We start from the raw sequence: 72,089 nt of genomic DNA on the forward strand, positions 1-72,089 counted from the left end.
AAAATTTGACAAAAAAGTCATAGTATAGTATGTCGTCCAAAATCAGACAAAAATGTCATAGTTTAGTATGTCGTCCAAAATGTGACAAAAATGTCATAGTTTAGTATGTAGTCCAAAATGAGACAAAGAAGTCATAGTTTAGTATGTCGTCCAAAATGTGATGAAAAATGTCATAGTTTAGTATGTAGTCCAAAATGAGATTTTGGACGACATACTATAGTATGTCGTCCAAAATGAGACAAAAAAGTCATAGTTTAGTATGTCGTCCAAAATTTGATAAAAAAGTCATAGTTTAGTATGTCGTCCAAAATGAGACAAAAATGTCATAGTTTAGTATGTCGTCCAAAATTTGATAAAAAAGTCATAGTTTAGTATGTCGTCCAAAATGTGACAAAAATGTCATAGTATAGTATGTCGTCCAAAATGAGACAAAAAAGTCATAGTTTAGTATGTCGTCCAAAATGTGAAGAAAAAGTCATAGTATAGTATGTCGTACAGAATTTGACAAAGAAGTCATAGTATAGTATGTCGTCCAAAATGTGACAAAAATGTCATAGTATAGTATGTAGTCCAAAATGAGACAAAAATGTCATAGTTTAGTACGTGGTCCAAAATGTGACAAAAAAGTCATAGTTTAGTATGTGGTCCAAAATGTGACAAAAATGTCATAAGTTAGTATGTTGTCCAAAATTTGACAAAAATGTCATAGTTTAGTATGACATCCAAAATTTGACAAAAAAGTCATAGTACAGTATGTCATCCAAAATTTGACAAAAATGTCATAGGTTAGTATGTCGTCCATGAAGTAACTTAAAAGTTGTAGGTCAGTATGTCGACACATTGCCAACAATTGATCAAGCGGCTGTATGGATAAGGCACTGGTCTTGCAAGGCAAGGTTTGTGGGTTCAAGTCCCACCTGGGGTGTAGTTCCTTGAAATGTAGAAAAGAAGTCCTAGTTTAATATCTTCTCCGAAATATGACAAAAAAGTTATATCTTAGTATGTCGTCCAAAATTTGACAAAAAAGTCACAGGTTAGTATGTCGTCCAAAATGTGACAAAAATGTCATAGTATAGTATGTCGTCCAAAATTTGACAAAGAAGTCATAGTTTAGTATGTCGTCCAAAATGTGATAAAAATGTCATAGTATAGTATGTCGTCCAAAATTTGACAAAGAAGTCATAGTTTAGTATGTCGTCCAAAATGTGATAAAAAAGTCATAGTTTAGTATGTCGTCCAAAATGAGACAAAAATGTCATTGTTTAGTATGTAGTCCAAAATTTGATAAAAAAGTCATAGTTTAGTATGTCGTCCAAAATGAGACAAAAAAGTCATAGTTTAGTATGTCGTCCAAAATTTGATAAAAAAGTCATAGTTTAGTATGTCGTCCAAAATGAGACAAAAATGTCATAGTTTAGTATGTAGTCCAAAATTTGATAAAAAAGTCATAGTATGTCGTCCAAAATGTGACAAAAATGTCATAGTATAGTATGTCGTCCAAAATGAGACAAAAAAGTCATAGTTTAGTATGTCGTCCAAAATGTGAAGAAAAAGTCATAGTATAGTATGTCGTCCAGAATTTGACAAAGAAGTCATAGTATAGTATGTCGTCCAAAATGTGACAAAAATGTCATAGTATAGTATGTAGTCCAAAATGAGACAAAAATGTCATAGTTTAGTACGTGGTCCAAAATGTGACAAAAAAGTCATAGTTTAGTATGTGGTCCAAAATGTGACAAAAATGTCATAAGTTAGTATGTTGTCCAAAATTTGACAAAAATGTCATAGTTTAGTATGACATCCAAAATTTGACAAAAAAAGTCATAGTACAGTATGTCATCCAAAATTTGACAAAAATGTCATAGGTTAGTATGTCGTCCATGAAGTAACTTAAAAGTTGTAGGTCAGTATGTCGACACGTTGCCAACAATTGATCAAACGGCTGTATGGATAAGGCACTGGTCTTGCAAGGCAAGGTTTGTGGGTTCAAGTCCCATCTGGGGTGTAGTTCCTTGAAATGTAGAAATGAAGTCCTAGTTTAATATCTTCTCCGAAATATGACAAAAAAGTTATATCTTAGTATGTCGTCCAAAATGTGATAAAAAAGTCATAGTTTAGTATGTCGTCCAAAATGAGACAAAAATGTCATAGTTTAGTATGTAGTCCAAAATTTGATAAAAAAGTCATAGTTTAGTATGTCGTCCAAAATGTGACAAAAATGTCATAGTATAGTATGTCGTCCAAAATGAGACAAAAATGTCATAGTTTAGTATGTAGTCCAAAATTTGATAAAAAAGTCATAGTTTAGTATGTCGTCCAAAATGTGACAAAAATGTCATAGTATAGTATGTCGTCCAAAATGAGACAAAAAAGTCATAGTTTAGTATGTCGTCCAAAATGTGAAGAAAAAGTCATAGTTTAGTATGTCGTCCAAAATGTGACAAAAAAGTAATATGTCGTCCGAAATGTGACGAAAAAGTCATAGGTAAGTTTGTCGTCCAAAATTTAACAAAAATGTCATAGTTTAGTACGTGGTCCAAAATGTGACAAAAAAGTCATAGTTTAGTATGTGGTCCAAAATGTGACAAAAATGTCATAAGTTAGTATGTTGTCCAAAATTTGACAAAAATGTCATAGTTTAGTATGACATCCAAAATTTGACAAAAAAAGTCATAGTACAGTATGTCATCCAAAATTTGACAAAAATGTCATAGGTTAGTATGTCGTCCATGAAGTAACTTAAAAGTTGTAGGTCAGTATGTCGACACGTTGCCAACAATTGATCAAACGGCTGTATGGATAAGGCACTGGTCTTGCAAGGCAAGGTTTGTGGGTTCAAGTCCCATCTGGGGTGTAGTTCCTTGAAATGTAGAAATGAAGTCCTAGTTTAATATCTTCTCCGAAATATGACAAAAAAGTTATATCTTAGTATGTCGTCCAAAATGTGATAAGAAAGTCATAGTTTAGTATGTCGTCCAAAATGAGACAAAAATGTCATAGTTTAGTATGTAGTCCAAAATTTGATAAAAAAGTCATAGTTTAGTATGTCGTCCAAAATGTGACAAAAATGTCATAGTATAGTATGTCGTCCAAAATGAGACAAAAATGTCATAGTTTAGTATGTAGTCCAAAATTTGATAAAAAAGTCATAGTTTAGTATGTCGTCCAAAATGTGACAAAAATGTCATAGTATAGTATGTTGTCCAAAATTTGACAAAAAAGTCATAGGTTAGTATGTCGTCCAAAATGTGATAAAGAAAGTCATAGTTTAGTATGTCGTCCAAAATGTGACAAAAAAGTAATATGTCGTCCGAAATGTGACGAAAAAGTCATAGGTAAGTTTGTCGTCCAAAATTTAACAAAAACGTCATAGTATAGTATGTCGGCCAAAATGAGACAAAAAAGTCATAGTTTAGTATGTCGTCCAAAATGTGAAGAAAAAGTCATAGAATAGTATGTCGTCCAAAATTTGACAAAAATGTCATAGGTTAGTATGTCGTCCAAAATGTGAAAAAAAAGTCATAGTATAGTATGTCGTCCAAAATGTGACAAAAATGTCATAGTATAGTATGTCGTCCAAAATGAGACAAAAAAGTCATAGTTTAGTATGTCGTCCAAAATGTGAAGAAAAAGTCATAGTATAGTATGTCGTCCAAAATTTGCCAAAAAAGTCATAGTATAGTATGTCGTCCAAAATTTGACAAAAAAGTCATAGGTTAGTATGTCGTCCAAAATTTGAGAAAGAAGTCATAGTTAAGTATGTAGTCCGAAATTTGACAAAAAAACCATAGGTAAGTTTGTTGTCCACAATATGAAGAAAAAGTCATAGGTTAGTATGTCGTCCACAATATGAAGAAAAAGTCATAGTATAGTATGTCGTCCAAAATTTGACAAAAAAGTCATAGTATAGTATATCGTCCAAAATGAGACAAAAATGTCATAGTTTAGTATGTCATCCAAAATGTGACAAAAATGTCATAGTATAGTATGTCGTCCAAAATGAGACAAAAAAGTCATAGTTTAGTATGTCGTCCAAAATGTGATAAAAAAGTCATAGTTTAGTATGTCGTCCAAAATGAGACAAAAATGTCATAGTTTAGTATGTAGTCCAAAATTTGATAAAAAAGTCATAGTTTAGTATGTCGTCCAAAATGTGACAAAAATGTCATAGTATAGTATGTTGTCCAAAATGTGATAAAAATGTCATAGTATAGTATGTCGTCCAAAATGAGACAAAAAAGTCATAGTTTAGTATGTCGTCCAAAATGTGATAAAAAAGTCATAGTTTAGTATGTCGTCCAAAATGAGACAAAAATGTCATAGTTTAGTATGTAGTCCAAAATTTGATAAAAAAGTCATAGTTTAGTATGTCGTCCAAAATGTGACAAAAATGTCATAGTATAGTATGTTGTCCAAAATGTGATAAAAAAAGTCATAGTTTAGTATGTCGTCCAAAATGTGAAGAAAAAGTCATAGGTTAGTATGTAGTCCAAAATTTTAAACAAAAGTCATAGTTAAGTATGTCGTCCAAAATTTGACAAAAAAGTCATAGGTTAGTATGTTGTCCAAAATGTGAAGAAAAAGTCATAGGTTAGTATGTCGTCCAAAATGTAATAAAAAAAGTCATAGTTTAGTATGTCGTTCAAAATTTGACAAAAAAGTAATATGTCGTCCAAAATGTGACGAAAAAGTCATAGTTTAGTATGTCGTCCAAAATGTGAAGAAAAAGTCATAGGTTAGTATGTCGTCCAAAATGTGAAAAAGAAGTCATAGTATAGTATGTCGTCCAAAATGAGACAAAAATGTCATAGTATAGTATGTCGTTCAAAATTTGACAAAAAAGTCATAGTATAGTATTTTGTCCAAAATTTGACGAAAAAATCATAGGTTAGTATGTCGTCCAAAATTTGACAAAAAAGTCATAGTTTAGCACATTACATTACATTACATGTCATCTAGCAGACGCTTTTATCCAAAGCGACTTACAATAAGTGGATTTAAACATTTGGGTACAAATAAGAGCTCGAAGTAAGAAAGTCCAAAATGAGACAAAAATGTCATAGTATAGTATGTTGTCCGAAATGTGAACAAAAAAGTCATAGGTTAGTATGTCGTCCAAAATTTGACAAAAAAGTCACAGGTTAGTATGTCGTCCAAAATTTGACAAAAAAGTCATAGTATAGTATGTCGTCCAAAATTTGACACATAAGTCATAGTATAGTATGTCGTCCAAAATGTGAAGAAAAAGTCATAGGTTAGTATGTCGTCCAAAATTTTAAACAAAAGTCATAGTTAAGTAAGTCGTCCAAAATTTGACAAAAAAGTCATAGGTTAGTATGTTGTCCAAAATGTGAAGAAAAAGTCATAGGTTAGTATGTCGTCCAAAATGTTATAAAAAAAGTCATAGTTTAGTATGTCGTCCAAAATGTGACAAAAAAGTAATATGTCGTCCAAAATGTGACGAAAAAGTCATAGTTTAGTATGTCGTCCAAAATGTGAAGAAAAAGTCATAGGTTAGTATGTCGTCCAAAATGTGAAAAAGAAGTCATAGTATAGTATGTCGTCCAAAATGAGACAAAAATGTCATAGTTTAGTATGACGTCCAAAATTTGACAAAAAAGTCATAGTATAGTATGTTGTCCAAAATGTGAAGAAAAAGTCATAGGTTAGTATGTCGTCCAAAATGTGATAAAAAAACTCATAGTTTAGTATGTCGTCCAAAATGTGACAAAAAAGTATTATGTCGTCCAAAATGTGACGAAAAAGTCATAGGTTAGTATGTTGTCCAAAATGTGACAAAAATGTCATAGGTAAGTTTGTCGTCCAAAATTTGACAAAAAAGTCATAGTTTAGTATGTCGTCCGAAATGTGAACAAAAAAGTCATAGGTTAGTATGTCGTCCAAAATTTGACAAAAAAGTCATAGTATAGTATGTCGTTCAAAATTTGACAAAAAAGTCATAGTCTAGTATGTTGTCCAAAATTTGACGAAAAAACTATAGGTTAGTATGTCGTCCAAAATTTGACACAAAAGTCATAGTATAGTATGTCGTCCAAAATGTGAAGAAAAAGTCATAGAATAGTATGTCGTCCAAAATTTGACAAAAATGTCATAGGTTAGTATGTCGTCCAAAATGTGAAAAAGAAGTCATAGTATAGTATGTCGTCCAAAATGTGACAAAAATGTCATAGTATAGTATGTCGTCCAAAATGAGACAAAAAAGTCATAGTTTAGTATGTCGTCCAAAATGTGAAGAAAAAGTCATAGTATAGTATGTCGTCCAAAATTTGCCAAAAAAGTCATAGTATAGTATGACGTCCAAAATGAGACAAAAATGTCATAGTATAGTATGTCGTCCAAAATTTGACAAAAAAGTCATAGTATAGTATGTCGTCCAAAATTTGACAAAAAAGTCATAGGTTAGTATGTTGTCCAAAATGTGACGAAAAAGTCATAGGTTAGTATGTCGTCCAAAATGAGACAAAAATGTCATAGTTTAAGTATGACGTCCAAAATTTGACAAAAAAGTCATAGTATAGTATGTCGTCCAAAATTTGACAAAAAAGTCATAGGTTAGTATGTTGTCCAAAATGTGACGAAAAAGTCATAGGTTAGTATGTTGTCCAAAATGTGACAAAAAAGTCATAGTTTAGTATGTCGTTCAAAATTTGACAAAAAAGTCATAGTATAGTATGTTGTCCAAAATTTGACGAAAAAGTCATAGGTTAGTATGTCGTCCAAAATTTGAGAAAAAAGTCATAGTTTAGCACATTACATTACATTACATGTCATTTAGCAGACGCTTTTATCCAAAGTGACTTACAGTAAGTGCATTTAAACATTTGGGTACAAATAAGAGCTCGAAGTAAGAAAGTCCAAAATGAGACGAAAATGTCATAGTATAGTATGTCATACAAAATTTGACAAAAAATTCATAGGTTAGTATGTCGACCAAAATGAGACAAAAATGTCATAGGTTAGTATGTCGTCCAAAATTTGACAAAAAAGTCACAGGTTAGTATGTCGTTCAAAATTTGACAAAAAAGTAATAGTATAGTATGTCGTCCAAAATGAGACGAAAATGTCATAGTAAAGTATGTCATCCAAAATTTGACAAAAAATTCATAGGTTAGTATGTCGACCAAAATGAGACAAAAATGTCATAGTATAATATGTCGTCCAAAATTTGACACAAAAGTCATAGTATAGTATGTCGTCCAAAATGTGAAGAAAAAGTCATAGGTTAGTATGTCGTCCAAAATTTGACAAAAAAGTCACAGGTTAGTATGTCGTTCAAAATTTGACAAAAAAGTCATAGTATAGTATGTCGTCCAAAATGAGACGAAAATGTCATAGTATAGTATGTCATCCAAAATTTGACAAAAAATTCATAGGTTAGTATGTCGACCAAAATGAGACAAAAATGTCATAGTATAATATGTCGTCCAAAATTTGACACAAAAGTCATAGTATAGTATGTCGTCCAAAATGAGACGAAAATGTCATAGTATAGTATGTCATCCAAAATTTGACAAAAAATTCATAGGTTAGTATGTCGACCAAAATGAGACAAAAATGTCATAGTATAATATGTCGTCCAAAATTTGACACAAAAGTCATAGTATAGTATGTCGTCCAAAATGTGAAGAAAAAGTCATAGGTTAGTATGTCGTCCAAAATTTGACAAAAAAGTCACAGGTTAGTATGTCGTTCAAAATTTGACAAAAAAGTCATAGTATAGTATGTCGTCCAAAATGAGACGAAAATGTCATAGTATAGTAGGTCATCCAAAATTTGACAAAAAATTCATAGGTTAGTATGTCGACCAAAATGAGACAAAAATGTCATAGTATAATATGTCGTCCAAAATTTGACACAAAAGTCATAGTATAGTATGTCGTCCAAAATGTGAAGAAAAAGTCATAGAATAGTATGTCGTCCAAAATTTGACAAAAATGTCATAGGTTAGTATGTCGTCCAAAATGTGAAAAAGAAGTCATAGTATAGTATGTCGTCCAAAATGTGACAAAAATGTCATAGTATAGTATGTCGTCCAAAATGAGACAAAAAAGTCATAGTTTAGTATGTCGTCCAAAATGTGAAGAAAAAGTCATAGTATAGTATGTCGTCCAAAATTTGCCAAAAAAGACATAGTATAGTATGTCGTCCAAAATGAGACAAAAATGTCATAGTATAGTATGTCGTCCAAAATTTGACAAAAAAGTCATAGTATAGTATGTCGTCCAAAATTTGACAAAAAAGTCATGGGTTAGTATGTTGTCCAAAATGTGACGAAAAAGTCATAGGTTAGTATGTTGTCCAAAATGTGACAAAAAAGTCATAGTTTAGTATGTCGTCCGAAATGTGAAAAAAAAAGTCATAGTATAGTATGTCGTTCAAAATTTGACAAAAAAGTCATAGTATAGTATGTTGTCCAAAATGTGACAAAAAAATCATAGGTTAGTATGTCGTCCAAAATTTGACAAAAAAGTCATAGTTTAGCACATTACATTACATTACATGTCATTTAGCAGACGCTTTTATCCAAAGCGACTTACAGTAAGTGCATTTAAACATTTGGGTACAAATAAGAGCTCGAAGTAAGAAAGTCCAAAATGAGACGAAAATGTCATAGTATAGTATGTCATACAAAATTTGACAAAAAATTCATAGGTTAGTATGTCGTCCAAAATTTGACACAAAAGTCATAGTATAGTATGTCGTCCAAAATGTGACAAAAAAGTCATAGTTTAGTATGTCGTCAGAAATGTGAACAAAAAAGTCATAGGTTACTATGTCGTCCAAAATTTGACAAAAAAGTCATAGGTTAGTATGTCGTCCAAAATTTGACAAAAAAGTCATAGTTTAGTATGTCTTCCGAAATGTGAACAAAAAAGTCATAGGTTAGTATGTCGTCCAAAATGTGACAAAAATGTCATAGTATAGTATGTCGTCCAAAATGAGACAAAAAAGTCATAGTTTAGTATGTCGTCCAAAATGTGAAGAAAAAGTCATAGTATAGTATGTCGTCCAAAATTTGCCAAAAAAGTCATAGTATAGTATGTCGTCCAAAATGAGACAAAAATGTCATAGTTTAGTATGACGTCCAAAATTTGACAAAAAAGTCATAGTATAGTATGTCGTCCAAAATTTGACAAAAAAGTCATAGTATAGTATGTCGTCCAAAATTTGACAAAAAAGTCATAGGTTAGTATGTTGTCCAAAATGTGACGAAAAAGTCATAGGTTAGTATGTTGTCCAAAATGTGACAAAAAAGTCATAGTTTAGTATGTCGTTCAAAATTTGACAAAAAAGTCATAGTATAGTATGTTGTCCAAAATTTGACGAAAAAATCATAGGTTAGTATGTCGTCCAAAATTTGAGAAAAAAGTCATAGTTTAGCACATTACATTACATTACATGTCATTTAGCAGACGCTTTTATCCAAAGTGACTTACAGTAAGTGCATTTAAACATTTGGGTACAAATAAGAGCTCGAAGTAAGAAAGTCCAAAATGAGACGAAAATGTCATAGTATAGTATGTCATACAAAATTTGACAAAAAATTCATAGGTTAGTATGTCGACCAAAATGAGACAAAAATGTCATAGGTTAGTATGTCGTCCAAAATTTGACAAAAAAGTCACAGGTTAGTATGTCGTCCAAAATTTGACAAAAAAGTAATAGTATAGTATGTCGTCCAAAATGAGACGAAAATGTCATAGTATAGTATGTCATCCAAAATTTGACAAAAAATTCATAGGTTAGTATGTCAACCAAAATTTGACAAAAAAGTCATGGGTTAGTATGTTGTCCAAAATGTGACGAAAAAGTCATAGGTTAGTATGTTGTCCAAAATGTGACAAAAAAGTCATAGTTTAGTATGTCGTCCGAAATGTGAAAAAAAAAGTCATAGTATAGTATGTCGTTCAAAATTTGACAAAAAAGTCATAGTATAGTATGTTGTCCAAAATGTGACAAAAAAATCATAGGTTAGTATGTCGTCCAAAATTTGACAAAAAAGTCATAGTTTAGCACATTACATTACATTACATGTCATTTAGCAGACGCTTTTATCCAAAGCGACTTACAGTAAGTGCATTTAAACATTTGGGTACAAATAAGAGCTCGAAGTAAGAAAGTCCAAAATGAGACGAAAATGTCATAGTATAGTATGTCATACAAAATTTGACAAAAAATTCATAGGTTAGTATGTCGTCCAAAATTTGACACAAAAGTCATAGTATAGTATGTCGTCCAAAATGTGACAAAAAAGTCATAGTTTAGTATGTCGTCAGAAATGTGAACAAAAAAGTCATAGGTTACTATGTCGTCCAAAATTTGACAAAAAAGTCATAGGTTAGTATGTCGTCCAAAATTTGACAAAAAAGTCATAGTTTAGTATGTCTTCCGAAATGTGAACAAAAAAGTCATAGGTTAGTATGTCGTCCAAAATGTGACAAAAATGTCATAGTATAGTATGTCGTCCAAAATGAGACAAAAAAGTCATAGTTTAGTATGTCGTCCAAAATGTGAAGAAAAAGTCATAGTATAGTATGTCGTCCAAAATTTGCCAAAAAAGTCATAGTATAGTATGTCGTCCAAAATGAGACAAAAATGTCATAGTTTAGTATGACGTCCAAAATTTGACAAAAAAGTCATAGTATAGTATGTCGTCCAAAATTTGACAAAAAAGTCATAGTATAGTATGTCGTCCAAAATTTGACAAAAAAGTCATAGGTTAGTATGTTGTCCAAAATGTGACGAAAAAGTCATAGGTTAGTATGTTGTCCAAAATGTGACAAAAAAGTCATAGTTTAGTATGTCGTTCAAAATTTGACAAAAAAGTCATAGTATAGTATGTTGTCCAAAATTTGACGAAAAAATCATAGGTTAGTATGTCGTCCAAAATTTGACAAAAAAGTCATAGTTTAGCACATTACATTACATTACATGTCATTTAGCAGACGCTTTTATCCAAAGTGACTTACAGTAAGTGCATTTAAACATTTGGGTACAAATAAGAGCTCGAAGTAAGAAAGTCCAAAATGAGACGAAAATGTCATAGTATAGTATGTCATACAAAATTTGACAAAAAATTCATAGGTTAGTATGTCGACCAAAATGAGACAAAAATGTCATAGGTTAGTATGTCGTCCAAAATTTGACAAAAAAGTCACAGGTTAGTATGTCGTCCAAAATTTGACAAAAAAGTAATAGTATAGTATGTCGTCCAAAATGAAACGAAAATGTCATAGTATAGTATGTCATCCAAAATTTGACAAAAAATTCATAGGTTAGTATGTCAACCAAAATGAGACAAAAATGTCATAGGTTAGTATGTCGTCCAAAATTTGACAAAAAAGTCACAGGTTAGTATGTCGTCCAAAATTTGACAAAAAAGTCACAGGTTAGTATGTCGTTCAAAATTTGACAAAAAAGTCATAGTATAGTATGTCGTCCAAAATTTGACAAAAAAGTCATAGTTTAGTATGTCGTCCGAAATGTGAACAAAAAAGTCATAGGTTAGTATGTCGTCCAAAATTTGACAAAAAATTCATAGGTTAGTATGTCGACCAAAATGAGACAAAAATGTCATAGGTTAGTATGTCGTCCAAAATTTGACAAAAAAGTCACAGGTTAGTATGTCGTCCAAAATTTGACAAAAAAGTCACAGGTTAGTATGTCGTCCAAAATTTGACAAAAAAGTCACAGGTTAGTATGTCGTTCAAAATTTGACAAAAAAGTCATAGTATAGTATGTCGTCCAAAATTTGACAAAAAAGTCATAGGTTAGTATGTCGTTCAAAATTTGACAAAAAAGTCATAGTATAGTATGTCGTCCAAAATTTGACAAAAAAGTCATAGTTTAGTATGTCGTCCGAAATGTGAACAAAAAAGTCATAGGTTAGTATGTCGTCCAAAATTTGACAAAAAAGTCATAGTATAGTATGTCGTCCAAAATGTGACAAAAAAGTCATAGTATAGTATGTCATACAAAATTTGACAAAAAATTCATAGGTTAGTATGTCGACCAAAATGAGACAAAAATGTCATAGGTTAGTATGTCGTCCAAAATTTGACAAAAAAGTCACAGGTTAGTATGTCGTCCAAAATTTGACAAAAAAGTCACAGGTTAGTATGTCGTTCAAAATTTGACAAAAAAGTCATAGTATAGTATGTCGTCCAAAATGTGACAAAAAAGTCATAGTATAGTATGTCATACAAAATTTGACAAAAAATTCATAGGTTAGTATGTCGACCAAAATGAGACAAAAATGTCATAGGTTAGTATGTCGTCCAAAATTTGACAAAAAAGTCATAGGTTAGTATGTCGTCCAAAATTTGACAAAAAAGTCATAGTATAGTATGTCGTCCAAAATGTGACAAAAAAGTCATAGTATAGTATGTCATACAAAATTTGACAAAAAATTCATAGGTTAGTATGTCGACCAAAATGAGACAAAAATGTCATAGGTTAGTATGTCGTCCAAAATTTGACAAAAAAGTCACAGGTTAGTATGTCGTCCAAAATTTGACAAAAAAGTCACAGGTTAGTATGTCGTCCAAAATTTGACAAAAAAGTCATAGTATAGTATGTCGTCCAAAATGTGACAAAAAAGTCATAGTATAGTATGTCATACAAAATTTGACAAAAAATTCATAGGTTAGTATGTCGACCAAAATGAGACAAAAATGTCATAGGTTAGTATGTCGTCCAAAATTTGACAAAAAAGTCACAGGTTAGTATGTCGTCCAAAATTTGACAAAAAAGTCACAGGTTAGTATGTCGTCCAAAATTTGACAAAAAAGTCATAGGTTAGTATGTCGTCCAAAATTTGACAAAAAAGTCATAGTATAGTATGTCGTCCAAAATGTGACAAAAAAGTCATAGGTTAGTATGTCGTTCAAAATTTGACAAAAAAGTCATAGTATAGTATGTCGTCCAAAATTTGACAAAAAAGTCATAGTTTAGTATGTCGTCCGAAATGTGAACAAAAAAGTCATAGGTTAGTATGTCGTCCAAAATTTGACAAAAAAGTCATAGTATAGTATGTCGTCCAAAATGTGACAAAAAAGTCATAGTTTAGCACATTACATTACATTACATGTCATTTAGTAGACCCTTTTATCCAAAGCGACTTACAATAAGTGCATTTAAACATTTGGGTACAAATAAGAGCTCCAAGTAAGAAAGTCCAAAATGAGACATAAATGTCATAGTATAGTATGTCGTCCAAAATTTGACAAAAAAGTCATAGGTTAGTATGATGTCCAAAATGAGACAAAAATGTCATAGTTTAGTATGTCGTCCAAAATGAGACAACAATGTCATAGTTTAGCATGTTGGCAATCTCAAAATTTCGCCGTGGAATTTTCTAGTTTTGATACCTTCTGGCTGAAGGCACACATGCAAAAGTAGCTTATCTCCCAATCACATTATCTGTGTGTCTTAACCCATCTTGATTTCAGTCAATTTCAGTCTGACTAACATGTTTACATGTGTTTAAAAGTCTGGTTTTAGTTGGACTGACACAATAATTTGTTTCTTTTCTGCTAATGCCATGTAAAAGTATTGTCTTGATGCACAAGGTACAGCACGTCTCTAAAATGAGACACTACCCAGAGGACATCTGCTACTCCTCAAGAGATGACGGGTTACCAATTTGATGCACATATTCATGAGTCATGAGTCCTATTGAATGTTTGAGCCACGGATGTTTACCCAGACCATGAAATATGAATGATGAACAACTTGACCTTTGGAAAGAGATTAGAATTTCAATCAAGTCACCACAAACCAATCCATAAAAGTATATGAAAATGGGAATAAAGTTGTGTAATTACCTCAGGTTTAAGGCATCTTAAAATGATCTCTCTCACTTTATAAGATTATAAATCAGATTTTATCCCACTTGGGATCCCACTTCATCCAAAAACTATATATACTCCATACATAGCAGTCTGTCAGCTTTTATTCTTGGAGCTGACCTCTCTCTGCATGGGCCTCATAACTGACATTTTCAATTACACTGCAAACAACTTATCAATATGCATGGATTTCCCAGCCAATATTAGAGCAAACAGAGTCGTTTGGAGAGCTGAGAATGTCAGGGGAGAGAAATAGGGCAGGCATGTCAAGGTCAGGATTTTGTTAATGAGGGACAGGCCGCTGAATAATTGAATGGGCTGAGCAGTATCGACTGTTGAAGCAGAAGCGTTTAAAGCGTTGGCGATCGTTAAGGAAAATCCTCCCAGCACTTTATGTTCCATGGCAGTAATTTATGCACGAGCATCCAAGCGGGTGCCCTATGGTTCACAGCACTGAATGCACAAAGCAATGAGTGGATTAGCCGAACACACTTTAGAAACAGCAGCCAAGCGTGCAAGTTATTCCTGTGGATGAAGTGATGGCTCTGGCAGTGCAATTATTCAGCTGAGCATTTTAAATACACAGACAAATGGCAACAAGGGTGCTCTATGTACCTAGTAGAAATATGCAAAAACAGTTTAATGTGAACAGAGTGTCAAGTCTGAAAGTTATAAGCCAAATTATTACAGAGAGCACACTCAAATACAGAAGAACTGCAGCGGAGAGTAAGCAACACATACCACATGATTTATACTGTTAACAGGTTCCCATAGACAAATCCAACGACTTTCTGTGTTCTGCCATCAAGCAGCAGCACGAAGAGTCGGATTCCTAGCTTGCTGACATAACCTATAAAAACAGTAAATTGAGATTACAGAGCAGAAACATGAATTCAAAAGAGGGAACATGTCATTTCTCTGCTCGACCGTCTGTGTAAAGTATACTTTTGTACACAGAGACATCCTTCATGAAGTAAAGACTTGTGTATTTCACTGCCAGATGTCTTACAAAGACGAATTAAATATCACTACTATTGCAGCCGCTAAGAATGGTACAGGTGCTTCCTGACAGGTGCTTCCCGATGGAGCTTGTATTCAAACTGCAGGGAAATTATTGACAGTAATAAACATGCAACAGCTGCGGTGGCGTCTTGCTTACTTACTTCCAGCACTTCACTGAATTCATCTATATAAGTATATATAAAAAAAACACCTGATGGACTACTACACGGATGACATCAGCTAGTGCGGTTGGATTATCTGTTTGATTGGGCAGCCCATGGCCATGAGGAAAGGAATTGGACTTCACCAGTTCAAATCCCGGGAGGGGTCAAGGGCTGGGGTGCCTCTGAGCAAAGCACTGGATTGATCCCCAAGATAAGTGCTGTCCACTGCTCCTGCACCTACTTTGTGTTTGTTCACTACTGGTGTGTTAAAAAAGGATGGGTCAAATTCACTATCACTAATTCTAATACATTTTGGGCCAATAATTATGAGCTCAAATACAGTCATTCTAAATGCATGTAAACAAGCTAAGTAATACTATTTTCAAATGCCCCCATTGTTTTGAGTCCAATCTGAGCTATGTTTAATCTGCACCAAGAACTGCTGAAGTTGTTGTTGCAACAACATATTCGAGTAGTTCTCAGTCCTTTAAGCCTCCACCCTTCCCTCCCCTCTGCAGGTTAGGAGCTTTGGAGGGGGGCTTCTAATCCCTCTATGAAATTACTGCTCCCTGCAATGGTCAGACCATCTCTGTGTAAATCAGATTAGCTGACCTAAATCGCTCTCGTTTCTCTCTACCCCATCAAACAATTCCTTATCTACACCCAGAGAGCTTAACAACACACAGACACCACTCCTCCAACCTCCCACCCCCAAAGACATGGCCTGTTTATTTGATCAGCACAGGAAAGCAAACAGTTTCTCCATGATACACAAACATGCCGGGGTGGGACGGCCCTGCTGGGTGGCCAAAGAGCATGGGTAGGGCTGAGTTGCTGACACGGGGCTGAAGACACGCAGATAACCACCACCATCACGTCCACAACTTCCACATCGGGCCATTAAGAGCAGAGGAAGCGAGACAGACTCATAACACAGACAACGATGTTGCCCAATGTGCGGTAAATAAAGGTCACCGAACATGATAGAGATGTATTACCGCTCTCTGTGCTGCCTCCACACCTCCTTCCCATCCAATTTATTCCGCAGGTCAGACATTTACAACGTTGAGAGAGGAGGTGGGTGAGTATAAAGAGGAAATGCTGCTCTTCAGTGGGAATAGAGAGAGACAGGCTAAAGGAAAGAGGGGGAACAAATGAGGTCTGTGATCCTGCCTGTACCTACCCCACACCCACCACCCCCACACAAGCCCCAATCAGGCTGAACCACTACTCTCAGTGCGACAGCCAGGCCTTTGTTGCAGACTGAATGGAGGTTAAATATCCCTCGAAATCAGACCTCTTCGGCTTTCTGGACACATCGTCAGAAACCCAGTGCCTTTCACATGCAAATGGCCATGTTTTTTATTTCCTTTGTAACCATGGTTAGACAGCAGTATCATGCTAAAGGGTGATGAATAAAGGGGGCGAATTTGTTTTTCTCTCAGCTCTTTTTTCCCCACTCTCTTCCCTCTCTTTCCTCCTATCCCTCCCCCTTTCCCCTCCTTCCTTCTTTTATCACCATCTCTTCGAGCCAGCCTACATTCCATCCCCCTCCTGCAGAGGTTTAAAAAAGCACAGATGGTCTCTCCTGACCTGCTATTCATCATTGTGTCAAAAGCTTTGTCAGAATAATGTGCCGCAACAACAAGCTGAAGGATTTTATTTGTTTCTATTGATGAGGCCCGTTAATTTCACAGACGTCTCATTAGGCTTGAACCACCAATTAATTTCTTTTGTTCTCATTAAATGGCTAATTCTAAACATGAACTGCACTGACAAAGAGTGCCGCTCAAAGCCAAAAGCTAGACAGTGCCGCTCCCGCCACAGGGCCGCTGGAGCGTGAAGCAGGCAGGTAGAAGGAGAAAATTGAAGGGCAGCAGGCAGTGTGAGATTGGGGGGGTGGGGGTGGGGGTGGAGGCAGGAAAATAAGAGAGAAAGTGGTTGCAGGAGCAGAGAAGAGCGAGCGAGCAAGGAAGAGCCCCGACAAAAGCCTCTGTTAATTTGTAGACACCCTTAACACTAGACATGGATGGCAACTCATTAACTGCTTGCAGATTTTTTTTTTTTCTGTCAGGGGATCAAGTGGCCCTCAGGAGTAAAGGTTGTAATCATCTGTTAGTGGCAGCAGCCAGCACTCAGCTCTGGATAAAAAAATGAAAATAAAATAGGATAGTAATATAAATCAAAATACAAATGGGAACAGATGGGGAAAATGAAAAGCAAAGACTGGGAACCAAGGTAGTAATTTTTCTATTGGAGGTGTGCTCACAAAAGCTATCTTGTGCCCGCAATCCATTTAAGTAGTGCAAGCTGTCATTATGGCCAAGGATATATGGAAGCCTCATAATATCCAGAGATTGGTAGTTTGTTAGACAGGACTGTACAATTTGCTGCAGCCTTGAAGGATCCTTGAGCCTCTCTTGACAGTTTACCAAGGGAATTGCCAGAGCATTGCCTTTTGTCTGCTGGAAACACAGGGGCAATTATCCAGCCTCCTGTAATGTTTCCCTGACTTTAATCTCCTGGCTGAGAGCATAAAGCAGAATGGGTAAGGTTTCAGAGTGCCTCTGGGTTCTATTAACACACAACTGCTGTTTCTGTTCAGGCCAGGCAGTCAAGAGAGGACTGCAATTTGACAGACAGGCCTCCCCTGGGCTTTTAGGGAGAAAACATGATTATGTCATAATATATTTTCGAAAAGAGATCCATTTGAAAGATTGCCCTTCTGTCTTTTCAATCCAACATGGCTCTGCTTTTGTCAGGCACAGTGGGAGCACTAGAAATGACAGATGCTTCAATGAACCAAACAAGAATAGAAATAAAGAGTTTTACAAAGGAAAAAATAAATAAATCACCAGAGATCAGTAGCAGGGGCCACTAAATCTAGTCATTTCACCAGCCATTTTGTCAAATAAATGACATTAGCCTGGGAAGTTAGCCTGGTGTCAAAATCAAACCCCTGCCATGATAAAAGTAAAATCAATGAAGGTAAAAAACAAAAAACAATTAGCCAATAAACAAATTAATAGATCAGCTGAAATGTTTTTTTTTTCTACCTGACTTATTTTAAGCAAACCTGTCAGATTCTTTTTGATTATAACATGATGCAGTTATGTCAATTATTAAAATAAAATATATAGACTAAATGAGCCATTGATTCATTAGATAGAAAATATGAGCAGATTAATCTATGAAAGCGAACTGTTATTATTTTATTCTTAGATTTTATGTGATGAATTACACAATGAGCCCAGATTTAAACAATTTAAATTGAAAAAAAGTGGTTCTGCCAGTCCTCTCCACTTACTCTGTGGCACAGAATACCACTTGAAGTTTCACAATAGACCATTTTGGACAGGCAGAGCTCTCCAGCATGAAGATCATGCAGCCACTTCATGACTTATAATGTGTGAGAGCTTTCCAAAAAAGCCAAGAGACAATGGGTGGGCAATCTTGTGATCAAAGTATATGCCTTTTAGAGTGTAGGCAACTCTCTGCACATTTCCAGTTACTACAGTGCACTATAGCAACAGTGAAATAAGAGCACATGCTCATATGGATTAAAAAAAAAAAAAAAAGATGATGTACTTTCCTCCACACTCGCTGATAATTCACCAGTTTGGGCTAACAAATTTTTTTTTTAATTTTGCAATTAGGAATCATGCTTTGTTTCTTTGTTTGGAAAAAAAGCAGTGCGATGTCAGGTCATGAAAAAATAAACACCCCAAGATAACATCTATCGTCGGCTGCTTTATCCTCCACATGAGGGTCGCGGGTCACTGGAGCCAATCCCAGCTGACACAAGGCGAAAGGCGGGATACACTCTGGACAGGTCACCAGAGAGCACTGTCACATTCTACACCTACGGGCAATTTAGATTGTTCAATTAACCTCCACATGGTTTTGGACTGTGGGAGGAAATCGGAGTACCTACCTAATTGTTGCTTTGACAAGTGTCTGGAGATTTTCACGTTGATTTTTTTGGTTTAGGGCTGTTGTCACAAAGCAATAAAACAAAAACCTCACCTGCTTGTGGGATGTGTCGTTTCCTCCTCTGTGGTTGGAGTAGCTATGATCAGCTTGAGGTCGATATCAGTGTGCTCCAGTGACAGTGACGTGAATATTTTGCAACAAAAAACCCAACAGCAGTCAATACTTTTATCAATATACTGCTAAATAAACGCTGACCCCTATCAAGGGCCCGTTAATTAGCAAATAAGCCGTTTTGACATGTTTTCACAATTAACAGACGAATGAAAGACCAGAATTAACTTATTTACAAAATGAAATCAATTTTTCATATTCACAAGCACCACTCTAAACATCACATATCCTCTGTTCCATAATTAAAAGACTTTGCATTTAATTTAGAATCAATTCTGTTTCCCACCATTCTGATGCTGTAAATACTATTTGAGCACTATATTTGTATTAATGCACAGATGAAATACTCTCTTTGAAATGCACTTGTTCCATTGTCCTGCTACTTCAAGAATTAATTTGACATCAGAAAATTGTACACTGTGTGCGACTGGTTCTTAAAGATTTGCATCGTTGGTAGAAATGATGTTTCTTCTCTAATTAATCCATGGAGCTGCAGGGACCGCCACATAATATTCTGTAAATATGTACATATGTACATATCACAGTATTTTTAATGAACTATATTATTATTTACATTAACGCAAGTAAATCCATATTGACTAACAAACCTAACTTACAGCGTTAATTGGACAGAACCCCTTTCTCTAACTTTATGGTGTGTGGTCACGCCATCAGCTTCATAAAACCTAAATTATCTCTCACAAGTAAACACAGGCAACGAAGGGGCCAAAAGGGAAATCAGGCTCACAAAACTTTACCTCAACTCCACAATTTCCTCTGTAATTAATCATACACCTCCAGCTGTGCCTTAATCAAAGAATATGTGTGGAAATATAATTAGTTTGTGAGCATAATGCACACGATAAAGTAGCACTTGTAGTTGTCTTGATCTCGACATCAAAGAGCATGTTGTTCCCTTTTTGGGGGCATTAGTATCACACAAATCTAATTACTCTGGGCATTGAATTACTGGATATTAGTGGAAACTTGGAACAAATACAAAGGAATGTACCAACAGTGTTGTCGACTTCCAGTGCAAAACAACCATAATGAAAAAGGGCAGACGTGATGTGAGAGGATGGTGAACCAACATGCTGATAATGTGGTTCTTTCTTCTACTTGGGGGCACAGAGAGGAATTTAGTTTCCCAAAGACCTCCAGCTGTGGTGACACACACCTGCCCAATGCACAATGTCCCCTGACCTCAATATCTAAAATAGCATCCAGTCTATTACTGTGGCTACGTTCTCTGACTAAGCTCCTAGTCTCCACATAGTGAAGTGCAACATCGAGTTCAGCACAGCAGCGGCAGCAAAACCGCAGCGGTGGTGGTGGCAGCAGCAGCAGCAGCAATCCAGCCTAATCCAAATGAATCCAGGTCTCCATGGTTTGTTCATCCTGGTTGGAGGGTGATGACTGCTGTGCTCTGCTGGGGTGTTTATCTCCTGTCAGTGGTTGGTGGCGGTGCAGGCCTCGTGTTATCAGGGCTCAGCCTGCTCAGGGATTGGAGGGCCCATGGAAAGTAAACATGGAACCTGTCTTTGCTTATCTACCCCAAGTGAGAAGTAGACAGAGTGTGTGTGTGTGTGTGTGTGTGTTTGTGCAAGGGAGAGAGATGCTCCAGCGAGAGAGACTTGTTTCCATGGCAACCTCCTCCTTTAACACCCCCCCCCCCCCGCGCACCCCCACCCTCACCTCCTCCCCTCCCCTCAAGAGGAGTACCCTGGTGGTCTTTGTGTAATGCGATTCCACTAGAATGCACTGTGGATTAGAGCAGCACTGCCTTCGAGCCCTAGGCAGGGCAACAGTGAAGACATTATTACCCAGATCAAATGCTGTAATCACTAGGCACTGGGGGCTTTCACAACCATCGCAGATAAAACCTAGGACTGGCAATGCTCAGGTGATTAGGGGATTATTATTCTGCATTTCAGCATGGTGCCAGACCCTCGCAGGAGTGGGGGCAGAATTCTGGTGGACTGTAATCAATGCCTGGCAGCTACAACTGAAAACAAGAAAACATTCAAACAGCGCTTTCTTCATGTGCAAGCCCACATATTGGCATGGCAGACCCTCTTTGAATTTCTGTAGAATTTTGGCTCTAATAATTAGCACAGAAGCAGAGAATTGGACTACGCTCTTGTGTTTAGCGCTGCCATGAAACACTTAGGCCATTCTAGTTTAGAAGAAGACATTGCAGCGTGGGCTTATGTATGAGAACCTGCTGAAAGCCCTCCATTGAGAGGTAGATCAGTGGAAGGCGAGACAATGACCCCTCAGTGTCCAGCAATAGGCACTCGGAGGTACAACCTTTCATCTGCAGATATTCTGCTGTTTGATTAAGTGAGGAACGAAATTCTACTTGAGCAAGGAGCTTAAGCTACAATTGCACACAGGAAGTACACACTTCAGCAATGTGGGAAAAGAAAGACTATAACCTTTAACAAATGAGCCCGTGAGAGCGAAGCATGGCGGCTGGCTCCATGCTGAAAGCATCCGGCTCTGCTTTTATAATCTAACAACAACATCTCTGAAGAGGCAGTCACATGAAGGACTCACAGCTTCACACACTGAATCCTAGAAGAGGCTTTCTCTGTACTAGGCCATTCACCTCATCCTGCCCAAAAGTACTTAACCACCAAAAGACCTCTCAAGAGAACTCAAGAGCAGTGTTTGCGTCATATTTCCAAAGTGGTACTGCATAAAATACCTGCCTTATTGTATCACTCCCAGTTTTGTTTTCAGTGTTAACACCATCTGAGATAAGGCCACAGATTCTTACACTGCACTGTGATTTTAAAAGCTACCCCAAGTATTGACAGAAGCTCTTTAACTTCAAACCATTGACAGAAGTCCCTGGCAATATCTTTTTAAAAAATCCAGAATCTCACCCTCCTGAGACACTCGTTGTCCCTGAAAGTATTAAGACTTTTACTGTCAAAGAGCATGTGAAAAAGTCTATATGTGCCGCAGATGCAGACTAGAGGGTGCAGAAATATTCAGCAAAATGTTCCTAACGCACAACAACTATATTGATAAGAAAACAAATACTGTGCATATAGAAAATATTAAAATAAGCCAGCCTTTCGTAAAAAACAGGGGACAGGCTAGACGGTCTTCGTCCAAATGTAGCATTACCAGCACTATCTCTTAAGTACACCAGTTAACATTTGACATTATTTATTGTTTAACCTGGAAAAACCTCAAAACATTAAAGCAACACATTGTGGTTTTAGAGCATGATATTTGTTTGATGATTCAGGCACGACTTCCAGGATCCTTGTCATCACAGTGAGGTTTAGGCAGCCAACCAGCAGAGTAAGCAGGATCGTATTTCACCCAGCCAAAAAAGTATCCGTCTTCGCACCGGGTGGATTCTGCATTTGAACAATAGCTTTCTCTCCCGGTCGCCAGTCTTAGGGTCAAGCTAAGCTAACTAACTGACATGAAGGTATTGGTTGCCTTGTCCATTTCTTGACAAAAATGCAAAAGCGTATTTCCCTAAACGTCAAACATTTTAAAATGTTCGATATCAAGGCACCAGCACTTTAGAAATCCAGTCACGAGGATTTTATATAAAAACAGTTTATTGATTTATCAACAACTGCCGACTGTACAATCCTTAGGGATAATGAGGTGTGTGCTACACAGTCTAATGTATGTTTATTCAGAGACCAGTCCTGTTTGTGAGAGGATTAGAGAAATATTATGAAATACTGAAGAAAGCAAACAGAACATACCCAAAAATGTCAAATGTAGTAAAGGCTTTGTCTGCCACTTTTAGGAGTTATAATTACTTGCAATTCTTGCACATCAGTACGAGTCAAACAATAGAAGAAATAATGAACACTTAAGTCTGATGTTAAACTTTGCTAAGTGGAAAAATGAAGATTCATACAATAGCTGATTGACCAGACTGAACTTAATCACAGCTGCCTCTCCATAAAACCCATCAGTCCTCCAGTTGATAATTATCCATTTTAATGTTACAGAGTAGCCAGTGTTCAGGAAGAGGTCTTCATTTCAAAGCTGAATTTCTGCCCATCAGAACCAAATAGCAGAAATGACTGAAAACCCAGATTTTCTCCATCTTCCAGTCTCCAAAGAAAGACATTTCCAGAATTCATCCCTGCTAAAATCCAATGGACAAAGATCTGTATTCTGTGTTACAGCAAATAATGAAGAAAAAAGCCGTTGTCAGGGAGAAAAAAAAATCCAAATTAGATTTCCGAAAAGGTCATTCTGGACAACGAACATGGGGGAAAAAAGCGGAGTAGGGAGAAATTGAAATAGAATATCCTCTTACAAAGTCCTAATCTAATTTCCACCCCCAGAGGAGACAGAAAATCACGGAGAGAACAAGAGAGAAAGAACCATCACAAGTGTAACTGGACACCAAAATATAAATCTATAAAAGGCCTTTTATTACTCCATTATGTACACTTTTCACAGGACCTCCAAGGAGAAGCTCCAAATGAAGCGCCGCTTCTAGTTGTGTCATGGAACTTTAGCTCCACATTAAAAATGACAAATAAAAAAGAAATATCCAACAAACAGAAAAAAAAACAGCAAGACATTATTTTCTTCTTCGTGCCTCGGGCAACTGCACTTGCTGTACAATTGTTAGCTGTATGAGTGAGGAAGGGCAGAGGTGAAGGACACGACATCCAGAGCCTCAAAAGCACTAAGTCTGTTCAGTCTGGCACCGCCAAACTTCCTGCCCATCCACCCCACGACTGCGGGCAACCTCCATGCTGTCTTTGTGTGGGGAAGGTAGATGGAGTAAGAGTCTGATGTTCCTGAGCATGAACATGCTCTGATCCAAAAGCAGTCTGCACTAGTAGATCACTTCATACACAGTGGCCTTCTTGTCACCGGAGCCTGTCACAATGTACTTGTCGTCGGTCGAGATGTCACAGCTCAAGACAGATGAGGATTCCTTAGACTGTTAAAAGAATAAAACAAAAAAAAAACCATTCAAGTCAGAAAGAGTTAACATGCTCAGCGACATCTGACGTTAAATGGAAAGGATTCGCTGACTACAGGCCAAGATTAGATTACAGTGACATCAAGTTCTGGAAAGTTGGCCCTCAAAAAGACTTCTTTGTCAGGTCAATAATACAGGTTCAGTTTTCACTGATAGGGGAGTCCTGTCAGGCAGCGGTTGCAGTGTCCTTCCTCTCAGAGACAACTATGCATACTTTTGGACGAGCTGCAGACAGAGTGTATTGATCGGCATACCTGGAATATGCTGGCGCCATAAGGAGTCCTCCAAGCATTCAACAAATTGTCCTTCCCAGTGCTTACGAACCATTTACCTGCAAAGAAAAGAAGTGCATTCAGGCCTCCTTCAAATGACAAAGTGGTATAAAAAAAAAAAAGGAAACAGCCTATAAATGAAGAGCTGTCAGGTCTGTAAACCTGAGAAATGTATCAGAATGTTAAGAGAAAAAAAAAAAAAACCCACACACATTCCACTAGACACTAAGTAAAAGGTCCCGCTGCCATTAAGTACAGACATTGTTATCTCTGGTGCATGTTCATACCACAGTAGGCGAACTTGAGAGAGAGGACGCAGCTCTCGTGCAGGTGGAGTTGATATTTGTCAGGCTTTGAGTGGTGGAGCACCTCCACGTTGCTGCTCTCCATGCCCACAGCAAGCCACTCTCCAGTCGGACAGTAGCCCAAAGAGAAGATCTGAAAATGCAGGGGAGAAAAAAAAAAAAAGAGTGACTATTGACAGTTCTGGGACTAAAACAAAATCACCTCCAGTCAGTGTGCGGGTGATATCCATCTCCCCTATGCTGCTGATATTCTTCTTTGCTGTACCTGTGATGTGAAATCATGTTGTTGCAGTTGTCGACCCTCCCTCAGATCCCAGGAGCGAACAGTGTTGTCAAGACCGCCTGTCCACAGCTTAGTGCCGTCATGGGATATGTCAATACAGCTAGCACCATCTGTATGGCCCTGGAACTGCCTAGAAATCAAAGTCAAACAGGAAACAAACATTTATTGACATTCTCTTTTGGAAAAAAAATGACTCACAGATGGCAGCAATCCTCATGTGGGGGCCAAAGCCAACAAGGAGTTTTCTTCTTACCTGACGAGAGTCTGGTTGTGTAGGTCCCAAACGGCAATGTTTCCATCACTGCAGCAGGAGAAGCAGACTTTAGCATCAGGGCTGATAGCCAAGGCGTAGCACGCTGGGGCTGAGGAGGTGAGCTCAGCCTTGATTCGGGGTGTTTGTGAGGCCAGATCCCAGATGGTCAATGTGCTGGCCTCGCCTCCAACAATCAATGTGCGGCCATCAGGCAGTAGCTTACAGGAGCGGATGTAGTTATCCCTGTTCTGTTGCACAAAGGACAAAATCAATCAATATACGTTCAGTGCAGTGGAGCTGGAGATAGATTTTGGTAGAAGTCGGTGGAAAAGAGGATTAAAATTCTCTGGAATAAACCAAGACAAGAATTTTCTCAAACTAAAACGGAGTAAACACATTTGTAACTTGATGCATTCACCTTTTGTAAAGATTTCTGGGAAATGTATCATGTTTGTGATCATTTTTTCCTTGTTCGGCACTTTAAAGTTCTTCTATTTACCACAAATCCTGAGAAAAATATGAGCAATATGCGTCGAGCGGTACATTTACCGTTAAACTGTGCCTGTTGTGGTACATTGGTGGTATATTATTTGATTATGTTATGTATAAACAGTTTATACTGTGTGTGAAAAAGTTTAGAGTCACAGGTGAATCATCAGCTTCCTCACCAGACAGTCCAGTTGGGACACAGGACTTTTGCTGCCAGGTTGGCTAATGTCCCAGATTTTGACACAGCCTTTGCCACCAGTGTAGACATGGCGCGTGGGGTTGCTAATCGTAACAGCGCACACCACCTCGCCATGATTCAGTGTGTTGATCTGACGGGCATGGCGAGGAATACCAGGGCCAATCAGGGCATCGGGTGGGAAGGGCACAGGCTGCATCTGACCATCGGCACTGACATGGAAGGAGTAGGCCCTGTAAAAAGTAGCGTTTTAATACAAAACTAGTTATAAATATAAATGCCAGATAATCAAAGAAATGCATAAATGCATCAGCAGGAACCCTTAGGTGAAATACTTACGGTTTGCCACCAGATATGGATGTGAGGCTGGCTGGAAGGCCTGGTGCTCTCATGTGAGTGTGAGGATCAAATCCCTGAAGGACACAAGTAAAGATGTGCATGACAGATCTGTGACTGACCAGTCATCACTGCAAAATCAGCATGGTGCTCGAACTGTGTGCAGTTTTTGTCGCTAATACCAAATATAGCTAAATAAAGGGGCATGAAAGGGTGCATTACCATCGGGGCGCGTCCATAGGCTGCAGCTGCTGCAGCACTCATCTGAGGGGAGATGTGCAGACCAGCATACACACCAGGACTAGTCAGACCTCCATTCATTTCATGATGACCCATCATGGCAAAGGGGGGGTAAGACCCTGCAATGGACAGAGGGGTACGCAGAGCTGGTGCAGCTACAGACAAAGAGAGGAGAGGAATATTGGCTATGTTAACACAACAGTCCTTCAGAAAAGGATGGAATAAGTCGCTCAGTAGCTACAGTGAAAAGAGAATTGTACAAACCAAGAGCCTCCATGCCTGGTGGTTTGCCCAGGATGGGCCTGAGCCCAGGAGTGGAGCTGGTGCCCGGGGTGGGGGCATCGTTGCGGGGGGTGGGGGTGTTGGACTTGAGGCCAGGCGTGGAGGATTTGTCATTCTGGTGAGGGAATGAGAGAGCAAAATCGTGGAACCAGGCACTGTGCAGACAATTTGAGCACAAACTGAACTTAATCCAATCTAATTCTGACAACACTCATAGTCCCGCAGAGCCATAAACTGCTATTTATTCTAAAACCTATTATGGTCACAATGGAGATGTGGCCGGTTTTATCCCCTTACTGCTTTGGCTTAATCTTTCAGTGAGGCAGAGGGGAAAAAACCCCGGAATAGTTAAATACATTGAGCTATTAACAGAAGACCTGGCTGATCCTGATGCAGGACAATATTATCCCTGACGTTTAGTCATGCACTTAAGCACCGACAGTCATTCCTAATCCACTGCAGAAAATGTCCTAGATTTATTGGCACATATCACTTTGGTCTCTCTCTGCAATTTAAACCCATGGTTTGTTGTCAACTCTCTTACATGACTGAGCTCCTTGGCCTTGGACGATGGAGTGCTACCAGAGGACGCCACTGATGCAGGGCTGTTGGGTGTGTCCTTCTTTGGAGGGCGGGGCTTATCAATGCCATTTTCAGGTGGAGAGTGGGAAGGACTTGCCCGAGGAGTGGCAGGATCCTGGAGAAAAAAAAACAGAAAGAGTTTCATATTTATGCTCCAGCGTTATTTCACATCTCACCACAGTTGCAGTTCCGTCCTTCACTGCTTACCTCATTTGACACGTCTACTACCAGGTCATCACTTTTCTCTCCATCACTGTCCTGTAAAATAAAATGGCAAATGAATCACCTCAATAAATGTTTTATTGAAATGTGAAACAGGACTACATCAGGGCTCAAGGAAGTCTTACATATCTGCTCATGCTGTCCTTCTCTTCAACTTTGCGTTTCTTGGAGTCCAAACTGTAGTCGGAGGAGCTGCGGTGCTTCTCACTGGCTGTGCGTAAGCTTTCTGATGGGGATATTGAGTTATTCTGCAAAGAGAAAGCCAAACACTTAATTGCCATTTTGCCTTACACTGTAAAAGAAACTGGTGAGTCATTCATCCTTTACAAATTCAGAGAACATGCCGTGCCAACTGAAATACCAAAGATGCTTCATTTAGAAAACTATGGATGCCGCAGGCTCTTTAAAATGCAGCTGCAGGCCTGCTCCAAACAGTTCCTGACACCAGCCAAGCCCAATCTCACACACAAGCCTGTCCCTGGCTACACAACAGAATGGCCCGTTATCTGAATTGAAAGGCGGAGGGCTTGTTTTCTGAGCTGGGCTCCCTCCTCCTCATAACTGGACAACAAACAACCTCACAGGGACATGAGCAGTGTGTTGTGGGTGAACAGAGGGTCTTTTCTCCAGAGTCAGTCAGGCTAAGCATGAGAGAGCAAGGGGGGAGGAGAGACAGAGAGAGGGATAGACAGAAAGAGAAAGAGAGACAGAAGGAAAAAAGGGGGACTCTATGTCGTGGGCATGGGACATCGATTGCTGCAGCGTGCTTAGGAACCATGTGAGCTCAGGCTTTGAGCTCTGATAAAGAAAGAGAATCTATATCCTGTCCGTGGACACAGCAGCATGGGACTGACTGCTGCTTCTTCATGAAGCTGGCCTGCCCACACAAGCTGGGACAACTCACTCCAGACGCCAACAGAATGGGAGGAACTCGGCAGGTGTCCAGCAGCTTTCACAGGAGTTTGTCATTTGCCTCCAACCTGCCAAGTTCTCCCTTATTCTCTGTCCCTTCCTCTGAGGACCAAAGCAACAACATGGACCAAGTCAGCAGCAGCCCAGGGAAGTTAACAATGGCCGATGGACAAGCAGTCTGGGCAGAGGGCCACTGTCTGCATAATGGCTGACTTTTAAAGAGATGCTTAGCGTGAGTCATTAACCAAAGTCACCACTCTGCTATCAGATGACCTGGGACAAGAGCACAGAAACAAAACAGGCCTGCTAATCGCCCCGGGAGTTCCATTTCTTCAGACATGACTGCACCCATTCAGCGAGCCAGGCTCACAGAAACACAATCTCACAGGCCCATCACAAGCCATCAGAGATCGCAGCCATTCAAATAAAATGCTTTAGCAGCTCCAGCCAGGCAGGTAGGAGGGAAGGAAAACAAAACAATCCTCCATTTTTGTTCCGAAAACATTCAACACATGCCAGGGAGAAGAAACAAACAATAAAGACAGTAGAAGGGATAAAATTATCCTTCGTGAATAATAAGTCCTAGTGTCTCTGTAAATGTGAGGAAATAACAAGGCTTCTAATCTTTTCAGCATGATACCAGTCATTTCCCTTCTTGGATTAAAACACACAGGACTTCCATTTCTAAACTAATTAATAAATTCACTGAAAGCGAATTAAAACAGCAATACAATACAATACTCCGAAACACAGACGATGTGTGTAGAAGAGTAAACAAGTGCAAATTTGTATAACATACACACGCACACAATGTAATGATTAAAATTGATAAAGATATGCAGATTTGGACACTTACCGTACTCTCTGTGTCGCAGACATTACAATGAGGCGGAGGCGATGATGAAACCAAGTGGAGCAAAGAGAAACACAAGTCAGTTAGCAGATCATAACAGATGCTTGCGCTTGAACGTGTGAGATTCAGCTGCAGGGCACATGGCCCCTCTTATCACTGTGTGTTTTAATGCTGTTGAACAGCTTATTTTGTCATGGGCTGGGAATGTACCAGCTCATTACCCAGACAGAATGTGAACAGACAGGATGTGGTGCTCACCTAAGGGCCTTAGGATTCTGCTCTGTAGTGTGAGGCACTTATTTGCTTTTAACCTGTTTTACATCTATGCAATAATGTCATAATACAAGTTTCATTTCTCCTGAACAAACTGGTGACGTAGCTAATGCCTGTATGGACGGCCACGAGTTTAACCCCTCACCTCTGTGCTCCAGATCATGATGGTTTTTCTCATCCTTCACTGGGAGGTGAGCTTGGCTGCCCAGGGCGCCGAGAGCCAGCAGACCTGATCCAGATCCCGTCACAGGGGGGATGCCGGGCGGCTGCAGGCCTGAGGGGTGAGGTGGCATCTGAACTGGAGGCCCATGAGCAGCGTGGGAGAGGTGCTGTGCTTGGAGTTGCTGCTGCTGTTAGTAGACAAGAAGAAAAACAGAAAGAAACCGAGTGGGTCAGAGGGAAAAGGCAAGGCGAAACCAAAACCGAACACGAGTCTGATCAGATAAACCCCAGCTGATATTAGCACATTCACACATCTATTACTGTGAGGATCAGAAACCAATCCCCCCTCAGTGCTATTTCCATACCAGACCAGGGTGGCATAAGCCCCAGATCTGTGCTGAGGAGAGTAGAAGTTATGACTCATAATAAACTGCTCAACACGTCTGATGCAAAGCTGCGGGGATCGACAAATTCAGTCGCACAGCGTTGGCAGCGCACGGGTCAAACACAAAATAAAGTTGTTGTTGTTTTCATTCTACATTCATTAAAAAAAACAAAGCAAAGACAGACAGCCACCTAACAATGAGGAAATACTTCATTTTTGGTAAAATGGTGCATTTCATAGTGCAGCACAGAAGCACTACTGTGTCATCAGCGAATTGAGCGATCGTCTTACACGGATTTCCATCATGGTACGGTTTGGTACAGTACTGCATGGTTTGTAATGGTAAAGCGCTGGATCAGGCTTGCATTTCGACTGAGAAAAGTACTTTTACTTGGTAGCAAAACGCTGTACTGCTGCGACGACAACGAAGGACGACGTACAGACAATACACAACAATGGAGGACATTCCAACAGCTCTTTTTTTTTTTTGCTCGGTTCGTGATTATTTGTCACAACAAGACATCGAGCTTTGTATGAGAATAGACTGTGTGCATTTGCCTCAACGTCCATTTGATATTTACTAGTCTAACGATATCGCACCATTCTGGTACCACAAGGGAAGGATGCCAAAGAATGGAACGGCGAGGTTAGTCTGGTACTATTTCTAATGGAAATGCAAAAAAAATGCACACCATACTGTTCCATGCAGTGGAAATATGGCTGTAAAGCATATGAAGCGGTGTCGGAATCAGTCAGCCTGCGGGCTAAACAACTACGTTTAACACTTAAAAAAACACAACTGACATCAATTCACCAATTTCCTTTTTTATGCTCTTGGATTTACAGAACACGAATTCATTGCACACCCAAACTTTAAGAGACTTTGGGACCACTAAGTGCTACACGCTGGCACTCCTTCCCTCTCACTCGGAGCATTTGAATGTGTGTTTGTGTGTGTGCGTCTGGAAGGCTGCTCCGGGAGCCAGGAGCAGGGGTCCCATGCTGGCACTCACTCAACCCTCCAATATTCACCATCAATATTTGAAAGGCAGAGGGAAATGGATGGGAGTTAAAAGGCACTCAGCATGGAAGTAAGCAGTTTAAAGCAAGGTTAAATAATACTTAGCCGAGACGCCAATAAAAACATCAGCAATTTATTACTCGTCTACAAGCCAACTGAATAATTCAGCTGCTGTTACAGCATGTACCTCCTGTCTTTTACAGGGTAGATTTCAATCAGTGACCATTTCAGGAATATTAGACATTTTATAACTGGGTAGTGGTACAATATACAGGGGTCCAACTCAGTAGGACTTTGCCTTTAAATTTCCTTTTTATAACAGAGATTCAGTGACGGGGCTTACCAAAGGGCAAATTACACTGAAAATATGACCCTAATAATGATCTATTGGGCATTTTAATTGCTTCTTGCTTTCTTCACTATCTGCCCTGAGGGTAAGGAGGTCTGTGTTTAAAAAAAAGATTTCTAACTTGCAACCTTGTCCACTGACCCGTTGGACAGATGTCAATCTAATTACAAAAGAAAAAGAAAAGCCAGGGCAGGGTGAGAGAGACAGAAAGAGATGGAGACAGATAAAGAGAGGGAGAATAAAGAGCAAGCGAGAAAGAGCGTGTGCTCTAATATTGCGTCCATGAGGGAAATTAAGGAGCCAGTTCATTGGCAGGGGAGAGCAATCCATGCTCATTGTGTTTAATGAGGCACTGATGGGTAATATGCATGGCTGATCAGCAAGAGCCCTCATTAGAGGACCATAAATGAAGACAATAATAAATAAAGGAAGGAGTGTGGCCCATTTCCTCTAATTTAATATTTCAAGATAAAGACCTTCTCTTTGGCCCTTTTCTCCCTGACCGAGTGTAGCTACAGACATAAAAACACACGGGCAGACAGTTTAGTTAGAGTAGTATTGTGAAAACCCATAGCACTTGGGCAGGAGAAGTGCCATCCAACATGCACAAACACTTCCAACCAATTCCATTAACAACAGCATAGCACATTAGAATAGATATTTAAGGTGAAAGGAGAATCGGAAACCTGTCTCTCCATTATCATACGGTATTGTGTACTGTATTCTTTTTCCTCATTGTTCAACATGCTTACAGCCATGTGAGGCCGTGTCCAGGTGGCCACTTGCAGGGAGAGCGATGGACTTCTCTGAATATTTTCATGTGTTTAAGTGAAACAGGAAGCACCACCAGCCAGGTTCATCTCAACACAACCAGCTGCCCTACTTGCATCCTATTAATGGCCCACGGCCCCATCAATAAGGCATGCAGCTGGCTCCTGGACGCTGTCTGTCTACTTGGCACGCTCTTTCACCCCACCTTGCTTTACAATATGCATGAGGATTTTGGCATGCCTACAGAGCTTCTCCTCAATGAATAACGAATGGAATGGTATTCGTAAAAAAAAACATACAGTAGCAACATTTGCAGCGCCTCTGACACGAGCAACCAGCGGGACTTGGAAGGAGGTCGGACCAGTTCACACCAGGTGTGAAATAGCGACGCATGTTGAAATCATGAATCGACATGTCAGCCTTCTAGGGTGTGCGACGCAAGTCTTGATATTTAATGCTACAAGTTTCAAGTTATAGACGGAGACCGACAGGCGGCCACAGATAAAAGATCACAGCTACACCAAAAACTACAACAGTATTCACACATTATATTGTTAAATGTACAAACACAAACACACAGGAAGGAGCCACAAATCAAATTTGCTTTTCTTCGGGAACAACTGCTGCTTGCAGCTGCTCTGCCTTAGTGAGGGTGTAATAAAGCATCTGTTTCAGTCCAGGAGATAAAAAACAAACCACTCTCCTCCACCCATTGAATTCCAATCTGTGCCTCGAGTCATCAAGTCAGCCTTCTGTGCTGGCCTCTTACGTATGCTAAAGTTCCGGCAAAGATTCAACTGTAATAGTAAAATCACAGATAGCTTGAGCTTTGTATTGAGGGTGAAACCAATCACTTCTCTTTTCAGAGGACAGGTTGAGTACCACTGATCAATGAGGAGCAGATGGTATTTTGAAGCAGTGATGAACACCACACATTACCGCTCAGTGCTGCGGTGTGCAGGAGACGCTGTGCAGCACAGTCACAACTGCTGACTGCTGTCTGTACTGTCTCGGCGAGCATGCAGCACTGGCTGTGTTCTGCTCACACTCAGCCTTCTAATTCCCACAGCTATCCAGGTCAGCAGTGAGGGATGAGGCTCCTCGTTAAAACCTTAGCCAATTTAAGCAATACGTGCTGCGAAGGGGATCTCAAGAGCTCTCAAGCTCACATTTATAAACACACAACAAGGCAGTGAAGATGCCACAGAGACTAAAGCGGGAACATCAGACCAGAGCCCTGGAGAGCTACAATTGCTGTGCATAAAGTTTGAATTTAATGGTGAAAAATATAGCACCAAAGTGGAAACAAAAAATTAACACATGTGATTCAAGAAGGGGCAAATCTGCACTACGAGTTAAGCATGTGGTGTATTAGATTGAATCAATAGTACAGACAATTGTTGAATGAAGGTCATGGAAAAGTAATGTTTACAGCTTCTGATAATCTTTTGTGCAGATTTGCCCCTATCCAATGTCAAATAAAGGAATAAAAGGGGGTATACACACGGTGAGAGGCAGATTGGGAAGTCCACGTACCCCGATGATAGCATTCAGCTCAGTCATTGTCACCTGTTTAGCCCGTTCCACTGCCTGAGCAACCTGCTGTTGGTGCTGTGGGAAGACATTTACAACAGATGATTGGCACAAGCGAAAATCTCTCGCACACCCACTTATCCCACTCCACTTATCTGTGACTTTCACACCTCATTTTCATCACACTGCTGCAGTTTTAAAAGCGATAGCAAATGCCACACATAATTACTGTGAATTGCTGAACCTGAACATTATTTGCAGGAGCATCTTTACAATAGAGGCAACAACATGCAACTTTATTTTAGAGCTAAACTTTCCCCGTGTTTGGGAGCCACATTCAAACTCACCTCTTGTGACAGGAAAGGCATAATTTGAGCTAAAATTGCATTGAGCCGCTTGGCAATCTCCGTCTGCGAAACAAAAGAGGAGCAAAATTAGAGGGTAAAGTATGAAACAGACAGTGACTTCACATAACCCCGCCTCTAATGTTTACACCGATTAAGTCAATTGCTGCGGCAATCAGAACTGCTTGACTCAACATCCTCTAAACAGCGTGATATTGACATTTGAAATATTTAAAACATTAGGAGAGCCCAGGGGGATGGAGCACAGCTGTGCTGAGAGTGCACTCCATGCTAAACGGATATGAGCAAGCAAAGTGCTGCTGTGTTGAGAGGATCCTCTCTCACTCTGCCCCGCGTCCCCTCATCTGCAACAGCGCTGTCCTGCAGTTAACCTCCAAGTTAAACCACACAACCACACCCCAGGAAGTAAGGCCCACTAACCAGACAGCACTGTTTACTTACATGTGAAAGCAAAGGCCATTTACATTAGAGGTTATAACTGCAGGTTGCGCAAAGATTAGAAACCATAATGACCTCAAGGGTAACACACCTCACATCTATGATCAATACCAGCCTGTAAACGTTATGAGTGCAGTGCTAGTGCTCCTCTTTTACAAGACTGCCGGCCAGGCCATTTCTCACTGCAATCAGCTGTACCAAACCCAGCCCCCCCCCCCCCCCAACCGCCCATCCATCTACACAAGCCTGCCTCCATTCCTCTGCTTGTCTACCAACTGCCATGGCAACGGCTGCAGCCCTATCTTGCTGGGATCATTATGCAAATGGGACTTCTGCTTGACCGTAACAGGCTTTAAAATCATATTACGTGCTTAGAGGCAGGTCATTAAATTGAATTTTCAGCCTGTCGATCACATGAAAGTAGCAAATGAATGGCGAATAAAAAAGGAGCAACAGGAGGAGGTGTGCTGGGGAGGGGGGGGGCGAATCACCCCCGTAAAAGCATAGTCCACTTCCTCTGATTCCTCCTTCTATCAGAGGAGGACGCTCAGGTTAGAGCTCAGCACAGGGAGCAGAAAAATAGCGGTGCCAAAGCTACATCATCAATGGAATTTATGAGCTGCAATTCAACCCAGGGCCACTGCAGAACACAAACACATCACAGGGATTTTCTCCGATTTTTCATTTGCAGTAGCATACTCAATGTACTTTGCAGACTGCCAGCCTATTTATTACACATGGCAGAAATGCCAGGCAGTTTTGGCAGCCAGATGTATTACCTCTGAGCAGAGCCAGAGAGATTGGAGAGTAATGTCCAACAGAACAAGACCTGCTGACCCAAGCTGCAACATGGATAGCCACTTAGCCAAGGAAAGCCAGCACGACAACAAATATAAAAGGGTAGCATGTGTCGCAACTATAAACAAGATAAAACTGATTATAAAGTAACTGCTGTCCACAGTCAAGAAAGACAAGAGTGAACTCTAGTCTCTTTTGACACACAGTAAATCTGACCTATAACGGATGAAGCAATGAAAGGTTTATATAGAGGTTTTATGGGAATTAGTATTAATGCAATGTGATAAGTGCTCTAGCAAGAGCTGAAGAAATAGTTGAAAAGCTACAGAGCCTGTATAATCCATGTTTGTTGAGATAAGCCATGTCAATAGCAGTCGAACATTTGACAGGATTTGTGAAAAGGCCTTGAGCGAACAGAGCATTCGTCTGTAGCTTAGTGTCATGGTGACAGCTGGCTGGGAGAGGTCAGGAGGTTGCCGATCCACCATGCCCTAAACAACTGGCAGCATCCACAGTCTCACAACACAACATGTAAATACACGGGAAAAGCATCAAGCCAGCTCACCACCGCTGTCAAAATAGATATAGTGCAGCGCTCTGAGGAGTTTTTTTCCACTGGCAGATAAAAATGGGGCTGTTGCCACTTTAAGTAGATGACAGCTTGGCCCTTGAGAGGCCAGCTTTGTGCTGCTGCTACACAATTACAGGTACTCGGACCTGTGTAGCACCACTTTGAGAGCACTCTCAGGCTGGCTTGTCAATGCTGTGCAGAAAGGTATTGGCCTGTTGCTATCAGCAGTGGCAAAATGGAGCTGTGACACTGATGAGTATTAAATACAGCGGGAAAACAACTGGTGGCTCTGATCACATGATCCAAATATAAACAATACTTGACATGTCAGATTTAGAGGGTCTCCAATTTGTCCCAAGATGACAGCGTTTCCTGATTTTTCTAACAGGGTGAAATTCAGACCGATGCTTCACTCGTAGCTCGTCTGAGCCAGAAATTGAGGCATGTTCCCATTAAACTGAGATGCCGCTGACAGTCTCAGTGTTGTTTTTAATTTGAAGCGATTCCAGCATACATTTCTGTTTGGCCTTTGCGGTTATAAGCATTGATGGCAAATGCACCAAAATCCTGCCTAAATGGATGCATGAGTCATTATTATGACATTGTGAGCTGCTGCACCGAGTCTGGTCAGGCGGTTTTCTTAGATGATGACTTACATTTTGTAACCATAAAATAACAAAAACAATTCTAGCATATTAACAGACATGACACCAAACGGTTCTCAACCTGTAACTCAACTCCAATTCAGCCCATTATGTCGGAGATATTGGAGCTTTTGAGGTCCTAAAAAACCTCCATCTGTCGAACCAATTTCCACTGCACACCTGTTTTATTTGAATGAGCACTGCTGGCTGCCTCCGTTTGCTTTAACTTGGATATTGCAGATAGTTTGCAAATGCTTGTGTCTGTGTTATGTCTCCGTTACACCTACAGGTAAGAGCCAAATCTAACTAAGCCTCCCCAACAGCAACCCTGTGCAGCTCTTGGAAACAAGCACCAGATGATGGTAATTACTAGCTGACATCACGCAACAGAAATGAACTGTTTGCATCTACATACTGTCACGCCTGACAGAGGGGGGATCACATGACACTGCGACATCGGTCCATCTCAGCTGTGTTGGTGTGTGCATTCTAAAATGTGAATTACGTCCACCGCACAGTAATGAAAAAGGCACAGTTAAAGGAATGGATTTCCACAGTATGACATAAATCTCCCGGCAGTAAAAGAATATGGTTGTGTGCATCCAATAGTCTATCCCAACCCTGCCTGTTAACCACTCCCCATCTTTTCCTCCTCCGCTGCCCGAGCCTTGAGCTGGGGGAGCTGCATGAACGGGCCCACACTGTTTGCTCACAAACACTCTGTTCAGCAGGTTAGGGCCCCACTGATGAATTATTCAAGCGCTTCCATCAGCTCTGTTGAGGTTCCTGATAAAAGTCAGGCGCTAAAATGGATCAGTCGATTAACCTGTTTACACAGAGCTGGGCTGTTGCCCCTCCCCCAGCCTTATTCTCCTACTTGTCTGCGGCTTCCATCCCCCTCCTCTTTCCTCTGGTTGGCGATAAGTGCCTGACAGAAGCTATCACAGCAGCCAGAGCCCTGACAGACATGTGGCAGTGTGACACTGGGCCCAGACACTGATGGATCACCCTCCCCACACCAATCTACCATGCCCCCAATGCTGTTGCTAACCATGCTATGACTGTCTCAAGGGAGGAGACAGCTTTGCTGGTTTAAGAGCAGCTTGCAAGGGAATTTCAGGGTTACTCATTCATACTATCTTTATCTCATCAGGCATCAGATGCGATTGATCTGTGGAACAATTGCATGTAGGATCTTTTGATGAAGATAAGGACATAATGAGGGGCAGAAGGACTTTTGCCCCATTCTTGTAATCACTGCTCATTTTCAAAACCGGGCCTCCTTTTAATCATTAAGTCAAAGGCCAAGCCTGCCAAAGTCTACCTCTAATCTTATCAAAACCCTCAGACAAATCCATGCCTATAAACCACTGGCAAACAAAGGAGGAGGTTATAAGAGTCAGCAATTCAGCAATTATACAAGTAATGATACTGCTTTGTTTGTTTGCAGTAGATCCACCTGTTCACAGCCTGTTGCCATGCTCACTTTAGTTCAAGGCCCTATAAGCAGCTCTTCCTGGGTCTGACTTTCTCTGACACTGTGGGAAAAGCAATGAGCTGAAAGACATGAGAAACCTAATGGTACTTACCTGTTTGTGCATCTCTATGTTCAGCCCGTAGGACATCTCATAATACTGAAAAAGGAAAGCAAAGATTCAGCTGTAATCAATCAAGCTGATAGAAGTCACATTTACAACTAGGTTGTTGCTATTTTTCACATCACATATAACATGACTATTATAATTGATCACTACACTGATTACATCATCACAAGGTTTCAGCGTGATTAAAATGCAAGTCCAATCCTGCCGCTGTGAGCAAATGTGATAAAATAGACTCGGAGAGGAAAAAAAGGAGTTCTTTGAACAGCTGACAGCGGATATTCAATAAATCGATTTGGTGTTGTTTATAGTGTGGGCACAAAGAAGAAGAAGAAAGGGCTGGATTTATTGATCACCATCTTAAGCTCTCAGATCTCCAGGATGTCTGTTTACTTAGCGTAACACGATTGCTCAACACTTGATATTTCAAGCCAGGTCAGTCTGTCTGGCTGAAATGTAATCCGTGGAGCCCACAAGTGGCAGCCAGGGCAGAAATGGCTTTCCAGTCAGCGTCTATTTGATGAGGCCAATGCATTATTCAGTCCATTAGCTTCTTCGAAAATTACTCTCAAACAAGAGAGCCATTCTGTCTGAGATCAGAGCCCCACAGCCGTAGCGTAACCTGACACCCAGTGCTGGCTGTGGGATACTTTCCTACATGTTTACCTAACCTCCTCCCTGTCAGGCTGACATGTTGTTTTCCTGTGAAAAGAATGTTTAACTTAAGCCTGCGTGTATTGGTTTAAGTCATCCCGGGTGTGTTTACCTGGGACAACAGAGCACACTGCCACTGAAGAACCTTCTGCGTCATGTCTAAACCAAATTCCTGCATCATGGGCACACCTATGTTTTCCTAAACAGCTGATTAATTTAAAGATAATACTGAATGTTTCCACTCAAACCAAGCTTGACGTCTTGCAGAATAACCTGCAGCATGTTCTGCATCCTCCATTTTGTTTGCTGTGGTGAATTTTCCCACACACTCGCTCTGGCCCTCCACCAACAGCTCACGCCTAATTTATGGCTGTGCATATGTCTAAGCGTGTCTCCTAGGAGAATAATCAGATCGGCACACACAGAGGGCAATGCTGCAGGCGACCCTTGGAGATCAGGGGCAAACTATAATGCAGCCACAGCCCACTGCCGCCCGCCAGTCAGGAAGAACACCTCTGTAACAACCAGCCACATCAAAACCCCCTGGGGGCTTTCACAGGCCTGTACGTGACACTCAGCCCGCCCTAACCACCACACAGGTGATCACAAAAGCCTGTCTCACTCCACCCCAACTAGATCTACAACAAGCCTTGCAATTTGGAACCATAATTGCTCCCTATTGTAACACAATCTTACCATGACATAGTGGCGTTGCATCTCCGTCTTCTCATTGGCCAGTTTGTCATACTCCACCTTAAGACTAAAATAGAAGACAAGGTGTCAATTTCAGGCTTCTCTGTCACTTCAATAACACACTTAGCAATTTGACAGCAGTGTATGTAAGAAAAATGTGGTCTTTCTTCATTTGTGTAAAGGTCAACAACCACATATTAGCTTTATTATTCAATAGAGAGTAAATGTTGAGCATTGGGTGGAATCATTACCTGTGATATTGGGCTTGTAGGAACTGAAATTCATCTTTAATCCTGTCACAAGACTCTGCTACGGTGAATTTAAAGCCAGGCTGACCGGGCTGATGTGGAGGCTGGAAGAAGGTTGTTAAAAAAAAAAAAAAAAACACATCAGTCGAGAAACGGGAGAGGGATTTCTTTATCATCTCCTGCAAGATGTCCCATGCTGCTGGATAATAATATAAAAGTATTATTATACTATAATATTAGACTATTTGGAAGAGCATATCTCCTCTGCAGAAAATAAGACATTGCCACATTGAGCAGGTGGGTCTGCTTCACACCTCCTGAAGCTAACAACACGGCATAAAAAAGCTTTCACACTAAACATCAAATCCAGTTTGAGGAAGATAAAAAAAATAGAAGAAGAATTAAAACCACCACCTGTCTTTATATTCAGCAGAGTCATATGTTAGTGCATGGCTGAGTAAATATCTCCAGGCATGCACAAACCATCTGCGTCCATTTACAACTAAGTGCATGTTCTGATGTAACATAAACACATTAGAATGTAACATAGAGAAATGTGATGAGCTGCTTTGACTGTGGGGACGGCTTTTTTTTTCTTTAACTGTGAGGACACCGTCGGTCAGGAACCATGTCACACGCCACTGTTGTCACACACAGATACACTGTGTAAGCTGTAGTGAGTGGAGAGGAAGCGCTTTCTTACCGGATGTCGGCCTTGTGGATACATCTTGGAAAACTATCCTTTGTTTATGTCTCCAGCGTTCAGCAGGTCCTTTGGCAAAATGGCTCAAACGTGCTCAGAGCCACACCAGCCTCGGCTCACAGGGGTGAGGAGGGGGTGAAGAGGGGAGGTCGAGTGTTGGGAAATGACGCGGTTTAATCTATAGACAAAGAAAGACACATAATAAGTAGTCAGCGCACCAAATTAGTCCAGTGTCATTAAAATTCGAGGGTTTAAAAAAAAAAAAAACACACACAAAAAACCCCAGCACCAGTCCTGTGCGCTTTTCTGATTCTCGATGACCTTATTCGGTCAGTGGTCAACGACTGACTCCAAACAACACACTCACACATACATGTCGCATTTTATCATTTACATTTATGCACAAACAACACACGAGGAAATCACCACTTTTCGACGTGGAAATCCAATGTTTGCACTGATGTCGACTAGTGTCCGTAAAATGACCACAACAACAAAAAGCCCCATTACAGACCAGGGGGGGGAGGACGGACAGGCCGGGGCCGACGGCAGCTGCTGCCGCTGCCGCTGGCTCGCACACCTCGTGTTTGACTCCGCGGAGAGAGCGGTGATGGAGCGGCTGTGGTAAACCGTCCAACCTCCCAACAACAAAACAACCGACAGAAAGACACGGAAACCAACAACTCTGTCTGTGAAACAGGCTACGTACCCGTGCGCGCTCCGTCCGACTTTTGTTCCCGAGGAAAGAGAATCAGAGCGGGCTGTAATTCATGCATTTAATCCCTCCTGGTGTGAGCGCGGATCCCGACACGCATCCTCCGTCTTTTCTCCGGAGCGCGTACAACCACAGTTGATCGAGCTCGACCAAAACTACTTTAAATCTCAACCTCCGGTGAATGTGGAGCTGGTTAATCCACCCAAAAAAAGAAAGAAAAAATATACAAAAATCCCTCCAAAATCTGCCTTCCGACTCGAGTGTAGGTTGGAGATTCTTTAAAAGCGTAACATGGTACTCTCTCCACAATCACGCGTTTCCCCCTTCGGTTGTCCAGCTTCACCCTGGTTGTTGCCACACACAGGCAGCAGAGGCTGAACTGCCGTGAAAGCGCCTATCTGTCCAATCGGATTACGGGGAAGGAGTACGGTCACATCTGCCTATCGGAGAGCGACGGCCCCCACGTGGGGCGCGAAGCTACATGACATCATCCCCGTGGATCCAGCGCTGAGGATTCTTCATACGTCCGTCCCACCGTGTTCACCAACAGCAGCAGCAGCAGCAGCATTAGTGCGCCGATGGTAACGTTCACATTGGACAGCACTAATGCCACATCCGAGCCTCATTAATGTGATCTTTTTAATTATTATTATTTTATTTTGCTGCCCACATAAAGTTGATGAATTATTGGGTGAGACCACCATCATGAGGAGGGGGGGGGGGGTGAAGCATGCTTCAGTTTGTATCTCCATAAAAGGAGACGTGGGTGGAGTTTTTATAACATTGTTACAAAATGTTGGTGTAAAATATGTACAATGCTTAAAAACCGGGGGGGTGGGGGTTAACTTCCCACACATGATGAGAGCGTGAAGGACACAATAACAACCAATCAATCGACGATAACCTCCATGTTGAAGCCGCGGGGGCGACACAACTCGTCATATACTGTGGGGCTTTTATAAGTTTCTCCTGATTCTTGCACAACACGTCCACGCTCCTGCCTGTGAGGGTGAGAGAGAGAGAGAGAGGGGAGATGATTGCCTTTGTCTGATATGAACATCAGCCATGTCTGAGCTCTCTGCTACTCCGCCTTGTTTTGAAGCCTCGTCTCTGTCCCCACGTGGGTCTCCTCTGCGGCTTTAAGGCCTCTCGTCCAATGGCAGCGCGGCGCACTTACTCCGCGCCCTGCCATTGGCCGAGCGGCGTGGAGGCTGTCACTCACGGAGTAGCGTTGTCAATCAATACCACGCGGGGTCGAGCGCTGACAAATGCCTGTGCTCCTCGCTCCTCTGCCGGTGAATAGAGCCGGGAATGGCTGCTTAATTAGCTCCGAATGGCTTTTCTCTCCAGTTCAAACAATCTGTTAGCACCACGTGGTAATGAGAGCCTACATTAAACAAAGGAAGAAAGGAAGCATGCAAACAGTTGTAACATTACAACCTGTAGTTTTCCTTTACATATGGGCCTGTGCGCACAAAAAAGGATCTTGTCCACCAGTCGACCTGTTCCGACATTAAACATAACCTAACATTGCTGTTATGTTGTTAGGCTGGGCTCTAAAGCTTACACAATTAAAAAAAAACAAAAAAAAAACAGTAGAAGTTATTTAAATAGCGGGTGTATTGTTTGTGATATGAAACCTGTGAAATGAAGAAAAGCACTATCATATGCATTAAAAAAAAGGCAGAGTAATTATGTTGTCTTCAGTCTTAATGAACAACACACATTCACAGCTGCTAAATTAGCAATATATGGAATATAAAGCGCCGTCAAACCATAGAATATATTTCCTTGAATTATTTTAAACACTTGCATTCTTTGTTTAATTGTTAATCGCCTCAGTTTTGCATGGTGTTACATAAATAAAGTTGTCACGAGGATATATTGAGTCTTTTCACTTGTATGGTCTTTATAAGCCTGACAGAGAGGTTGTATATAGTCCAACATATGTTCACCATTATGTAGTTTTGGATCTAAATGTTTTTGATGTGTAGAGGCTGAAATCTAAAACTGAATATGTTTTGCTTTGTATGTTTTGTTTTTTGTTGTCATTGTCACGCTCCATGTTGCAGTAAAAATAAAAATGCCTCTCTCTCTTTCAGTTTTCTGTTTTGAATCTTTGTGCTTGTGATGTTATTAGGAGTGGTTTATCTTGTGATAAAACCAGCAGTGATTCACACTGACTGCAATGTGAGAACGCTAAGGTCATTTTGTCATGTTAAGGTCTGAGATTGCCCAGCAGTTGCCTTACTTGTCATTCTTGTCAGCCACCTTGAAGATGTGGGATAACTGTGTTATTTCCAAAAGTATGGAGGCAGTCTGTGAGAAACTCAAGCACACACAAGAGCTGGCGGCCTAATCTCAGCCAGGCACCCCCTCATGCTTTTCAATAGAGAGTGCTTGGATTAAAGGCAACAAAAGGCCAAGCCAAACCCCAGGGGGAGGGGGCTCTCAACCCACTGAGACCCCCATACTGTTTATTTACACGGAAATCCCAGCCTCGGTGAAACTCCCACCCTCAGGCATTACACACTGGCCTATTTGCAGAGGTGCCTCTAATTCTTGACAGAGCAAGGATTGTCCTCACTCCTGCCACTTTGAACTGAGAAGCAACTCATTTTCCAAACCACAGTTACAGCTAGAAACCAAATGAGGCCGTATCTTTGTTTTTTCTTCTTTTCTCGTCCTTAAAACGTTTTTTGTAAACACTGCATCGTTTCAAGAACTTAGTCTTAATCCCCACAAAACCCTCCAAAAAGTACATAGCTGTAGTACATATGCCAGGCCTGTATGTGGCACTGTAACGTTGCACCCAGAAATATACCAAAAACAGAGAAGGAGACATTGAGCATATATAAAGCATGCATGCTGCGTACAACCTTATAATAATAATAATGATTATAATAATAACAATAACAATAATAATAATAATAACAATAATAATACTAAAGCTTTATCAGAAGAAATATACATTACAATGGATACAATAACAGAGGCAGCATGAGGAAAGCCAGCAGGACAAAGGAAAGAAAATAAAGGTTATCATAAAGTAAAACTGATCAAATAAACTGCAAACACAAGAAAAGGAAGACGATGATGGAAACAGAATGCAAGCACAAGAGAAAGGTGACCCCAAAACTCCCCTGAATTTAACTTCTTCCACAGAATAGTTCTATGTGGGGTCACACCGTTATCATGTTGCCAACGGTATTTGATATAGATTTGCAGCCAGAAAATTAGCCAAAGATCATCGATATGGTGGAAGGACTTATCACGAGCCTTTATTGGTTGTATTTGGAGATCACATGGCTCATTAATGTGATTTCCAAACGACTTGGGTATTTGTCTCTTTCACACAGCCTATACTTTCCTGTTGGTGAAGCAGAAAATGAGGCTCCTGTTACTGCAGAGGCTGGGGTTTGTGAAGCAGTGACTAAGACGTCACTGTACAAGCATGCAGTTTGTATGGAGATGCACTGAGACATACTGCACATTCACAAACAAACGCACACACACACACACTGTGTGCTGCACGGGTGTCATTCATACGCAGGAGGCAGAAACTCACACACATGCACGCTCGTGCACCCACATTGCCTGCAACAAAGGGCCCACAGTGTGTGGTGGAAAGATGAATTGCCTGCACTGTGTTATCAGGGTGACTCATCTGAGAGTAATCAATGAAAAACAGGATCAAAGCCATTATCAAAGGGGGAACATGCAAAACACGACCAGTGTCTCAGAAATAAAAAAGATGAACTCTTTGGGTAGATTTGGATGAGGAAAACACAGAAGCGACTGAATTAAAATGAGATCTCTCTTCTCAGCAGTCAGTCAAAGACAGAAATAAGTATTACACAAGGCTTTACCCAGTAAAAGCTTATGTTTTATTTGAAGAATTAGTAATAGTAGTAGTAGTAGTAGTAGTAGTAGTAATAGTAGTTGTCAAAAGAATTGAGATCCATAGGAAGGAGATCGGAAGTCAGCTCAGTGTCCAAACAAGGGTTTTAATCTTGTACAAGAGGAGCATTCACAAAGCAACACACAGGATCAGTTACAACGTGAAGACTCCCTGTCTTGTAGGAATCGCAAGGTATTTATCTGTCTCAATGGGTCAGCTATCGCCCTGCCATAAAGTGCAGACCCCCGCCTCTGCAGGGTTTGTTATCTCGCTGGCCCTTTTGTCTCTATTCACAAGTCACATCAAACAGTTCCTAAAACAATACAAATGGTCACTTGTCACAAGTCGCATCAAACAGTTACATTAGCAAAGTGTCAATGGTCTCAGGTCACATAGGTTGCATTGAACATTTGTCTTCATGTATTACATGAGGTACGTAATTCCCATAACATATCCCTCCTGTTTATGCTTAAGCATAATTATAACAAATGTTGTAGAGTGTGAGAGCGAAAACCCTATCGAGCAGTTCAAAACATTCCAATTAACCATTTTCTTTCTAGATAGGGAAACTCTCTCACGGTCCCGCTGCCCCGGCAACCACACGCAGGTACTCCATTTGACAAGGCATTAAAGATACATTCAAAAACATCTTGATTATATTGTTATCCCAAAACGAATTCAATGGGGACCAATTCAGAACACTACAACTTCTAGATTTCCTGTAGTACCATCATAATCGGTAGAATAAACACATAAACAAAATTTTCTTAAACCATGTTGTTCTTATCTTCATCACACATTGTACCATATAGATCATCATTAGTCAAATCAGATGTAACATTTTCTGGTGCTGCATTCTTGTAGTCCTCTCGGCGGTCATCGGTGGTGGGGACTCTTTCATGCAGCATAGTTTTTTGTTGTTGTTTTTTTTTTTCTTAAAGCGGTGTCCTGAGTCTCTGTAACAGTCCTCTCAAACAGGAATACAAAATCCACAAGTGATTAGAATATCAATCATCACAGCTACAGATAACGTATAGAACCTGCCCATTTTCCAAAGCCATCCAATCAGAGGTTCTTTGAAACCTGAATTTTTTCTTACTCTACAGATAGGGTTGTTCTCTTTTGAAGTGTGTGATCCATTGTCTGTCTTTCAGCTATGTGTACTGCTGTAGGTGTCGACAGTAGTAGTTTATAGGGCCCTTCCCAGTGTGAAGCTGACCACTTCACCAACCCCCAATCTCCTGGATTAATTGGCCCTCCTGTGGGTGCTGGATCTGGTTTTATTGACTAGTCTGCCTTGAGCATTGTGCTTAGAATACATTAGGCACACATTTTTAGTAAATATGTTTATCTATTGTAGATACCATCCCTCCTGTTGAGACATGGGTAATCCCATGACTCAATATTATAACAAATTTAAACAAATTATTATGTTCTCAGATCAGTAATCGACACAGGTCGACTAAGTGGCTTTGTGACTATGTGTCCTGTTACAGATCTCACCTTCATACATTTACAGTGTTGAAGTGGTAATTTACTACCGCATTCATCTTCTCCAATTATTATTTTGCATGCTTCAGTATCGCATAGAAAACAAGTTTTATGATTATTAACCAACAGGGTGACTATGGCTTTTGGTTCATACTCAAAAATACTTCAGTGTTTTCTAGTGTACATACTTCTTCTTCCTCCTCATCTTCTGTGTTCTGGTATGTATGTGTGTGTGAGTGCATGACCTGGTTTATTGACTAGTAGCGCCGATGAATCATCAACTCGTCTGGGTCCCCCTCCTCCTCCTCCTCCTCTTCCTCTTTCCCACCAGCCTCTGTGTGTCCTGCCCTTTAGAGCGGGACACCTTTGAGCCCAATGTCCAAATTTGCCACAGTTATAGCAGCTCTCATCTCCAAATCTCTGTCCTCCCCGTCCTGCTCCTCTGCCTCTACCCCTCCAGCTCCTCTGCCTCTCCCCCTCCAGCCTCCATGGTTAACATTGTTGCATCCTGTCCATCCCAAGCTCTCGGGTTGGGCATTTCTATCATTGGATACATTTCTTCTCCTTCCACATTTAAATCACTGACTTCTTTGGAGGAGAGAGTATTGGCATGTTAGGAGGGTTATAAGAATTATACCACTTACCAGAATGTGTTGTTTTTGGATCTTCTATGGTTTTTTCTGTCTGTGTTGGAGTGGAGAGAGTAGGAGCAGAGAGAGGAGGGTGAAGGGCTGGAGCGGAGTTCTGTGCAGGGGGCGATGGTAGTTGAGGGTTGACGTACGGGGGAGGGTTGAGATGGGAACCCAGAGGCACATAATCATCATCCTCCTGTTTATCTCAGTTGGAGTACAAAACAGGAAAAAAGTTTATTACTTTTTTTTTTTATCATTTTCTTTTTCCTCTTTCTCCTGTCTTTTCCTTTCTTCATCCTCTCTTTTATCAATTTATCTGCCTCTTCTTACTTCCCTTTGACTTTACCTCTATCTTTTCTACCAGTTTTTTTACATTCTTCTACCTGTAATTTTCATCTAAATCCATATTTATTTTCCCATCTTTTTATATACTTTACATTATCTAGTGCCTTTTGGCCCATTCGTTTTGCATCACCTTCATATTGAACCTCGTCAGGTTCAACACAACATTTATAACAACTATTACCATTTCCCATTTTGATATAAAAATTACCTTCAATTTTATTCGTACTTTTATTTTAAGGTTCCTTTTTTTTTTTTATATATATTATTATTATTATAATAATTATTTATATATTTTAATCAAACCTCCAATCTATTATTTTGGTTCTTGCTCAATTCTAGTTTTTCCTATGAAATTTACTTTTGTATCTGACACTCCCCTTCTCTCTGTCACTGTGTGTGAGTCTCCCCCCACCAACACAGCTGGTCTCATTCACCACAAGGAGTCAGCTCGTAGAACCAATTTAATCCTATTATATTATTAACTATAGCCTAAATTAAATAATTAAATGTCCTTCAACTCTATTTTATTCAATTTTATTTTATTATTATCATTATTACCATTATCATTATTATTTATTTATCTATTCTTGTTTTTAACAATGCATCCACTATCAGGAACAAATCCCAAATAAAATTTGGTATTTTGCTTTTCACTGAAAAAGGACCATCTCTCCATCAGCAGCCCTTGTGGCTTCACAGCCTGCAATGACCTCTTGTCAAAACAGCTTTTCCCCACAAACACTCTGCAGCCTGAGCCTATGTCACCAGGCACATAAAACAACACAAAGCCATGGCGCACACATTAAAACATCACAAAACACAAAACAACACAAGACAACATTTAACACACAATATATATGTCGACTTTAAAAGAGTTTGTATCCTAAGTTTGCCAATTCTATGCTAAATTTTCACTAAGTAGAAGAATACCATGACTTACAGCTTCTTTCGTTACTGGCACCGCATATTCAACTAACTGTTGTTACTTATTAGCGGAAATTTGATCTATATATTTTACCGGTTTGTCTAAGAGAGTTCTGCTCCCCCAAGTCCCTGACTTGCTTTGGGTCCCAGACCCCGACGCCTGTTGTTTTCTCAGCCCTGAGGGATTAGTTTAAACCTTGTCCTTCCAAAGACAGTAATCATTTTTAGGTCCCTGCCCTAAATCTAAGAGAGTCCTGCTCCCCCAAGTCCCTGACTTGCTTTTAAATCTAAGAGAGTTCTGCTCCCCCAAGTCCCTGACTTGCTTTTTATCTATTTTAAATGAGCTAGGATCGATCCGTTTCTGTACCGGTTTTTTCACTTCAGTAGAAGAATACCATGACTTACAGCTTCTTTCGTTACTGGCACCGCATATTCAAACTTACTGTTGCTACTTTTTATCTGCCGAATTGCTATGCTCAATTTTCACTTCAGTAGAAGAATACCATGACTTACAGTTTCTTTCGTTACTGGCACCGCATATTCAACTAACTGTTGTTACTTTTGAGCTGAATTTGTTTTTAAATTTAGAAATGGTTGTTTCTTACCCTTTTGATGATTTGAGTCCCTGACTCAATGTTTGTCTGGCTGATCCGTCTCAACCTCCTTGGTTGGCCCCGTCACTGTCCCACTCTTCACAGAACCTGGCCTCCCTGACCAAAACAGAGCTTTAAGAGCCCTGTGGTGGAGGACTTCTAGGAGGATTTCTTTTTTTATACCTCCGCCTTGCAAGGTCTTCAAGTCCGTTGATGTGAAGAGAGCGACAGATATTGGGGCCCCACGTTGGGCGCCAAGTTGTCAAAAGAATTGAGATCCATAGGAAGGAGATCGGAAGTCAGCTCAGTGTCCAAACAAGGGTTTTAATCTTGTACAAGAGGAGCATTCACAAAGCAACACACAGGATCAGTTACAACGTGAAGACTCCCTGTCTTGTAGGAATCGCAAGGTATTTATCTGTCTCAATGGGTCAGCTATCGCCCTGCCATAAAGTGCAGACCCCCGCCTCTGCAGGGTTTGTTATCTCGCTGGCCCTTTTGTCTCTATTCACAAGTCACATCAAACAGTTCCTAAAACAATACAAATGGTCACTTGTCACAAGTCGCATCAAACAGTTACATTAGCAAAGTGTCAATGGTCTCAGGTCACATAGGTTGCATTGAACATTTGTCTTCATGTATTACATGAGGTACGTAATTCCCATAACAGTAGTAGTAGTATATACATACATTTTATTTGGGTTTTAACTCTGTAAATATAAGCATGTGTAGAACAAGAACTCAAATTCTAATACACATTTATATTCAGATACTTGTTTGGCATTTTTATTTGAATAGTTCACTTTCTTTAACTATTAAAAAAATCACTACATTTTCAGATGATATGACTTCTGTTATGACAGGCATGCACACCTTTGCAATATCAGGATTCACACAGGCATCACTGCTGCATTTAAGGAGTGCATCTGTGATTTTATTATAAACTCTAGCTGAATAATAATCGGGTCTGGTGTTTTAGGATTTGTAGCAGAGATGGAATATAATATTCATAATGAATCTGCCGCTGCTATATGCTGTATTAAATCTATGAATGTTTTTATTTGTTTTGGGTCCAACAAGCTTGGAGAGGGACATGGAGGTGAAGGGTATTCAAGTGACTGCAATCGACAACTTAACCGCTGGTCACCATCCAATTCTACACACTGGATTTTGAAATGAAATCTTAAATGTTAAAGGGTCACACAACAAAACAAGAGAAAATGCATCTCAAATGTCAATCTGCAAACCAATATGCTACTCTGAAAGGGTCACAGTGGTTTGTTCTTTTCCTGCTTTCCTGAGAGTGGCAGCCATCTGCAAGAGTGAATATACATGAGCTTGCCGACAGGCAGGATATGTGTATTATACACTAACGTGTCAAAGTCTTTATATGATAATGATTCTCCTTTGTTACTCAAAATCTGGTGTTAATTCTGTCACAAGCAAACCGTGATTTTGTGGTCTGAGTATTTCTGTCAGGAAGTTGTCCACATGTCTGCGTGACATGGTGTGAATGGTTGTTCATGTATGTAGCTTCTGTGATGAACCAATGAGGCTTGGCTATGTTAGTCATCCTATCCATGCTATAATATAAGTGTGACTTCCTCAGCTTGTGATTAAAGTTTATACACAAATTTAAATTCATCACACTTAAGAAATTCACAGAAATGTTGCTCTACATTCAAGTTTTTACACATCCCATTTTTCTTTGGAAACTGTTATTATCTTGCCTCCTCTCATCGAGGTGATGGTGATAAAATACTTCTCACACTACTTAATCAAGAATCTGAATGAGCATGATAAGAGCTTGTTCAACATACCTCAAGCAATATTGTAGCTATATGCTACATAGACTCAAATATAGCTTGTGTAATTATTCCTTCTGGAGATGTGCCATAATTCTGAGTCAAAACCAATGAAAAGTGTCAACATTAAACTAATCAGAGGCTCAATTGGCACCAGTTGATTGGAAAAGCCTTGAGCTGCTCAACAAAGATTTTCTTACTCAGATCCAGTTTGCTAAATGGCTAATGTGATTGAAAAGATTCCTCCAAATTCAGTTATGGTTGGTGATTACATTCACATGGGAGGGGAATGACTTCACATGACTGTCTCAAAAGAAAACATGTTGTCAAGGTAACAGGCCCTGCATGAAAAGTGCAATTGCTACTGAGGTCAGAGTCTGTGAATTGTTTGGTTGAGCGCCTCATGAGGGTGAACATCACATTCACTGACATCAAACAGAGATGTGCCAGTGTGTGGCAGGGCACAATCTCAACTGTGAGAAATGTAATGAAGCAACTTTATAGAAGTGCTAATCTGAATTCATCACAGTGGGAAGCAGAGCCTTTTAAGTAGCTCCATAATGACTATGTGAGCTGTGTAGTATCTCAGAAATCTCCCGATGAGACCACAGACTTCTACACTCATATACTGCATTTCACCACGGCTGGCTCACTGAGGAGCATTTCATATTTCCTGGTACACGGTAATATAGCTCCACTCCTCCATGCCAAATTGACTCCACAAGTGCTTCTATACCTGCTGACTGACACATGATTCCTCCACCAGCAGCCAGCATTTCTGCTTGCTCTGGAGGGCAGTTGATTCCATTATTAAGTTGAAAAAGAGAGACAGAGCAAGGGGGTGGGGGGTTAAAAAAAAAAAAAAACCTCAACTGAGTAGAGAAGAATAATAGAGAGCTGAGGAAGTTATCAGGGCAGGGGAGAGTGAGCCTGCCTTCTGACAGCAGATCAGAGAGCTCCTCCAGCTGGAACCTCTGCTCATCATCAGCCCTTCCTGACAGAGCTGAGCCTCACAGTCAGCCAGGATGATGAGCTCTACTGCAGCCTGCAGGACAGGTCAGGGCACACGCACCTACACCATATACTATAGCTCACTTCATCACTTCGTCAGTGGAAAATGTAGTATTCTAATCCTTCACCTGTGAAAAGTAACTCAGTACAGCAAGCACATTTCCTGCTACTCTTATTTGAATACGACATTTGAAAGTTGTAGTACATCACAGGTTCAGTTTTGACATGAACAAGTCTTAAAAAAAATACAACACATTATATTAAACCTGGTGTCCTCAACCTTTGTAGCTTGTAACCTATCACAAATGATCTGTGCCAGGCCATAGTTAAGGTATGTATTATATGTTTGATTTCAACAATTCATTAGAGTCCCCCCTCCCCAAGTGAGTAACTTCTCCTCTAAATGCCTTAATAGCTTCCTTAAACACATGTTGATGGTAAAATTGAGTTCAGTATGTCACACAATAAGCAATTTTCAGTCAAGAGAATCAGGATATTTAAGCATTTATAACCAGGTCCAACTAAACCAGACGCAGCAAACAGTGAAATACTAGTAATGCATCAATGAAGAATTGGGACATTCACTTGGAATGGATTATTCTTACACTGTCATATTAACAATAATGGTAAAGTATCAATATTGATGCAGAAGCCCCCAAGCAGGAATTTTCTGCTGCAGTTGGCCGAGCAGCAGATCATTTGAACTTCTTAAATTGCTGCTGGCTATAGTTGACGTTGCCCTTTCTTGTAAAATCTATATCAGCAAGTAATGTCAGTTATCAAACAGATGAAGTGGAGTAAAAACATAGCTCAGAAAATCCATGAATACAAGTATTTATCTCATTGTTGTACTTTAAATCTACCGGTTGGATTACACCCATTAGCTTTCATGGTTGTAAATAGTTTGGATATTGATAACATGTCACAATATTTTACAGGTGTGAATATTCACTTTTTCCTAAATAAGGACACAAGAAGAAAAGGGTTAAAGAATTATGGAGACAGAAGCCGTACGAGAGAAAGTGAGACCAAATCAACAAATGAATGCCCCTCCTATGAGAGGTTAAGCTTCTTATTTTTATTTCAAATGAGGATAGAAATTGACTTCCTTATTAAATCTAATTATTAGCCAGTGCCCTCCAAAAGTCTTATGAAATCGCCTTGAGCAGCCAGGATATTAGCATAGACACCACCACTGGCAAGCTTAAAACAAATGGTATATTTAGTCAGTGTTAATGGGATTAAAGTGTGCTGGATTCAGCAGTTCTACTAACAGTGAGCATCACATCTTCATTATCGATGCCCCGAACTTCATCATTTCCATTCTCTTTGTTTGCATTTCATTCCACTGTGCTGCCTCCCGCTTCTCTCAGTTATTCAACAGATTGTGTTAAATCTTGATCCAAAAATCCCAGACAATCATAAATAATAAAGGATTACACCAATCTCTGAAAAGCTGGTGGCTCGCCAGCGGCAATCCGCACACAGAGAAATAATTGTTGGCCATCTGTGCAGCAGACTGGTAAGAGAAAGGGTAAACAAAGAGCACAGTGTACCTGCTGAAGCTTTCTCCTCTTCCCCTTTCCATCCTCTAGCCAGGGAACATGAAAGGCTTTAAAGATGCTCACCCCTGCAGACTGCATCCAGCTCGCTCCAAAAGATTTTTTGATTAGAGAGGTTTCAGAATCACAGACTTATAAGCCGTGCCTGTCAGGAATCAAACAAAGCTCGGGGTTATCTCTCTATCAGCAGCTAAACAGAGCTTAAACACTGCATAATGGCAGTGAAATAGAGGGGTGATAGAGGATAATTGACCGGGCCAACAATCACATTTACATGTCATACACACAGCTCTTGAAAATAAAGTGAAATCATGAAAGCTCACCATCAGCAGTCTCATAATTCACTCCTCTGTGGGATGAGATTAGATTTACTGGTCCAGTTTTACTAGTATGCAGGCAGAACCACTGTTGGGAATACATACACCTGCACAGAGCATCAGAGCTCCTCTCATTAGAGAAAATTGATCCTTGTTGCTAAAGACTGCACAAGAATCAGTCGATGCATTTTGACATGAGCTGTAAAGTTAATAGTGGTATGTTTTAGATGTGTGGGTCACAGAATAAATCAATGAGATACATTTCACACACATGATGGATTTCCACCATCTACTCAATAGCCTGACTGACACCAATTTACTGCCTTGTGATTAAGATTCATCTGATTAAAACCTTCCTATTTACAGATTGGATAATAAACACCAAATGTTGGATTTTTCCATCTCAGACACAGAACAAAATCAAAATCAATGCTCTTTCTTCCCTGTGAATGGGAAACAAAAGCCTACTTTTGGTTCACAGTCTGTGCAGGGAATGAAAAATGACCTCATGGCTTGCCATCCATCCCGGCCAGAGGACCCTCATTATATTGTGGGATTTATATATGCATATGTAGAGACAGATAGATAGAGATAAATTGAGCTGGATCCCGGAGCAGGGAGGAGACAAAAGATAGGACAGAGTCATAATGAGCTGTGTTTATGTGCAGTGTTGCTTGGCCTGTTGACAGCCGTTAATGAAGTTACAGTTAGTGGGGGGATCTGCTGGCACTAATTAAACTCATTGTCATTAGCAGCGTTGGAAAAAGGAAGCACTGCAGCAGGAATGGGAGGAGCAGACACAAGCAGAATCATCAGAGCAGCGGCAGCAAATACACTAACTATACAGTATGTGACAAGGGGGATTAGCTCTAACTTTATTGCTTAATGGCAACTCCTGACTTTGCATTTAAGTTGTTTTTTTTTGCAATTCTACAAATCTGCTTGAAAGCAAACTTAGTCAAAAACAGAACGGATTATCTTTCCCAGACAAAATAAGAACAATAACCTATTTGTACCCCGGCATGACCTAAAGTGATATGAGGTGAAGGATTAAACATGTACATGACTCTCTTAAGTGTATAAAGAAATAAAGTCAACACACATAATATAAAACAGCAGATGCAGGACATATCTTACACCTAACTGGGCCCACAGTGTAGCAAGGCTCCTGTAGAAGCCACAACTGGAAACGATGCAGCGACTGCTGAACTGCTAGAAAGTGGAAGAGAGCTCGATTGACTGTCACACAGTCTGAGTGGAGCTCAGTGTGTGTGCCATCTTAACCACAGCTCCATCGTAGCCTGTAATCCAACTCACCACCAAAGCCACTGGTGTTGGCTGCCTGCACAGACCAAGCCTCACTGTTTGTTTATGCAGCACATAGACCCGGCCATTAAAAGTGGGAAGCCTGTCAAAAATAAAAAGAGACTTTTCATGTTTGAGGGCTGCAATTGTGGCTCTTGTGTGATGTTTTTCCTCCACACTGACCCCTTGCTTTGAGGTCGAGAGGCCGCTTAACCCTGGCAAGTGGAGCCAGTCCATTGGCTGGGCCAAACTCAGTATTTCTGAATGTGGCGGCGTAGTGGGTGCCTCTGGCAGAGGAACTGTGGTTGTGTGCAATGACTATGGCTGTGTAACCAAGACAGCCTACACATCATTATGATGGCTCCTCAGGCAAAGAAGCCAAATAGCCTTCATAAATGTGCACATCATTTTCCTCATTATGTCCTAGTTACCTTTCCTCATGTTCCCCAAACCTCACTGGAAGGTAGAGTTAACCATGCAGCAAGCTGAGCAAATGCTATGGGTCACATCATTTCCAAAAATAACAGTAGAGCAAAATTCTTGTCCCAAAATACTTACATAATTTGGGTAAATACCTCTTGACAACATGCAAACCGTATATACAGAAGCTGCTTACAAATGATACAAGCTGTTTAAAAAAAGCTATTCCCAGCTCGCGGCCATTCAAAAGCTGAAGCAGCACAGGGAGAATGTGGAAATTTGCTATGTAGTTAACTTGCGACAGCCACCAATTAGGTTTATGATTCGGGCGCCTTTGGGCCACTGTCGCCAGGCCTCAGTCTCCCTCTGATGTCATTACACAAATCAGCTGCAGTCTGACAGAGCTACAGGACTGTAGGACACAGGGGAGGAAAGAAGGAAAGTTGGCTCGGCTACTCTGCTCTGATAGCATCAGATAAGCCGGCCTTAGGGCCTCTTATCTCATCGGTGGATCCTGTGTAAATGTAAGTTTTAGTCTGGCAGATTACATCAGCAGAGCCTGCTGGGGACAGAGGCTGGCCGCCGGGGGACCGTGATGACTCCCCTCATGCGACAAATGTATCCTCTCCACCCTTCACAGACTAACAAAGCAGGACTGGGGTGTACTGTAGGAGAGGGCTCCTCTCAGCCTTTTAAACCAAGTCCCCAGAGGAAGTGGAATTAAAACTGTCAACTTCCATTTAGGCCAAAACGCTCACCCTATAGCATTTGTTTTCACTGTCAGCTGTAAACTACATGCACTGATAGTGACATTAGTGGACAGTATGCCTCACTTTGCATAAATGTCTGTATTACAGCTGTGTAGGGGGGAGGAGCTGACACTGGACATGCTCTCAGTGGTCCAGAGGCCACCAAGGTGCCATGTGACTGTGAGAGGTTCATTTTAGGATACATAAACACACCCTTCCAGTTTGTCTAAACAACTCTTTAGCTGTCTACTGTACAGCACATTCCAGACAGACAGACAGACAGACAGACAGACAAGCCACATCTGGAGAGCAACTAATGGAGGAACATCCCCCTTCCTTCTATTCTCCCTGCTCTCTGCTTCTGTCATCCCACCCAGAGAGGGGATGTTTTGAGGTCGGAGTGGTTGGCCAGGCAGGGGCAGCTGTGTGACCACAGACCTCTGAGTGTGTGCATGTGGGAATGTGGGAGGAATCCATAGGCCTTATTACAGACCCAACAACTCTGGGCCTCACAAACAGCTGCTTTGCAGCGAGCAGCAGCAGCAGCAGCAGCAGCAGCAGCCCTTGAACAGCAGCACTATTGCAGTACAGATTGGTACTGTGACAGGATTAGAGTGAATGCTTGTGTGTAACAGTCATAAGCATATCTACAGTAGTAATTGTTGTTCATGCAAAGATTAAATACTTGGCTGGTTCCACGCTCAGGAAAACAAAAATAAACCTTTTAACGAGTTAATCGTCAAAATTAAGCGATTAAGTCACTGAAAGGACCAAAATACTTGCATGACAGAGATGTTAACACACAACTATCTGTGTGTTTCTCAGTACTGCAGTATCTCATGTGACCTAGCTGTACACAGGAAGTGCTTTGTTTCATGTCAAGACAGATGGAGGCAACAGCATCATCGCACTATTAAAGTGAGGTGGCTGCAAACAGGTAGGAGTATGACTGAAAACACAGAAAAGAGCACACATAATGTTTAAGGAGTGAATTACTGCAAAAAAAACATGCGTTGTGGTGTATACAAATGAATGTTCCCTCAGTCGGGTCTGATAGTATTGCTTGACAGACCCTGTTTTCAGATGAAAGACACAGTATAAAAAATATGTTATGGTATCATTTCTCTCCACCAAGAATAAACAAAGGCAGAATAATGACAATAAAAAAGCTTTAAAATGGGATGTGTTCTACCGTAGACTTCTGCCAACTCATATGAGCTGAAAGCCACAAGACACTGGGTCTCAGAGTGATGATGTCACTGCTTTTCCTTGGTCCCTAGGGCAGTGATTTATGAGCTAATCTGGGTCTGTCTCCCCAGATTCCAGGTCTTTGTCTCCCTGGAGAGCTGCTAATGGGACAGTGGGATGGAGCCACCATGCAGCAGAAGACCTCTCAGCTCACAGGACCTGACATCCATCTTCATAATCACACACCGAAGGGAAAAAAATAAGAAATAGAACAATGTTGACTTCATTTTGCGGCGTACACATAACCTAGTAAGAATGCACACACTCACACAGCAAATACAGAATAAATTAAGAATTGCATATATAACCTTGGCTATTTGCAATTTGTCATGCAGCCCAAGAAAGATAATTGAGGCAACCTCCCAGTATGCAAATAGAATGATAATCAGCCAGCGCCACTCTACCAAACACATATGCACAGAAAAAGTGTTACATTGTTAGCAATTTCTAATCGAGGACACCTATTGACCCATTTTCTCTTGAAAAGCAATTTGTCCCTCCAAACTAAAACTAATAGGTGGCAAGATGAATGAATTAGAATGGGCTAGACTGGGTGCACTGTGCCACGAGGCACTAAATCACCAGATTATTAGTTTTATGAGCCAAGCCCATGAGAGAATAATTGCTAATGTTCCCAGAGTAACCAAGGGAAATAAAGGTAATGGAGCAATTTATAAATTCTGATTGGTATACATGGGGAACTTCCAGCCCATCTCCTTTGTTATTTTACTGCTCTCGATAAAATATGCCCCAAGCCACACAAACAAGGGCCAGCTATCAAAATCAATACAATCATATAGAACTGCAAGTGCCTCTTCTGCTCCTTTGTTATTTTTAGTGCAATTCAGCTTGACTTGCTGTTATAAATCAAAATAATGTAGGGGGGGGAAAAGCAGCAGCATCAATTCCAATTTCTTAACTCCATTTAGCTGGTCTGTGAGACATATGGTTGATGATTCACCTCCCAACACATTCTCTATAGGTGTTTGTTATTGATGAAGATGAATTCCATCTAAAACCATACATTGTAAGTCAGCTGCATTTTCCAGAAATGTTCAGATTGTTCTAGTAAAAAGTAAAAACAGACGGCTGGCACGGGCAGGTGCTCTGTTGAAACACACCCAGTTCAGAAGAGAACTCGCCCTTCACTCATCCTATTTTTGTAGCCACACAACTTTCCATCACACTGGACCCAAATCCCTAATTTCCACTTCTTCACAGCTCTCTGATGTTTAAATTGTAAGTTGCACTAAGTCCAAACGTGGTCTAAAATGTTATGCAGATGTAGACCCTTCTCATGTGGTTCATGAAAGCAGAGATTTATCTGGTTAGACAGGCCTCGTTGCGTTGCGGTCACAGTCAGACTGCCTCTTATTCGAGTCACGGTGGGTGGTCCCAGCGTCTTCTCGTATCCATTTCTGGGAGGATAAACATCACATATCCTGCAACAATCAACTCCTCGTGTTATGTTTAAAACTTACCACACAATTATAATTTCATTACATTTTAAACAAGAGAGTTTGCCGTTCAAACTGGACATGCAGCCATAACCTCGATTGTAATTTGATCCACTGCTGTGTTACATGATACATGTTGAAGTCAAGCTGGGGAAACAATGTGGCTGTACAGAGGCAGGGTCTGACAGGCATATTGTCTCCCGCCCTCAGTTGCATGTCTGTCTGTACATCTGTGATAGATTTGCTCGACTGGAGTGTTTGCAGCCCCCCAAACACTGCTATACTGAGAAACCCAGAGTCGTGTGGTGCTGAACTCATGTGACAATGGTTTGAGTGTAACAGGCATTTGTTTATATTCAAAAGTCACGCACTACAGCTTTAACACCGGTTGCTAAAAGGGTGACTCCGTTGGGGAAAAGCCACCAGGGTCCTCAGGACAATATTAATTACATATTTCAAATTCAGACTTACACACATATGTGCAGTGTACTCCTGTTACCACACCACAGAGAAAAATGTCTGTTGGTCACATTGTTGGTTTTGTCATCGCATCCTCTTGAGAAATAACATGACACCCAACACAGTGTCTCAACAGACAGGAAGCTGTGCTGCCTGAAAGGTTGTGAGGATTAAACTTGAGAGCATTTCTGCCCCTCTTGTTTTTTAATACAGATGCTGAAGCATCTTGTTCTTGCTTCACAGCACCATTTAAATTAAAGCCGGTTTTAAAGTAAATCACTATCAACCTCAAACGTCAATTTAATTCCACACACAGCTCTCAAGAACCACTGACAGCAGGACGCAAGCTCAGACATGGAAATTGATTTTCCAAAGGATTGATTCGACCCCGGATCTTGTGCTCATCTAGAGAGAAAGACGCAGTAATGACACATTCTGTGATCCCACAATTTCTATACGACGTGGTTAGGTTTTATCCAAACGCGATAAGGCCTGTAATAAATCTTGTCTTCTTTCCATCAGCTTGCCAGCAGCTGGGAGCCGTCAGGGGAAGCCACCCCAAGGAAAATGTTATTCCAGCTTGTTAGTGTTTGAAGTTGCAGCAAGCTGGGCTGCAGAAGCTGCTGCCTGTGGTTTATGGCTTGTAGGGTTGCTCAAGATATGAAGTCTCACTTTCCAAGTCAGGATGTCTCACAGCCATTGAAGCCACAACTGTAGCCGTGAGATAACGCAGGCACGTTGAGAAGAAAGGACTTTAGAACAGACATGTGGTCTTGTCTCAGTGAATGACAACATTACGCTGTGTGTGTGTGTGTGTGTGTGTGTGTGTCAGTTAATGTTGTTTTCCACATCCGCCCATCTGCCTGCTGATGCGGTAGTGCAACCCCTCGCAGAAACAGTATTGCTTCCTCTTCTCTCTACTTGCTTTTATCCAAAAACATGCTAATATTTATGGGTTTAAACACGTGCCATACTCTTCTACGGCAAAACATCTTTCATTCTCATACAGTAAATGCAGTCTTGACATACTGAGGAAATAATTGTACTCACAAAACCACAATGAATCACTTTGAAAAATGGATATGCAATTATGCTTTTGTGTGACATAGAAGAAAAAATATTTACATTCTACTACAAGGCCAACAACCAACACAGCTCCTTTCATTTCTGACATATCATTTCTTTACAGTCTTGGCTCAGATCAGAGTTTCAGTGATGAGAGCCATTGTATTTCAACCACAACAGGTCAAAGAGTTTCTCCAAATCATTTTTTACCTGTAATCTCTCATTGTTGCACAGAGCCATTACATTCCCATAAGTAGTATGTGCAGAATATAGATGAGTACCCTTTCAGCATTATTATCCATCCATCTATTTTCTACCTCTTTATCCTCCACATGAGAGTCACAGGGTGGGGGTTGTGTAGTGGCTGGAGCCAATCCCAGCTGACATAGGGCAAGAGGTGTGGTGCACTCTGGACACGTCGCCAGTCCATCACAGGGTGAATATACCAATATACAGAAACAACATCATTCACTGGGTGAATTCACTGACCCCAGTATACTTCAATTCAAATGTAGAGATTATTTATATCCATCCATCCGTCCATTATCTACCACTTTATCCTCCACTGGAGAGTCGTGGAGGGTGCTGTGCCAATCTCAGCTGACATAGGGCGATAGGCGGGGTACACCCTGGACAGTTCGCCAGTCCATTGCAGGGCGATTGTTTATATAATAAATAGAATATTCTTTCTCCTCTCTCAGGCCCACCACATAAAATAAAATAATAAAAATAATAATAAAATAATAAAATCTGCTATGTTAAAAGGTTCCTGTCCTGAAGCACAACTCGAGTTTTTAATATGTAACCAAAATATATCTGCGCACATATAGAGGACATTTTACAAAAAAAATAAAAAAAATTCTGTGACCAGTTGTTGAATCACTGTTGGGCTCATTGGGAGGATGGAAGAGGGCTCAGGGCGGAGGAGGCTGTGAGCAAAAACATGCTCTGTGAGAATGATGAGGGAGGATGTGAAAATGTCTTGCATGTACAACTATGAATAAACCATTACAGCTTAAGTGAGGGGCATGCAGATACTAATTGGATACGCTTGGTTGATTCTATTACACTAAGAAGATAGGGTTAGGCAGAAAGGTCAGGAGGGCGATGTGATGCTCCATCTGATTCACTGATAGTTTTCTCCCAAACCTGCCCCCACACGTCCACACACACACCCACACACACACATACACACACCCACACACGACCTGGGGGTCAGTTGTCATGGCTGCTGCTCCCGCTTGTCCCTTAGGGACGGCAGGCGGACAGGCTATTGATCAGCTGCACTATTATCAGAGCTAAAGCTGTTTATCATGCTGTCCACTCTCAAGAGGGAGCCTCTGTCTCTAATGGACTGTGGAACAGTGCTCCAATGCACCTGTCCTTGTCGCCCCCCCACCCCCCACGCACACCTTAAGCACCATCGATCTCCACATCACCTGTCCTTGTCCCACGGGTGCCCTGATTTCTGGGGGAAGGGGGGGTTCCTCCAGTTTCTCCTCTATCCGTTTAGAAATCATCCTGGTAAATTGTGAACAATGATGAGCCTGTAATCATACTCTGACACCTTAATGCCTTTAATAATTATGTTAAAAGTGCGTAACATTTAGAAGGGTTTGTTGGCAGACATTTAACAAGACAAGAAAAAAAATGTTGTTGTTTTTTTAAATGTACTTTAGGCAAGGGCTTTGTACAGGCAGCCATCTTGCTCCACCATCTTTCTAAATGATGTTTCTCTTGTCATTGTAAGTAGGACCATATATTACCAGGAAACTGGCTTAGTCAGAATTATGTAGTAGAAGTAGACGTGTTCAATAAGCCAGTCTATTGTCAACAGCTGCCCTGCAGGCAAACTGTAAGGTACAGCCATATTTGTTGGGTCACCTACGTCACTTGATGGGTCAAAACTGTGGCCAGTCACACACTCTGAGGCCGTGGTCAATATCAGTATTGTGTACAGCAGAGCAGTTACGCTGGCCTGTTTAAAAAGAGGCAGTAAATGTCTACCATCAGAGGCCAGAGGCCATAAAAAAAGCCAGTGGACGTTGGTTATTCAGAGGTCACACAGAGTGTTCTGTCGTCTGTGGCGGCTGGCCGGGGGAAACAAAGTGATGAGGATTTAATGATATCCAGCTTTGTGGCTATTGATAGCAGAGTCAATGGGCTGTACTGTGGGTGTCTCTCTGATACACAGCAGATTAGCAGCTCTGTGCCAGATGAAAACGTCAGAGATCAATAGGACACAGGGGAGAATCAATAATCATCCCACTACTCTGTGGCTTTCATTTGGCGGATTGCTCTGGTCCTTTAACGTCTGCTGTGCTGTCACCGTGCCATTAACTGCATTCATAAAACATGCATCACGTATCTGTCACAGGCATCATATGTCAATGCCCTGCTTCTAATGAATATGAATGCTCGGTTCATAAGGAAAGTCTCTCATTACATTGCGTTACACGTCACTGAGCACTGAGAGCCTTGCCTTGGATGAAATGTAAATCAATGCTTTATTGGGGTAAAAAACACGACTATCATACTAAAGTGCAGTGCAGGTGGGAACTAAATATCCTCACTCGGCAGTGTGAGATCGAACGGTGTGAAGTCAATAGTCCTGTAAATGTGTGAGGAATGAGTGTGCTAATTGCAGCATCATCTGCTGAGCCCGAGATGAGGAAATAATAGAGAATATTTAGTCATGTCCTCAATACTATAATCAGCATTACCTGGCTTGTCGCGCTTCATTATAGTCCAGAAATCTTAGATTAATTAGCATTATTGTGCACAGTGAGTGAGAGAATTGGACAGTAATTACATTAACCTTCGGGATCACACCTTGTCTTTTTACAAGACGTGTCTGAGCAATAAAAGATTGCTACTGCATAGATGATTACTCTTATCCTTGACAGTGCCTGCCTTCCAAATTGATCCAATTAGCCATTCAGGGCTAATTTAATTACTTGGGGCTGCTATAGCCTCTCTATCTTTCTGTCCTTGCCACCGGGATAATCATAACTCTGAGCACTGGAACGATTACTTTAAGCACGTGCCATGAAGAAAGCACATTTTTATCTGATATGGGAAAACAGGAATTAACAGTCCCCTCATATACTGCAACTGAATGCAACAAAAAAAAAAAGACATCAATTCCCTGATTTCTTAAGTATTGATGTGCTCTATATAGAAGGCTAGTGTTTTTCTGACAGACTGCAGCAGGAGAAGATAGTGACTTCAGCTTCTAGTGATTTCCAGTCTCTGACTGGGGAAACTTCTCCAGAATATCAATCTCATATAAAAAAGTATGTTTCATTTGAACACTAATGAAGGTGAGAGCTTGTTCGCAAAGAACCGACGTATTCCGCGTGATTAGTATGCACGGGGCAGGCTCACAGTTGATATTAGGTGAAACCGTATTAATGCACACAGAGTAATCTCATCTGCTTCATTTTGAGCACAGCGGTGGGACACTGGGCACGTACCAATCTCCTCTGCTTCGGGAACAATATGGGATTGAGAAATGAGAAGCCACTGGATTTCCAGCCACATCAATAATTGGCAAACTGAACAAGATGAGAATGAACTCTGTGCTTGGCTTGTCTTTGTTGTAATTAAGATGAAATTCACCAATCATTTAAACTCACAAATAGAGGTTTGATAGGAGGCCAAGGAGTCCACTCAAAATGACACTGACTTGCAGTGAAGGTATTTAGCCCTATTTGTTTGGGCAGAACAGAGGAGTAGCATATTTATGTTTCTTTACTCCACATTCAAGGCGGGGAATCTAGCACCTTTGAGTAAAGGTCAAACTGGGATATACTGTATCCGAGAAAGCAGAAAACATGTATGCTATAATTGACTTTGAAATGAGATGCGGTTAGAGCGCATCTCATCTCTTACGTCAGGTAAGAGCTTGTCTTGCTGCACTGTACATGTGAAAGACGCGCAGACATTTACTGACGACAAATCTCTTGAAAATCCTGGAAATATCTCTTTCCCATTTTTGCCGCTGCTCTCCGTCCTCATCTCTCTGTGGATTTGATTCATGAGCTTGACATGTTAGATTCAGGCCAAGTTTGGGAGTTAATGAGTTGAAACAGATCTAGAGACTTTGGTGTTCACAGTAGCCAGTGGGAGGCACATTAAAGACTGTGTGTTCACAGCTTTGCTCATCCTACGGGGGCTCGCGTCGATGCTTGTGTGTGAATCTCACTTGGTCGTGAGCGAAGCATATAAACAGGGCTTTAATCAGGGAATTGTTTGGGGAGAGTTCTTTTAATCTGTGATTATAACACAAGATCAATGAGGATTCCTGCTTAGAGCCGTGTCAGTGATAAAAAGGAGGATTTACATCAAATATTCATAGCCCAGCTTTCCCAGAGGACTCACCACCACAGACAACCACTGACTTTTATTCTACATAGGGCAGATGGAAAACAAAACCACCAAGTAAATTTTCTATAAAGAGCGAGTCATTCAAATTAGGTGTTATGTAAGGGAAGTTGCAAACTGCAGTAATTATCTACAAAGTGCTGCTTCATGTTTTGACAAAGACAGAACTTTAAACAGGAAAAGAAATAGTGCTGTCTTGCCATCCTCCCTCTGCAACGAGTATTATTTGGGTGGCAGGGCAACAAGACGTTGAACATTACACAACAGTGTTATACAGTCACAGTCTCCTGAGACAAACTCAGCCCTGTCATCAGAAAGTGTTTGTTCTTTGCTTCACAATTCCCTATAAAAGAACCGAGGCATAACTTAAGAGTGGACACAGCACTTTAAGTGCAACAGTGCTATGAATAATACATGATCCCTGTATTACCAAAGTGAACAATAAAAAAGTTTTAGAGATGAGGAGTAAATGTCTCTTGCTGGTCCCTTGTGTGCTGTCAGCAAATTGCAGATGCGTTTCTAGACGAAAATGAAAGAGCTTTCGGTGATTTAGCTTTTCTATAATCGAGAAATACACAGCAATAAGCAGAACAACTGCTTCATCAATAGATTGTACTCACAGTGTGTGTTTTGTTTTTCATTATTTTTTAATAATTAATTCCACCTGTATTTTAAAGGGTCTGAATGTGTTCCTTCACCGTGCAATAATATGATAGAGAAACTGGTGGCTGCATCGGTGTAACAAATGCCCATTTGTAGTGGAACTTAGAGAACCAATTCAAGCTCACAGGCATACAAGCCAGTTTAATCTTTTTTAATGTTTGATGGTATTTGCTTGAAAGCAAAAGCAACAAGTACATAATTATCTGTCTAATTAAGCTGCCAAAAAAACAAGCAGAGTGCTAGAGCACCTCTGAAACAGTGAGTGCACCATTCATTAGCATGTGCTATAAGCTTATTAATCATCTAACAGCCAATTAGCACACTGTTACCATTTGCAGTGGGTGTGTAAATAAATTCCTGGGTTAATTTCTTCCTCTGATAATAAAAGGAACATTATGAAAATGAGCTCTGTGACTATGTAAATGATCTATGTCGTTAATTGCATAGCAGCGATAGATGTTTGCCATGAACCGGGCTGGTGATGCAACAAATATTTCCTGGGCTGTTAGAGAAATTAAACGCGGAGCTGCTGATTCCCTGGAGGAATCCACAAGCTACAATAATGACATTTACCCAGCCCTCTGGCACACTGATAATGACAATGTTGCTGCTTGGCAGCAGGCCAGTGGGAGGTGAGGGCGATGTAGTGTGGGACTGGCAATCATCACACACACTGGCCACACTGGCAGTAAAACGCTGGGGTTTAAGGACTAAATCAGCTCTTGTATCACCCTCTGGTAATTAATAATAATTACTTTCTAATAAGGGCCATGCCATTAGCAAATTACCTCTTTACTGAACTGCTACCACAGCAGAACATGCTGTTATTGGAAATAGAATCTAATAGGATTCACTTGACCAAAATAAAAACATGAATATACACTCACACACACACACAATTCATTGAAAACAAGCAATGACCACTCAAAGCTAATGGAATTAGATGCATAATGCATTACGGCTGTCAAAAAAATGTCATCACTTCCACAGACATCTAGCTAAAGCTGAATCCTTGAGCAGGCTTGACAGGAGGCAGAAGAACTGAAGAGGGATTTCATTACTGATGTTTCACTCAGAAGGCAGAGATGTTTGTGGCTCTTTGAGCAACGGAGCACTCACTGTGTTTACGTGCATGTTCAAAGTTTGGGTATTTTTGGTTTTCTTAATGTCATGTAAACATGTTAGTCCCACTAGAATCGAGATAGTCTTAATCAGGCTAACATACTTGGATAATGTGATTCATAGTCTGATTACGTATATGCTTAATCGGATTGGAGACGGACTTGACAAAATTTCCTCCTCGCTCTTTGATCTGGAAGTAGAAAGAGACAATGTATAAACTGCAGTACTGCAGCAACCACAGGAGCCCTGCTCAATCTAATTTGTATCACGATTAACATGAACAGCAGGTACGAAACACAACGTAATTCATCTCACCGTCCATAAAACAGGAAACTGATTCGATACACACTAGCTCATAGACAGATTCAGCGCCACCTACAGAGGTGGAGTCAGATGTACACTGCCAAAAAATTGGTTTTCTCCTCCGCATCTCATCAAGTGGTCCCATTGCCTGTCTTAGTCGGACTATGGCCTTATCTTGATTGAACTGTACATGTAAACATACTGATTTAAAGGTGGATTTAATAGCACATGTGGAAACTGAGGTAAGGAAAACTATTGCAGACAGACAAAATGAATGGTGGATTTACTTTAGGTGGCCTCTCACAGTGTTTGTACGGTCTGTGTCACCTCAGCAAACACTTTATGCTACACTTGTGCCAATGAAGCAGTTTGAAAACATGAATCCTATAAACAGGCTAGTTAACGCTCAAGTTTGCATTATTTACACAGTCATGCTTGTTTTTATCTTTGCTGTTGATGGTAATAAAGTGATGAGACTGTTTGATGTAATGAAAAGACTATGTTTAGCTCTTTGGATCATTGCCACTTTATCATAATACCGTGTATAATTGGATGTCTTGTGTTAGTGTTTATTTATCTGCTGCTTAGTGTTGAAGTAGAGCAGCCAATCCTCCCCCTCCTTCTGCTGCAATCAATTAACACATGGGTAATACCAGGCCTATTAGTGCCAGCCAAAACCTTCCCAGCCCTGTCATCTGCTGTTGGAAGAATTGCTTAATATAACACCAGGCTCAAAGGAGCACTTACTGGGGACCAATCTTCTGGAATCAATAACAACAGGCAGGCTATATTGTTTCAAACAAGGAAACAGTGGGGGATGAGAGAGACAGAGAGGGAGAGAGATGGGGGAGGGTCAATGCAAGTGCTTGGCTCAGCCATTTAAAAAAACACACACACACACACATTGTATGGTAAAGTGCTGCAGCTCCCTGTCATGGATATAAGCACCACTTCCTGAGCAGAGGGGAGAGTAGAGGGTGTTGAGGTCTGAGAAAGGACGTGGCCTCTGACCAGGCTCCTCCAAGACTATGAGAAAAGTCATAAGGTTTAACCTCCGAGCAGCAGCACAACAGCCAAAGGGCAGCAGCCTGGAGGGGGATGCTGTGCGACCGTCTACAGCCTTTGTCAGCAGCACAGTGGGACGCCGTCGGGGAGTGGCAGCAGTCCTGGCATTTTACGGTCAGGGAATATTAAATTTTCTTGATGATAATTCTTCAAGAGCTGTCCATCAAGGTTGATGAAAATTCAAATTGTGCTATGAGCAGATGATTAGAAAGGCACTTGCCATCCACATAATACAAATGTCACCACCTCGATAGCATAACAATGACAGGGCAGAGCCACCCAGCCAAGCTAATAGAGAGCATTTTTCTAGTAAGTGAAGCAGTTGCCTCTCTGGGGCCTGTCAATGTCAGAGCTGCACTGATCGCATCATTTCCTGTGCCAAGCAGGAGAGCTAGCTGGGGACAACACCAGGTATTGATCTGTCTGTAATCACATGAGCAGTTTGGGCTTCAGAAAACTTCATCCTGAAGTGCTTAGCTTTACAGACAGGATCCAATTTCTTTGAACAGTGCAGGAAAGAGACTGAAAGAGTGAGGGAGAAAGATTGGGTGTCAGAGATCTTTACTCCAGGCCTGAAACAGAGAGGCAGACAAATATCGACAACATGCTGTCTATCATCTGCACCAGAGGCCTAACTCTGCCCTGCAGTGGTAACAGAACTCATCATCACACAGGGACCCCTTAGCACACGGCCAAGCAAACAATCCTTACAGTTTTCATGGTAAAATATGTACTTTTAATGGTAGCATCCGATATCCACATTTTTGCAAACATTTTTGAAATTCTAACCTTAGCTATAGTCATGGGAGTAGAAAAGGTAAACAAATGTAACGGGTGAATTATTACACCTGTTCCTTTGGATGAAGGAAAAGGATCAAGTGAGTGAGAGGGCGATGAAAAAGGTGAAGAAGAGGTGTGAACCATATTATCCTCCCTAGAGGAGTGTAATCATTTCTGCCTCTCATCCCACTTCCTTCTGATGTATTGACAGGAAAGTATCAGATGGCTCCGACTCAGAAGTCAGACTCAGTCACTATGCAGCATCTTGCAAAGACACATCTACAGTTAGCATTAATATGCAAGAAATTTGGCAGAAAATGACAAAACGGATACATACTATCAGGGTTCTCAAAAAGCCAACAAAATGCATTGTGTGTAGTGACCAAATGATGAGTTTGACTGAGTATTTAGTTTGCAGCAACACATTGGTGTAAAAGTGTAAATGCAGGAGGACTATCTCCTGACAGACAGAGAACCGTCTGCTGCTGTAAGGCTGCTATCCAACAACGCTCTCCGACTTCTCCCAGCTTACGGCACACTACCTGCATGCATCACCCAGTTGCCATGGCAATAGAGGCTGGCGTAAGTAGTGACAGGCAAACCACAGACATCAGAGTGGTTCTTAAGCAGAAATATTAGACGATTGCTGGCTGTGATTGATTGAGCCTATGTTCAAATTCCATCTGAGGCATAACAAGCATATAAGCATGCAATGGATTGAATACATTAAACTGGTTGAGAGAGCCCTCTCCCTCTTTAATATGGCATTGAAATTACATTCCACCATGCATGAAAGGCTGAATGGAAGGACAAACAATAATCTGAATAAAAAATTCTGCAGTGTGTTGGAAATCAGGCGCACACTCTTATTTGAACCATATCATGTTTATGCACAGGGTGAGTTATAATTTGCTCCGGAGTAACAGACTCCTCCTGTGTGAAGATCTCTGGAGATCCTTTTGGTTTATTCAGTGAACGGCCTATGCAGCATGCGCACCACATTAGCCTTTTAGAAATGTCTTGTCAAACCTGCCACCAGGCTGTACAGAGAGAATCCTCTCCTCTGCACCCGCTCCTGAATAATAACCTTCAACTAACCTTTAAACCACCGTGAATAATTTCAAACATATTTTCATATCAATGGTTGAGTCAAGCCAGGCAATTATCTTTTATCCGCATACTTTGCCGTCAGTGGAGAGAATAATAAAGTTTCCCCTTGTGAGGAGCTGGAGAAGGGAGAAGAGAGAGGGAGCCAAAAAGCCGAGCAAGATGCTGGAGATGCTATCTAAAGACATTAATGCAGCAATGAATTATTCAGTAATGACTACAAGATCTGTCAAAAAAAAAAAAAAAAACTCTGCTAACATCTGCACTGTGTTCTGAGGGGGCTGAGCAGAGCAGGGCATTGACGCTAGAACGCCTCTGAAGATAAACATGACAAATTGGCAGATCATCTGTTCAATTAGGATAGCAGAGCAGGTGTACTGCTGAGGCGCCTGTGACACAGGATGACACAGTTACCAAGCCAAACAAGAGGCATGATGGGAAATACCTTGTTTGTGTGACAGTGATTTAGAACGATGCACCATAAGGATACCCCAAGAAAAAAAGAGGATATTCCCCCTGGTACTCATTAAAATTCAACTGCAGACGGCACCCTGCCCCTCTCCCCCTCTGTTCCCCCACTTCATCCTTCTGCTGTTGGCTCCTCCACTGCCTGACTGGACCATCCAGGATCATTCCTTATTAATCCATAAAACATTCCACCCTGGTGATTGGATTGAAGGGATCACTGGAGCAGCAAAATACGAGATATGGAAAAATATCACCCATTTCAGCAAGCAAGCAGGCAGGCAGGCAGGCAGGCAGGCAGTTTGGAGGGGTTTGGGGCAGGGGGTGAGTAGAACGGAGAGTAAGTGGTGAACAGGGAATGGGCTGTGTGTGAGGGAGAGATGATGCTGGGGAGGAGGAGATTTGGGGAGCAAAGCAGGGAGGGGAAGTATAGAGAGAGGGGGGGGGGGGTTAGGCAACCAAGAAACATGTTTTGAAATATTAATCTGTGGTTCTGGCCGTGGGCTGATGCACAGAGATAGAAAAAAAAAAACAGGGGAACCTTTGAAGCGAGGGAATGTTTGCTGCATTTGTGAAGTAGGCGCTGCACAGGCAGCCATGTTGGTGCAGAACATCTAGGGCAGGTGCAATGTGTCTCACAACTGAGAGCCCTCATCTGTATTCGTCCCCATATGGCTTATTGATGTAGCATGTGTTTCGAGTGCTCTCTTTTCCAAACTCTGACACAAATGAGATGAGTATGTTACAGTCTCTTAATCCCCCCGTGCCTTGTAAAGCCTTTGAAATGAATACTCACTGTTGCATAAACTATCGTTCATAGTTTTAAAGCAAACACTCTAAGGAAACTTCCTACAAGCAGCATCCACTGGCTGTGGCACCATCAGATTTAGGTGAACAGGAAAAGCGTGTAACAGGATATCACAGGATCTTGTTGAACCCTGATGACCTGTTGAAACCCTGTGGAGCGACTACTGGATTCAGCACAGTCGTGACTGCGCCGCGTGCCCATTATAACCACGGCCCACTTGCTCAAAGCTCTGTGTAGCTGAACATCCAACGAGCCACCCGCATCAACTCTCAGGCATCTCTCAGTGGTGTAATACATGATCTCACGACATGCGCAACACCAGTGCTCCCCAAGCTCTTCACAGACACATGGAGATGTCTGCAGAATGTGGCAAAGAGTGAAGGCTCATTAAGCATGGAAGAAAAAAAGCTCATTTAGATAGATAACTTAATATGTAGTCCTCAAATTTACCACAGCAAACACATCTGCTATGAAGACAATACATTAAAGCACTTTGAAAAATCACATTGGGAAAAGTCATCATCATTAAAGCGTACTCGGTCTAAGTATCTTAGATGAATTATGCTCCCTGCATTAAAAGACAGCAGGAATAACACTGAAAGTCTGTCCTTTTCTCTTCTATTCTCCAGCAGCACCCTGCTGGGAAACTTGAAATTACCCTCTGTCTGGCTATTCTCCACCAATAATAATGATAAAGTTTATTCTCCCTAATTATGCAAAGAACTCTCAATTAGTATAACTCGTCCTCTGTGTCAGTACAAACAGTAGAACACCCCGCGGGCTCATGATGGTTTAATTCTCAGCCTGTTGTTTTGGTTTTTTCCTGTTA

At 40.8% G+C, this 72,089-nt stretch overlaps 1 protein-coding gene and 1 long non-coding RNA gene across 3 annotated transcripts; both read right to left on the bottom strand.

The window, feature by feature from the left end:
- Positions 1-23,544: 23,544 nt before the first annotated feature.
- On the bottom strand, positions 23,545-41,819 carry tle3a (TLE family member 3, transcriptional corepressor a). 2 transcript variants are annotated; one of them, XM_058645143.1, is made up of 21 exons: positions 41,272-41,819; positions 40,563-40,740; positions 39,863-39,963; positions 39,615-39,678; positions 38,253-38,297; positions 34,195-34,257; positions 33,851-33,925; positions 29,772-29,976; positions 29,357-29,364; positions 27,714-27,836; positions 27,574-27,624; positions 27,329-27,481; positions 26,767-26,899; positions 26,485-26,657; positions 26,266-26,339; positions 25,910-26,159; positions 25,242-25,489; positions 24,971-25,118; positions 24,688-24,838; positions 24,383-24,459; positions 23,545-24,086 (listed from the first exon to the last, which is right to left on the bottom strand). In XM_058645143.1, exons 2-21 carry the CDS (start codon positions 40,584-40,586, stop codon positions 23,979-23,981), a joined length of 2,274 nt encoding a protein of 757 aa, XP_058501126.1. In that variant the 5' UTR covers positions 40,587-40,740; positions 41,272-41,819; the 3' UTR covers positions 23,545-23,978. The 2 variants fall into 2 exon arrangements, with proteins under 2 accessions (XP_058501126.1, XP_058501125.1); XM_058645142.1 differs by having other exon boundaries at positions 33,821-33,925; positions 41,272-41,814.
- A 3,445-nt stretch (positions 41,820-45,264) lies between these two features.
- LOC131470604 (uncharacterized) lies at positions 45,265-49,826 on the bottom strand. The gene is made up of 2 exons (XR_009241903.1): positions 49,176-49,826; positions 45,265-47,505 (listed from the first exon to the last, which is right to left on the bottom strand). It is a non-coding gene; the product is annotated as an uncharacterized LOC131470604 (long non-coding RNA).
- Positions 49,827-72,089: the final 22,263 nt, after the last annotated feature.

Source organism: Solea solea, chromosome 12, assembly GCF_958295425.1.
Source record: "Solea solea chromosome 12, fSolSol10.1, whole genome shotgun sequence".
Lineage (NCBI taxonomy): Eukaryota > Metazoa > Chordata > Actinopteri > Pleuronectiformes > Soleidae > Solea > Solea solea.

Bases quoted from the DNA above. Each gene is read 5' to 3' on its own strand.
- tle3a (XM_058645142.1), bottom strand. From the start codon at position 40,586: ATGTATCCACAAGGCCGACATCCG. The intron at 26,658-26,766 runs GTTTGTACAATT...CTTTGTCTGTAG, and splicing joins ACCAGGCATGGAGGCTCTTG to CTGCACCAGCTCTGCGTACC. The intron at 25,119-25,241 runs GTAAGAAGAAAA...TTTGATTTCTAG, and splicing joins CACAACCAGACTCTCGTCAG to GCAGTTCCAGGGCCATACAG.